This window comes from Scyliorhinus canicula, chromosome 12 (genome assembly GCF_902713615.1).
Source record: "Scyliorhinus canicula chromosome 12, sScyCan1.1, whole genome shotgun sequence".
In the NCBI taxonomy this organism is placed as follows: Eukaryota; Metazoa; Chordata; class Chondrichthyes; order Carcharhiniformes; family Scyliorhinidae; genus Scyliorhinus; species Scyliorhinus canicula.
Window position 1 is genome coordinate 52,078,327 of NC_052157.1, and position 70,976 is coordinate 52,149,302.

The following is a 70,976-nucleotide window of genomic DNA, read 5'->3' on the forward strand; positions in this document are numbered from 1 at the left end:
ATTCTCTGCGCCCTATGCACCTGGTCGACCTCCAGGGGCCAGTCAAAGGCCCTCTCCCCCCATCAGCTGTTCCAGCAATTTGGCTATATATAAACCAGTGTTCGCTCCCACGATGCCCTCTGGCACCACAAGAATTTTTAAATTTTGTCTCCAGGCGCGGTTCTCCAGATTCTCTACCCTCTCCTTTAGCTGCTTCTGGGACTCCCATATCATCCCGATCTCAGCTGCCAATGAAGTAAGCTGCTCGTCGTGCTCTCCCACTGCCTCCTCCATCTTCTGGATCCCCAGGGTCTCCAGCCTCTGCAGCACCCGATCGACCCCCACTTTCAGCAGGTCTACCACCTTCGCCACATCCTCCTGAATGTCCTTCTCTGCTGGATAACCTTCTCATTCAGGAAGTCCACCAACTTCCCCGTCAACCATTGGCCTGGTAGGGCCGACCCTTTACCTGCCACCATCTTCCCCTGTGCCACACGAAGAGGTTCTTGCTCTACCAGCTCCTTCCTTCTCGACCCACTTCTGGTTCGTGCCTCCATCCACTGACACCCCAAGTGATGTATAACTTTCCTCCACCATCTGGTCGCCTTTTTCCACCAAAACATCCGGCCAGCACACGGGGAAAAGGACCGGAAAAACCACCTCGAGCAGGAGCTGCCAAATGTGCGACCACTTACTCCATGGCCTCCACTGGAAGTCCTTCTTCCATTTTCTAACTGCCAGCAACCAAGGCAGGAGGACTGTGAAGATAAATCATTTTCTTACAAGAGAGAGACGGCCAGAGGCTCAGATAAGCAGTTTACCTAGTGGACAGGACCTCACAATAGAATCTGCTGGATAGAATTGCTGAGAAGAGTCCAGGGCAGGACAGAGCAGTGCTAGCGTTAGCTCTGTTCAGAGCTCCAGGGCCTCTGGTTAACAACTTAAAAAGAAAAAACTTAAGCTGGGAACAAAGCAGTATAAAGATGATTTAGTGAGATATGGTTTTGTCAATTGTGTCAATACAAATAAGGATGTAAAGCCCATGTGCGTTATATGCAGGGAAGTACTGGCAAATGAGAGGAGAAGTTTCAGATTGATGGGTAAAAAATTCCTTTTCAGGATGAGACCCCAGAGTCAGTTATTAACTTACAGCTGACTCAGGGGCAGCATAGTGGCGGAGTGGTTAACACTGCTGCCTCATGGCGCCGGGGTCCCAGGTTCGATCTCAGCTCTGGGTCACTGTCCGTGTGGAGTTTGCACATTCCCCCGTGTTTGCGTGGGTTTCGCCCCTACATCCCAAAGATATGCAGGGTAGGTGGATTGGCCATGCTAAATTGCCCCTTAATTGGAAAAAATGAATTGGATACTCTAAATTTATTTAAAAAAAGGAAAAAACTTACAACTGACTCCAAATTAAAGGACTACGCTGCTGTATCTGACTTGTAATACCACATTAAAAACACATCAAAAGCCAATGAGGATGTCCGCATTCTGGAGTAGCATCTTTCAGGAGTATCCTATGCTGAGTAAAGTAAGCATTTTGTTGCTATTGCCCTTCACAATGACGTACATGTAAGAGGTTGAATTTTCTGTTTTCACAAAGGTAAAGATGGCACAAAGGAACTGGCTGAGGTTTGCACCTGATACGCGCATTGCCCTCTCTCCATGTGAACCTGATTGCAGTAAGATCATGAGGATCAAGCAGGCTCACCTGTCACATTAAAGGTAAGCGAATGTGGCGTGGGTCACGAAGGTCGGCCAGAGTGGTCCCAAAGTTTGGCTGGGATGGGTCCCGAAGTTCTGACGGTGTGCGTCCCGAAGGTCAGCCAGCGTGGGTCCAAAGGTTGGCGGGTGTGGGTCATGAAGGTCGGGCAGCATGGGTTGCGAAGGTCAGCTGGATGCAATTGGGTCTGATATCTGAAAGAGATGGCTGGACTGTGTTGTTAATGCCTATGGTGCTGCTGGAGTCGAGGGGGCTGTGCTGGTGTGTGCCCGATCTAGCTGTGAGTAGTGTGGCCTGGGAGGGTTGGCACCGTCCTGCGATATACTTTTATAACTTTATCCTGTTCTTTCCTTGGTCTGTGTTGTGGGAATATTCAGTTTAGCCCAATGACTGTACCGAGCCAGTTGTGATGTCATTCACCTGTTCCATTCTGTCCCTGTGTTTATTGAGCCTGTTTTTTCGGCGATCATTATGTCTGGTATAATTTTGTAGCTTTGTTGCATCTGTTTCTAAAATGTAAAGTTTCAATAATTATATATTTTTTAAAACATGAATCTGAATAAGGGAACTTTGCAGCCACCTGTGTTGTTTTAAACATATCAATGTGTAAGGAAGAACCAGTATTTGAGGGATAATGAGATCCATGGACTGTTGGTCTCCAAGTGTCATGAACAAAGGAGGCTATTTGAGCCCAGGTTGGGACAAAGATAAGAAGGAACGGCCATTGTGTCGACTGCTATTGTATCGTGGTGGTCTGGGCCCCAGCAGTGTTGACCCTGCAGTCATGTGACTGAAAGGGACTTTCAGGGACGGCAGCTGAACAAAGCAGGACCGTGTGTGTGAGAAACCTCGCAAGCACCTGGAAACATCTGCCACAGCTCACTCACCATAGCTGCAGCAAATGTACTGTACTAGTTCCAAATTCCAAGTCCACTTGTGAACCAACTTTCTAGCTAGTCATCTACAAGGAGCTTCGCAGATTCACGAGAATCGTTTGTCTGTAAAAGACATTCACTCCGACTAAAGTATCAACTCAACCAAGAAAATATCCGTCCTGCATTGATGTCATAGCTGTGTTGCGACTTCCAGTTTTAAAATGAATTGCTTTAACTTTAATGTTTGTGTATTTTTTTTAAATTTAGAGTACCCAATTCTTCATTGTTAGCAATGAAGGGGCAATTTAGCGTGGCCAATTCACCTACCCTGCATATCTTTTTGGGTCGTGGGGGTGAGACCCACGCAGACATGGGGGGGAAATGTGCAAACTCCACATGGACAGTGACCCGGGACCGGAATTGAACCCGGGTCCTCAGCGCCGTGAGGCAGCAGTGCTAACCACTGTGTCACCATGCCGTCCTGTGTTCAAATATCTGAGGTAAGAGCACGATTCTGCCATTGTGGTGCGCCCAGCACAGACCTGGGCCCACCGGGTATATTGTGGTAGAGGCCCAAATCGGGTATCACGCCGGATATGAAACCATGCGCAAGTCATCTGATTTGTGAAGCCTGGGTCACACCCTCGCTGGGCATGATCCAGGTAATTATATTCAACTGAGCTACTAGGCTCATTCAAATATGCTCGGCTAATTTGGTGCCGAATTCACTAACCGCCCGGGAGTCACCGGCCTCACCGGCATGGCCTCAACCTGGCACTGATTAGTACTGGTCTCCACAAGCAGAGACCAAGCGTGATGGGCACTTGGCGTCCCAAATGCGATTGGAGCCCCCTTGGGTGGTCAGCGACAGGGCAGGGTCGTACCCTGGCATTCCTCCTGGCACCCTGGCAGTGCCAGAATGCCTGGTTAGCACTGTGTGCCAGGGCATTGCTGGGTGCCAGGCTGGCAGTGCCAAGGTGCCCTGGTGCCAGGTTGGCACTGCCAATGGTCAGAGCCTGAGGAGGGGTATACCCATGAAAGTGGGGTTGAGGGGGCCTGAAAAGGGAGGCCGACAGCGACCCCATAGCAGTGTGTCCTTACTTGGGCAGGGTAATGCCCATGTTTGTGGGGGGTGGCACTGCCCATGGGTAAGGGATGTGGGAGACCCTCAAACCATTTCAAAATGTTGCCCCCATCTCTGAGGAACCGGTCTCGCCGGCGAGTTCAGCTCCCCAGTGGTGGAAAAAGTTTCTAAGTGTGGGCTAGACCAGGAAGAAACTCCCCAAGCCACAAAAAAGCAACTAAGTGTGGGTGAATACCGGCGTGGATCTCACCCAAAAAGCCAGCGAGAAACATCCCGCCAAACCTGCTCAAAATGACATTTGGAAATGTTTCGGTTGAATTGCACCATAAATCTCTGATAAGAAATAATCTTCTCTTATTTTTAAAAATCTCCAAAACCACTGCCGCTACCCGGGTCACTGTCCGTGTGGACTTTGCGCATTCTCCCCGTGTCTGCGTGGGTCTCACCCCCACAATGCAAAAGATGCGTGGGGTAAGTAGATTGGCCACGCTAAATAAACCCTTAATTGCAAAAAAATAATTGGATACTCTAAATTTATAAAAAAGACCTCTGCTGCTAGAATTGATTTTAAATTAAGAAATCACGGAATCATAGAATCCTGCAGTGCAGATGGATGTTATTCGGCCCTTCGAGTTTGCACGGACCCCCCAAAAGCCCAGTCCCCCACCCTAACCCCACAACCCTACCCAATCTTTGGACAATAAGGGGCAATTTAGCACGTGCCAGATCATCGACATGCGTACCGCCATTACACGTGAGAACACCACCCACCAGGTACGCGGTACATACTCGTGCGACTCGGCCAACGTTGTCTACCTCACACGCTGCAGGAAAGGATGTCCCGAAGCGTGGTACATTGGCGAGACCATGCAGACGCTGCGACAACAGATGAACGGACATCACGTGACAATCGCCAGGCAGGAATCTTCCCTTCCAGTCGGGAAACACTTCAGCAGTCAAGGGCATTCAGCCTCTGATCTCTGGGTAAGCGTTCTGCAAGGCGGTCTTCAGGACGCACGACAACGCAAAATCGCCGAGCAGAAACTTATAGCCAAGTTCCGCACACATGAGTGCGGCCTCAACTGGGACCTTGGATTCATGTCGCATTACATTCATCCCCCACCATCCGGCCTGGGCTTGTGTATCCTACCAACTGTCCTGGCTTGAGACAATTCACACCTCTTTAACCTGGGGTTACCCCTATCTCTGGATCTGTAAAGACTTAATTACCTGCAAATGCGTTCCAAGCATTGTCTGGCATCTTTGACTTTGTCTATATATATGTTTCTGGAACATACCTCTTCATTCACCTGAGGAAGGAGCAGTGCTCCGAAAGCTAGTGTTTGAAACAAACCTGTTGGACTTTAACCTGGTGTTGTAAGTACTGTGCATTTATTCTGAGTGAGGCAGGAGGAGAGAAATTATCATTTCAGTCTCTGTCAGCCAGTGTTGATCTGCAATGGAGTCTCCGAGGGGGTTCCAGTTGTCCCATTCAGCCCTTTCTTCCTGCTGCTCCTGTGGTGAGGGCCACCCTCTGACTCCTTCCAGACTTGGTGGGGCATTTTCAATGGATTAGCTGAAACTGTATGCCGATGGGATAATTAACTGGGTGAGGCATCACAACCAAATTCAATCGTGCCTTCACCTGATGTCTATTCACAACCTCCACCTTTGACCAATCCCCCAACGCCAGCTCCCCTCCCCCCATCCACTTCCCAGACCCTCCCACCCATCCGGCATCCCTCCCCTGACACCCCGACCTCTCCACCCCCCAACAACATCACACACCCTCCCATGTATCCTCCAACCCTGACTCCTCCATCTCCCCACACCCACCACACCATTATTTCACCCCCCACCCTCAATTTCACTCTCCCACCCCCTATCTCTCCAATTGAATCATTTTCCCCACTAACGTTCCAAGTCAGAGATGAAATTTCCTGCAGGAACAAACAGGTATAGCCATACCTCAATGATTCCTACCCATTGTGTTTAACATTTAACACTGTTCTGATGGCCATTGTGTGCCTTTGGGGAACCAGATGCTGTTTTAGGAATTGAACATTAAACATCAGAAATTAATCATTATCTCAGTCCATCCAACCACAAGTAGCCATTAAACAGTAGAGAAATTCAGTCAGTCCAGTCCCCACCTACTAAACACAGATTAATTATTTCATTCCATTAGTCACCAGTTACAATTGGCACAAAAAAGTGACATGTCTTTTTGAATTAATTCTTCCTGAGTGCCAGCCCAGCAAGACCTGATCTCCATCTGTCAATGGAGATGGCAATGGCATCAGCCTGGGAGATCTTCAATCAAAGCAAATAGATTGAATCTTCGAGCCCTGCATCACTCCTGAATGTAGCCACTATATTGATTTATCATTCCTGTCAATGTTTAAGGTAAGTCTTCGTTATAGCTTCAAAATAAGAACACCATATGTGTCTGTAATTCATCAACTTTACATATAAAGTCTCGCAAAGCCTCTGCTAATCAGCTTCAATAATAACTTTGATCTAATTGCTGTTCTTCATCTGCAAAGATTTATTCAGTCATTATTTGTTCAGGCTTTGGGTCTCCTCTCTATGGCTGGTCCAAAATGACCATATAACCAGCAAGATGGGCGGCACGGTAGCACAGTGGTTAGCACTGTTGCTTCACAGCGCCAGGGATCCGAGTTCGATTCCTGGCTTGGATCACTGTCTGTGCGGAGTCTGCATGGTCTCCCTGTGCCTGCGTGGGTTTCCTCCGGGTGCTCTGATTTTCTCCCACAAATCCCAAAAGACATTCTGAATTCTCCCTCAGTGTACCCGACCAGGCGCTAGGGTGTGGCGACTAGGGGATTTTTGCAGTAACTTCATTGCAGTGTTAATGTAAGCCTATTTGTGACACTAATAAAGATTATTATTAACTACACTCTGGGAAACAGGGAGATAGTGTGCCCACTCCGGGAACAGTTAACTCTCAGAAAGATAGTGTACCTAAACCAGGGAAATTGTATATACTCTGGGGAAGATAGAGTATGCAATTCAGTAAACAGAGGGACTCAGAATCACAGAATAATATACTGGAGAATCGGGAAGATAGTGGACCCAATCCGGGAAACAGTGTATACTTTCAGGAAGATAGTGTACCAAATTGGAGAAACAGTGCATGCTCTTGAGAAGATAGTGTACCTACTCCTGGAAACAGTGTATCCTCTTGGAAAGGTAACGTACCCAATCCGGAAAACTGTATACTCTTGGGAAGATTGCGTATCCAATCCAGGAAACAGTGTATATTCTCAAGAACGAAAGAGAAAATGCTGGAAAATCTCAGCACGTCTGGCAGCATCTGTAGGGAGAGAAAAGAGCTAACATTTCGAGTCCAATGACTCTTTGTCAAAGCTTTTTAAAAAAAATATTTTTATTAGGGTATTTGCAATTTATATAATAATAACCATAACAGCGTCCTAAACATGGTACAATAAACATTTTCACCCCATCACAATCTTCACACACCCCAACCCTAAAACAAACTACCTTGAATGAAAAATGAAATGAAAATCGCTTATTGTCACGAGTAGGCTTCAATGAAGCTACTGTGAAAAGCCCCTAGTTGCCACATTCTGGCGCCTGTCCGGGGAGGCTGGTACGGGAATTGAACCGTGCTGCTGGCCTGCCTTGGTCTACTTTCAAAGCCAGCGATTTAGCCCTGTGCTAAACAGCCCATATTAGCATAAATCTGGCACATGATGAGGATGTATTAAATCTGCTTAGGGCATCCGCCCACAGACCCGCCTCTATCTCTCCTCCTGGCTTGGCTTCCCACTTGCCCTTGAGCTCCTCCACCAGAGTTTCCTCCGATTCCAAAAGTTCCTGGTAGATATCTGATACCTTCCCCTCTCCCACTCATGTACTGGAGACCACTCTGTCCTGTATCCCCCGTGGCGGGTGCAGTCGGAAGGCCGGAACCTGCCTCTCAGGAAGTCTCGGACCTGCAGATACCTAAACCCATTCCCTACTGGCAATTCAAATTTATCCTCCAAGGCTTTCAAGCTGGGGAAGCTTCTGTCAATCAATAGATCCCCCATCCTCCTAATTCCTGCCCTTTGCCATCTCCGAACCCACCACCCAGCCTACCCGGTACAAACCAATGTTTATTATAAATCGGGGTCCAAACGGATGCTCCCTCCACTCTCTTATATCTTCTCCACTGCCCCCAGATTCTCAGAGCCGCCACCACCACCGGATTTGTGGAGCATCGGGCCGGCGACAACGGAAGAGGTGCCGTTATCAGTGCTCCCAAACCCTGTGTTTTTACATGTGGTCGCCTCCATTCGCTCCCACATTGACACTTCCCCCTCCCCCAATACCCATTTCCTAATCATGGCTATATTAGCCGCCCAGTAGTAATTACAAAAGTTCGGCAACACCAACTCACCCTCCCCCCGACTGTGCTCCAGCGACACTTTCTGCATTCGCGGGGATTTACCTGCCCAAAACCCGAAATAACCTTATTTACCCGGGATGAAGATGGGGAGGCACTGAAAGACATACAGGAATCTGGGGAGAACCATCGTTTTCACGGTCTGTTCCCTCCCTGCCAGTGATTATTTTTTTAAAATAAATTTAGAGTACCCAATTCATTTTTTCCAGTTAAGGGTCAGTTTAGCATGCCCAATCCACCTAACCTGCACATCTTTGGGTTGTGGGGGCGAAACCCATGCAAACATGGAGAGAATGTGCAAACTCCACACAGACAGTGACCCAGAGCCGGGATCGAACCTGGGACCTCGGCGCCGTGAGGCAGCAGTGCTAACCACTGCGCCACCGTGCTGCCCCTCCCCGCCAGTGATAGCGGGAGCATATTCCACCTCTTTCATTTGTTCTACGAGCCGGGATAGTTTTAACTTGTGCAGTACCTCCCATTCCCGGGCCACCTGAATCCCCAGATATCGAAAGCTTCTTCCTACCATTCTAAACAGCAGCTCTCCCAGTCTCTTCTCCTGCCCCCTCCTCTGTATCCCAAACATCTCGCTTTTCCCCATGTTCAATTTATATCCTGAAAAATTCCCAAATTCCCCTATGATCTGCATAACTTCCCCTACCCCCTCCAACAGGTCTGAAATATACAAGAGCAGGTCATCTGCGTAAAGCGAGACACGGTGCGCCCCCCCCCCCCCCCCCCAACCAGCCCTTTCCAGTTCCTAGAGGCTCTTAACGCCATGGCCAGTGGCTCTATGGCCAGAGCAAACAGTAGCGGGGAGAGGGGACACCCTTGTCTCGTCCCTCGATGTAGTTTAAAATACCCCGACCTCAACCGGTTTGTACGCACACTAGCTACTGGTGCCTGATAGAGCAACTGCACCCAATCAATGAAGCCCTCACCAAACCCAAACCTTCCCAGCACCTCCCACAAGTAATCCCACTCCACCCGATCAAAAGCCTTCTCCGCATCCATCGCGACTATCACTTCCATCTCCTTTCCTTCTGAGGGCATCATAATTTGCTGCAAAAGTCCTTAAACACCTCATTCACTCCCACTGGGTCCAGGGCAGTATTCCTACCTCTACTCTTTACTCTTACTATCTCCCTGGCCGCCTCCCTTTTTCTGAGCTGGTGCGCTAACATTCTGCTTGCCTTTTCCCCGTACTCATAGATCGCCCCCCTTGCCTTCCTCAACTGTTCCACTGCTTTCCCTGTAGTCAACAGCCCAAACTCCACCTGTAACCTCCGCCGCTCCCTCAGTAGCCCCGCATCCGGGACCTCCGAGTATCTCCTGTCCACCTGGAGTATCTCCTCCACTAACCTATCCCTCTCAGCCCGTTCCACCTTTTCTCTGTGGGCCTGTATCGAGATTAATTCCCCTCTGATTACTGCCTTCAAGGCTTCCCAGACCGTTGCTGCAGTGACCTCCCCCGTATCATTTGTTTCCAGGTAGTTCTGGATGGACTTGTTCACCGGCCCACAGATCACTTCATCTGCTAACAACCCCATATCCAGCCTCCATAGTGGGCGTTATCCTCTCTCCAAACTAACCCGTAGATCCACCCAATGTGGGACATGATCCGACACTGCGATTGCCGAGTACTCAGTATCCACCACCCCCGGTATTAGAGCCCTGCTCTGAACAAAAAAGTTGATGGACATGTGAGAAAAAATAAAACTCCTTCGTCCTCGGCCGTGCAAACCTCCGTGGGTCTACTCCCCCCACCTGTTCCATAAACCCTTTCAATTCCTTTGCCGCGGCCGGCCTCCTCCCTGTCCTGGATTTTGACTGGTCCAATTCCGGATCAATGACTATGTTAAAATCTCCCCCCATGATCAAGCTATGTGACTCTAAGTCTGGGATCTTACTTAACACCCGCCTCATAAATTCCACACCGTCCCAATTCAGAGCATATACGTTCACAAGTACCACCCGCACCCCCTCCAGCTTCCCACTCACCATTATGTACCTGCCCCCGTGTCTGACATGATTCTCCCTGCCTCGAATGCCACCCGTTTATTAATCAAAATCGCTAACCCCCGGTCTTTGAGTCCAGCCCCGAGTGGAACACTTGGCTAACCCACCCCTTTCTCAATCTAGTCTGGTCTGAAACCTTTAGTTGTGTCTCTTGTAGCATTGCCAAGTCCGCCTTCAGCCCCCTCCAATGCGCAAACATGCGAGCCTTCTTGACCAGCCCTTTCAACCCTCTAACGTTCTATGTAATCAGCCTGGTCGGGGGACGTCCCCCCACCCCCCCCTTCCCGCCGACTAGCCATCACCCTTTTTAGGCCAGCCTCCAGCTTGCGTCCCCGGCCTCCTCGAGTCCCCCCTCAGGCATCCTCCGACCCCGACCTCCCATTTGTCCCCCAGCAACAGTTCCTCCCCTGTCAGCAAAGCAGCTCCCCACCCCCCTACCTCCCCAAACCCAACCCCCAATATTCCCTCCCTCACCTGAGGAAGGAACAGTGCTCCGAAAGCTAGTGATTCCAAATAAACCTGTTGGACTTTAACCTGGTGTTGTAAGATTTCTTACTGTGCTCACCCCAGTCCAACGCTGGCATCACCACATCATAACATTGACTGTGAGAGCCGTGCGCTCCTCTGCATCCAATCCATTGTAAAGGTTTATTTTGTTTCACCATTTGAAGTCGATGACAGTTCCATTAATATATGAATGATTAAATATTTTCAACAACTTGTTAGTGTGTATTAAATATATTCAATCTTGGTCATGGTTAGCGAACAAGCCCAATTTGAATCCTGCGGCCTATTGAGATGAAGAACAAGAACAAAGAAAATTACAGCACAGGAACAGGCCCTTCGGCCCTCCCAGCCTGTGCCGATCCAGATCCTTTATCTAAACCTGTTGCCTATTTACCAAGGTCTATTTCTCTCTGTTCCCCACCCGTTCATATATCTGTCATATATCCCTCATGAAGGAGGGACACACACAACCCACTCATTGGCCTAGCTTGCCAATCACTGTAGCATGAACTAACATGTACTCCCTGAGAGAGAGTGTACCTACTCCAAGAGACAGGGTGTTGTGTTAGAAATGGTGTACCTAGTCTGCGAAACAGTGCATAAAGTCTGCACGGTATTGTATCCAGTGCTGGAAAGGATGTATATTGTTTGGAAGATGAGGTGCTCAGTCCCTCCCTCCGCTCCCTCTTTTCCTCTCTCTCCCCTCTCCCTAATTCTCTCCCTCCCCCCCACACCTCTCTCGCTCATTCGCCCCTCCCCTAAGGGAGAACTTTTTTGAAATTCAAATAACTTTGTGCTTCAGTGGCCCTGGGACTTTGAGCCGAGGTTAATGTTTCACCGGCAGGAATATCTCAAACCAGGTGAAAGAGGGGGGTGGAGGGGAAGCAGAGGTTACCTCTGAACCTCAGCTTTGTGAATGTCCGGCAGTAACCTGCCTGGTATCAGTTCCCACATTCCTCTTTTGCAAAACACTTCTCCTGGATTGAAATTTCCACCCAGGGGCTCGCTGTGTTTGGAGTGGGGGCAGGACTGGGGAGTAAGTTTTTCCCCTTTCCTCGTTCACTTTATCCTCAGTGGTTCCGCCTTTTGTAAACAGCGAGTTTCTGCAACAACCTGCCGGCTTCTTCCATTCCCTGGGCACCCAGGGGGGTGGTGAATTGGATTCCAATAACCAGGGTCCACAAACTCAGGGAGGCTGGGCCGAAGCCACTGCGGCGGTGGCTGTTCTGCCCTGGCAGCACCTGCTCAGGGTGGCACAGGCTGGTTTGAGGGTCAGTGGGGCGACTTGGGAAGTTTGCTCTGGGTTTGAACACCCCTCCTCCTCTCATGGTATTGGTTAAGGTGTTTCTGAAGGTGTGGAGTCAGTTTCTGCTTCCTGAAGGTGTGGGGAAAATTCCCAGTTTCTGCTACTGGAGGACTGAAGAGGTGGCAGGAGAAATGTTGGGCAGGAGTTTCCTGGCTGCTATCACTGCCCTGGCAGGTGGGTAGGCTGCGAATGTGTGAACTGAAATCAGAGAGTTTCTCCGGGTCCCGGTGTTGTCCCAGGGCTGATTTACTGAAAAGCCAGTCAGTCCCCTCCCCCCAGCCTGGCGGCAGCCAAGTGTTGGCCAGTCTGGCAGACTGAGCAGCCCTGGCTCAGGGCGAGGGTGCCCGGGGGAGGGGGCGAGGGTGCCCCAGGTGGGCGAGCGTTCCCTAGGTGGGCGAGTGTGCCCTTGGTGGTCATCGAGGGTGCCCCTGGTGGTCATCGAAGGTTCCCTCGGTGATGAAGGTGCCCTTGGTGATGTGGGTGCCCCAGGCAGATGAGGGTGCTCTGTGAGGGTGCTCTGTGTGGGTGAGGGTATGATGTGTGGGCATGGGTACCGTGTGTGGGTGAAGGTACCTTGTGTGCGCCAGGTGCCTTTGTTGGGTGAGGTGGCCCGGGTGGGTGAGGGAGCCCCTGATGTGCAAGGATGACACTGGTGGATGAGGGTGCCCTGTGTGGGTGAGGGTGCCCTGGGTGTATGTGGGTGCCCCCAGTGGATGAGGGTGCTCTTGATGGTGAGGGTGCTCCTGCTGGGTGAGGGTGCCCCTGGTGGGTGAGAGTTCCCCTGGCGGGCGAGGGTACCCTCGGTGGGTGACTGGCTCACAGGGTGAGTTCCGAGCGCATGCTGACATTCAATGCGCTGCCCATTGAAAGGGGGCTGATCTGTGTAGGGTCATCCCCGGATGAACACCTGGTAAAAGTCAAACAAAAGTTGGATAAATACTTGAATGGGAGTGGAGAGTGGCTATTCTTCCAAAGAGCAAGCATTGTGTGATGGGCTGAACAGTCCCCTCTCCTTTTATCATTCAATGAAAGCAGAAAGTTACCAGTGGGTGGGGGGTGGGGGTGGGGGCTTTGAAGAAATTCAGGACCCTTTGATATTTTAATGAAGCAGAAATTATCCTCATTGTCACCGGTCTCAATCTTTTGTAATGTAGCTGAGAGGAGGTCAGTCTGTAAACAGGGACACTGCAGTGACCCAGGACAAATACAGGCCATACTCCGACCTGTGAGGTCTTGGAAAACATTTCTTCAAAGAAGAGGTAATGAAAGGCTTGGATGGTTGAAGCAGTCAGAGTCAGCAGCGGGGAGATATTACCTAACAGGTTGGTTGCGGTTTTTCCAGACAGTTCCAGACATTGTTGACAACAGGAGCAGATGTGACGTGTTGAGACTTCAGTTCTGATCCTGTGTCATGCTGAGAGTGATCCACTTGGTTTGAAAGCGTGGGCTCGAAGCACACCTCAGGCAGGCTGTGGACAAATAGTCAGGGCAGGAAGAGCAGACAGTATTAGTGAGCAGAGCTCGCCTGGGAGAAGTCACCTTCAGCTTCACTCCAGGGTCAGTGCTCCCAGCATGTTCCTGTGAACAAAGGCAGATTACATGTTGCATTTCAGTTGGCAGTTTACACTAAAAATGGAGTATCAGCATTTAGCAAGAGGTGAAACAGATTGAAAGAGAGCTGGAAAAACTCAGAATCACACTCTTTCTCTCTAACCCCCTTCCCTTGCAATCTACCCCCCCTTCCCTTGCAATCTACCCCACCTTCCCTTGCAATCTACCCCCCCTTCCCTTGCATTCTACCCCCCTTCCATCGCAATCTCCCCCCCCCCCCACGCAATCTCCCCCCCCTCCCACGCAATCTCCCCCCCCCTCCCACGCAATCTCCCCCCCCCACGCAATCTCCCCCCCCCACGCAATCTCCCCCCCTCCCACGCAATCTCCCCCCCCCCACGCAATCTCCCCCCCCCTCCCACGCAATCTCCCATCCTTCCCACGCAATCTCCCATCCTTCCCTCGCAATCTCCCATCCTTCCCTCGCAATCTCCCATCCTTCCCTCGCAATCTCCCATCCTTCCCTCGCAATCTCCCATCCTTCCCTCGCAATCTCCCATCCTTCCCACGCAATCTCCCCCCCCCACGCAATCTCCCCCCCTCCCACGCAATCTCCCCCCTCCCACGCAATCTCCCCCCCCACGCAATCTCCCCCCCTCCCACGCAATCTCCCCCCCTCCCACGCAATCTCCCCCCCTCCCACGCAATCTCCCCCCTCCCACGCAATCTCCCCCCCTCCCACGCAATCTCCCCCCCCCCACGCAATCTCCCCCCCTCCCACGCAATCTCCCCCCCCCCCACGCAATCTCCCCTCTCCCACGCAATCTCTCCCCCCCCACGCAATCTCTCCCCCCCCACGCATCTCCCCCCCCTCCCACGCAATCTCCCCCCTCCCACGCAATCTCCCCCCTCCCACGCAATCTCCCCCCCTCCCACGCAATCTCCCCCCCTCCCACGCAATCTCCCCCCCTCCCACGCAATCCCCCCCCCTCCCACGCAATCTCCCCCCCCCCACGCAATCTCCCCCCCTCCCACGCAATCTCCCCCCCTCCCACGCAATCTCCCCCCCTCCCACGCAATCTCCCCCCCTCCCACGCAATCTCCCATCCTTCCCTCGCAATCTCCCATCCTTCCCTCGCAATCTCCCATCCTTCCCTCGCAATCTCCCATCCTTCCCTCGCAATCTCCCATCCTTGCCTCGCAATCTCCCATCCTTGCCTCGCAATCTCCCATCCTTGCCTCGCAATCTCCCATCCTTGCCTCGCAATCTCCCATCCTTGCCTCGCAATCTCCCATCCTTGCCTCGCAATCTCCCATCCTTGCCTCGCAATCTCCCATCCTTGCCTCGCAATCTCCCATCCTTGCCTCGCAATCTCCCATCCTTGCCTCGCAATCTCCCATCCTTGCCTCGCAATCTCCCATCCTTGCCTCGCAATCTCCCATCCTTGCCTCGCAATCTCCCATCCTTGCCTCGCAATCTCCCATCCTTGCCTCGCAATCTCCCATCCTTGCCTCGCAATCTCCCATCCTTGCCTCGCAATCTCCCATCCTTGCCTCGCAATCTCCCATCCTTGCCTCGCAATCTCCCATCCTTCCCTCGCAATCTCCCATCCTTCCCTCGCAACCTCCCATCCTTCCCTCGCAACCTCCCATCCTTCCCTCGCAATCTCCCATCCTTCCCTCGCAATCTCCCATCCTTCCCTCGCAATCTCCCATCCTTCCCTCGCAATCTCCCATCCTTCCCTCGCAATCTCCCATCCTTCCCTCGCAATCTCCCATCCTTCCCTCGCAATCTCCCATCCTTCCCTCGCAATCTCCCATCCTTCCCTCGCAATCTCCCATCCTTCCCTCGCAATCTCCCATCCTTCCCTCGCAATCTCCCATCCTTCCCTCGCAATCTCCCATCCTTCCCTCGCAATCTCCCATCCTTCCCTCGCAATCTCCCATCCTTCCCTCGCAATCTCCCATCCTTCCCTCGCAATCTCCCATCCTTCCCTCGCAATCTCCCATCCTTCCCTCGCAATCTCCCATCCTTCCCTCGCAATCTCCCATCCTTCCCTCGCAATCTCCCATCCTTCCCTCGCAATCTCCCATCCTTCCCTCGCAATCTCCCATCCTTCCCTCGCAATCTCCCATCCTTCCCATCGCAATCTCCCATCCTTCCCTCGCAATCTCCCATCCTTCCCTCGCAATCTCCCATCCTTTCCCTCGCAATCTCCCATCCTTCCCTCGCAATCTCCCATCCTTCCCTCGCAATCTCCCATCCTTCCCTCGCAATCTCCCATCCTTCCCTCGCAATCTCCCATCCTTCCCTCGCAATCTCCCATCCTTCCCTCGCAATCTCCCATCCTTCCCTCGCAATCTCCCATCCTTCCCTCGCAATCTCCCATCCTTCCCTCGCAATCTCCCATCCTTCCCTCGCAATCTCCCCCTTCCCCTTCCCTCGCAATCTCCCCCTTCCCCTTCCCTCGCAATCTCCCCCTTCCCTCGCAATCTCCTTCTCTCCCCCCTTCCCTCTCTCCCCCCTTCCCTCTCTCCCCCCTTCCCCCTCTCCCCCCTTCCCTCTCCCCCTTCCTTCCCTCTCTCCCCCTTCCTTCCCTCTCTCCCCCTTCCTTCCCTCTCTCCCCCTTCCTTCCCTCTCTCCCCCTTCCTTCCCTCTCTCCCCCCTTCCTTCCCTCCTCTCCCCCTTCCTTCCCTCTCTCCCCCTTCCTTCCCTCTCTCCCCCTTCCTTCCCTCTCTCCCCTTCCTTCCCTCTCTCCCTTCCTTCCCTCTCTCCCCCTTCCTTCCCTCTCTCCCTTCCTTCCCTCTCTCCCTTTCTTCCCTCTCTCTCCCCTTCCCCCTTTCTCTCTCTCCCCCTTCCCCCTTTCTCTCTCTCCCCCTTCCCCCTTTTCTCTCTCTCCCCTTCCCCCTTTCTCTCTCTCCCCCTTCCCCCTTTCTCTCTCTCCCCCCTTCCCCCTTTCTCTCTCTCCCCTTCCCCCTTTCTCTCTCTCCCCCTTCCCCCTTTCTCTCTCTCCCCCTTCCCCCTTTCTCTCTCTCTCCCCTTCCCCCTTTCTCTCTCTCCCCCTTCCCCTTTCTCTCTCTCCCCTTCCCCCTTCCCCTCTCTCTCCCCCTTCCCCTCTCTCCCCCCTTCCCCTCTCTCCTCCTTCCCCTCTCTCCCCCTTCCCCCTTTCTCTCTCTCCCCTTCCCCCTTTCTCTCTCTCCCCCTTCCCCCTTTCTCTCTCTCCCCCTTCCCCCTTTTCTCTCTCTCCCCTTCCCCCTTTCTCTCTCCCCCCCTTCCCCTCTCTCCCCCTTCCCCTCTCTCCCCCCTTCCCCCTTTCTCTCTCTCCCCTTCCCCCTTTCTCTCTCTCCCCCCCTTCCCCCTTTCTCTCTCTCCCCCTTCCCCCTTTCTCTCTCTCCCCTTCCCCCTTTCTCTCTCTCTCCCCCTTCCCCCTTTCTCTCTCTCCCCCTTCCCCCTTTCTCTCTCTCCCCATCCCCCTTTCTCTCTCTCCCCCTTCCCCTTTCTCTCTCTCCCCTTCCCCCTTTCTCTCTCTCCCCCTTCCCCCTTTCTCTCTCTCCCCCTTCACCCTTTCTCTCTCTCCCCCTTCCCCCTTTCTCTCTCTCCCCCTTCCCCCTTTCTCTCTCTCCCTCACTCCCCCATCCTGTCATCACTTGCTGACTCTCTCCCCTCTCTGCTGAGATCTGTAGGATGGGAGAGAGAGTCTAGGACCGTGTCTTAGGGAAAAGGATTTGGCCATTTTTGACGGCGTTGAGAGAAATTCCCTCCCTGCCTCTTTGGAATTCTCCAGCTCCATTTCCGCATTTTGTGAGTGATGTATTTTCAGGCAATTGGAGGTGAGGTAGAAGATCAGCCATGATGGTATTAGATGTGGGAGTAGGTTAGAGGGGCTGAATGGCCTCCTGTTCCTGTTTCTGACATTCGTAAATGTCGACAAAACATCCCATAATCCTTCAGTGGCCCAATCAAAAATTAAATTGATGTTGAGGAAAGAAAAGAGATTATTAGGATGGGTGACCTGTACGTTTATTGGAGGCGGGTTCTCAGGAGGGATGTCCAGAGCTCGGCTGCTGAAGGTGCATCGACCAATGTGTAAAGTACAGAGGATGTGGATTGGACATGCTGGGGAAGGGATTGGTGATGGTGGGCTGAATGGGGAAAGGCTGTGGTTGAGAGAGTTACAGTTTGAGCTATAACAAGAAAAGTAACAAGAAAAGTTAGTGTATGTTGGTGACTACAATGGGTGTTGTGAGGGGGGGGTTGGGGGGAGGGGGGAGAGGTGGACTTGCCATCAAGTTGGGTATGAGGCAGGTGTGAAGATCATTATTTTAAAACCGCAAACAGAAAATACGGGACAATCTCAGCAGGCCTGACAGCATCTGTGGAGAGAGAAGGGAGCTAACGTTTCGAGTCTGGAGGACTCTTTGTCTTGAAGATGGGTAATCTTGGGAAGTCCAAAGTTCTGTCCGTATGTTGATGTTACAGATGATCTGCTTCACTCTGCGATGTTGACCAGGGAGTGAACATAACGGGGCAGCACGGTAGCATGGTGGTTAGCATAAATGCTTCACAGCTCCAGAGTCCCAGGTCCCAGGTTCGATTCCGGGCTGGGTCACTGTCTGTGCGGAGTCTGCACGTCCTCCCCGTGTGTGCGTGGGTTTCCTCCGGGTGCTCCGGTTTCCTCCCACAGTCCAAAGATGTGCGGGTTAGGTGGATTGGCCATGCTAAATTGCCCGTAGTGTCCTAAAAAAGTAAGGTTAAGGGGGGGTTCTTGGGTTACGGGTATAGGGTGGATACATGGGTTTGAGTAGAGTGATCATTGCTCGGCACAACATCGAGGGCCGAAGGGCCTGTTCTGTGCTGTACTGTTCTATGTTCTATGAACTGATTGGCCAGAATATGTCTTTACTGGTCAAACCTCAGTCTCTCAAATGTTTAGCTGCAGGAGATTGCAATTCCCCAGTATCGGATATTGGATATGATAAATGTGAGACAACGGAGGGTGAGGAGACTTGGTGGTGAGATGGAGGTAGCTGCAGTTAATGTAAATGTGCAAATGAATGATGTTATAATGGGGCAGTACATGGAAATAGCATAGACAGTGCCAAAGATTGATCCTTGGGGAAGCGGTCAGATAATGGTGCAGGATTGGATAAAGAAATTAATTGCAGGTGATTCCATGGTTATGACTGTATGGTTCAGAATCGAAGCAGGTGAAGACAATCCTGTTGAATGGGGGGTGGGTAGGGGGAGATCGAGGACTGCAGTCGGGTCAAACTGAAACATTGAAAATGTGCAGCATAGCTGTGGAGACCATTTGGCTCTTTACAAACCCCAGGAGAATTGAGCCTTGTTTCACATTCTCACTATAAAATTCAGCTGTTTAAAAAATGTAACAAGGGTCGTGTCTCCACCATCTTTTCGAGCAGTGAGTTCCAGAACCCACACAAGCTCTGGGTGAAAAGATTATTCAATTCCCCTCTAACCGTCCGGTAAATTACTTTGAATCTCTGTCCTTGATTAGGAATGAACCCTCTCTCCACTGTATCCTGTCCTCTTCATGTTGTGAACAATTATATTGCCCCATAATCTGCAGCGTTTTAACAAGAGAAGTCTCAGTTGTTTGTTTCCTGACAGGACGAGATCGTGATGTAATAATGATCTTTATTAGTGCCACAAGTAGACTTACATTAACCTTGTATTGTCACAAGTATGCAGTTACTGTGAAAATGCCCCAGTCGCCACACTCCTGCACCTGTTTGGGTACACCGAGAGAGAATCCAGAATGTCCAATTCACCTAAGTCTTTCGAGACTTGTGGGAGGAAACCGGAGTGCCCGGAGGAAATCCACGCAGTCACGGGGCGAATGTGCAGACTCCGCACAGACTGTGACCCAAGTCGGGAATCGAACCCGGGTTCCTGGTGCTGTGAAGCAACAGTGCTAACCATTATGCTACCGTGCCGCTGCGTTGTACAGATATATCACTCGGATAGTAATCCAGAGGTTTAGTAATCCAGGTTAATGTTCTGGGGATACGCTTTCACATCCACACTGCACAGCAATGTGACTTTATTAACTGCCCCTCTGGCAAGCCACTCCAATTCAAGCGCAATTAGGGACGGGCAACACATGCTGACCTTTATTCGTGATATCACATCCCAAGTTAAATAATGTAGACATTTTTAAGAACGGGATGTTTGGCTTGTTTCGGACCATGTGGCTGGATGTACAAGATCCCACAGAGCTATATTTAAAAAAAACAGATGACCTGGATTATTGTCACCTTCCAGCTTGTGAGGCCTTGCTGTGTGCAAATTCACCAGTGTACTTCGCTGACTGTGAAAGACTTTGGGACGGGATGCGGGTGCAGTAAGGGGGGGGGGGGGGGGAATGGAGATGAAACAAGCTAATGAAATGTGAATCCTTTACATAAACTGCCCTTAACCGTCCGAATGCACCTTAACAATCGCTCTAAAGTTTGATTGTGAACAGATTTTTAAAGGACTTTTTTCCTTGTTTGTATTTCCGAATTGTAGTCCCACCCTGTCTGCTGAATGAACCTGGATTCTGGTGTCCAGGGACTGGGAGCTGATCGGAGGGGGGGGGGGGTGGGGGAATAAATTCAGCCGGTCTGGCAGAATCTGTGGAGAGAGAAACAGAGTTAAGGTTTCACGTCAGTATGATTTCTCTTCAGAACCAGCTTCCAAACTCCCCTTGCAGTCTGCTGAAAAGTGGAATTTTCTATGCCCACCTGATGACAGGAAGGTGGTGCATTCGGTTAAAATCTCCGGAGCGGTGGGAGGGCCAGTATCACGGTGTTCTCAATAGAGGGCAGATTGCCGAGATTATGGGCTGTATCTTGGAAAATGGAGATGGGATCTGTGTCTATGATACTAACCTTTTAGATATTCCAACTGCTTCATATTCATCCCAGAATTCTTACTGGATGGATTCCGATGTGGGGATAATTTACTTTGCTGTCCCAACACATCCCCAGTCTGCTCACTGCTCTGACGAAAGCATTCCAACAACGCTGACTCACTCACCTCCTCCAGTCTCTATGATACGTACGAACCACACCCTGATACTGGGACTCCAACAAACAAGTCACTCACTCCTCAAGCTCTCAAATGGGTCATTAGAAGCCAGTTATAATGATAATAATCTTTATTGTCACAAGTGGGCTTACATTAACACTGCAATGCAGTTAACTGTGAAAATCCCCTAGTCACCACACTCTGGCGCCTGTTCGGGTACACAGAGGGAGAATTCAGAATGTCCAAATTACCTAACAGCATGTCTTTCGGGACTTGTGGGAGGAAACCGGAGCACCCGGAGGAAACCCACACACACACGGGGAGAACGTGCAGACTCCACCACACAGACAGTGACCCAAGCCGAGAATTGAACCTGGGACCCAGGGTGCTGTGAAGCAACAGTGCCAACCACTGAGCTACCGTGCTGCCCCATGATGTGGTGGGGGTGGGCAGGGTGATGGGGGTGGGCAGGGTGATGGGGGTGGGGGGGGGGGGGGGGGGAATTCACCTGGTGCCCTGAGGGGGTCAACGTCTTGGGCACCCGGTGTAATCAGTCGCTTGCTGATTTGTGTGACTTTGTCTTTATTGGATCTTCCTGTGCTCTCCAGGCCTGTCTGCAGCTATCCAGGTGAGAGTTCCAGAACCTTGGCGAGTTGCGATTCTCTTCCAACCTGTCGTCCTGAAGTGCAGTTATGACACGACAGCCACTCAACCACCCACTATTATTTGGAAATACAGGTCCTTCTGCCGAGATCGGATCCTGGATGCATTTAGTCCCAGCAGCACAGACAATCAGATCAATGACCAACTACAACAAGCTGACCCCAACTATAATCCCTATGTGAACTGTCCGGATAACTCTCGAACTGTGCGCACTGTGGCATCCAAAATGGGCAATGCAGTGACGCTGGGCAGCGATTACCAAGGGCGAAAAGTAACTATCATAAACGGTAAGCAGTCCAGTAAGGAACACAAGAATTTAAACGGGATTGGGGACAAGGAGGCAAGAGGGGAGAAGGTGTGAGGAACGGGGGGGCCTGCTCTACCCCCTGCGCACCTCCATCCGGTGCGATCACGGCTGATCATTGTCCTCATAGATAGAAAGCTGGTTAGCCGATAGGAAGCAAAGATGGTGACGAGTGGGGTACCGCAGGGATCTGTGCTAGGGCCCCAACTGTCCACATTACATATTAATGATTTGGACAAGGGAACTAATGTATGATGTCCAAATTTGTAGATGGTACAAAGTTGGGTGGGAGGGTGATCAATGAGGCAGATACAGAGATGCTTCAGCGTGATTTGGACAGATGTAGTGTAATGTTTATAAATGTAAGGTTATACACTTTGGTAGCAAAAATAGGAAGGCAGATTATATTTGAATGGGTGGAAATTGAGGGAGGTGGATCCTCAGCGAGACCTTGGTGTCCTTGTGCCTCAGTCACTGAAAGTAAGTGCGCAGGTACAGCATGACAGTAAAGAAGGCAAATTATACGTTGACTTTCATAGCGAGAAGATTTGAATACAGGGATGTTTTACTGCAATTTTCTAGAGCATTGGTAATCCTCGCCTGAACAAACCAAATAGGAACAGAGTCCCATAGCTCCGCTTGCCAGAACTACTCAGTGCAGTCAAAGATTGGGACCCATTTCTAAAACCTGATGTGACCACCCCTGTCCCCAGCTCCAACTTACTAGAAGGGGGATCCCCAGGCCCCACATCCCTCACACCCGTGCAGTGCAACCCCCCAGGCCCCCACATCCCTCACACCCGTGAACTAATCTATCACAGTCGTGTTGCTAATTTGGTTTGCCCAATCAATGTATAGATTAAAGTCTCATGGAGGCGCAGTGGTTAGCACTGTTGCCTCACGGCGCCAAGGACGTGGGTTCGATCCTGGCCCTGGGTCACAATCCGTGTGAAGTTTGCACATTCTCCCTATGCCTGCATGGGTCTCGCCCCTACGACCCAAAGATGTGCAGACTACGAGGATTGGCCATGCTAAATTGCCCCTTAATTGGGAAACAAAAAGAATTGGGTATTACATAAAAGTCTCCCATGTTTGCTGTAGCATCTTTAATTTCCTGTTTACTTCCTTTCCCTATCTCACCACGATTGTTTGGAGACCTTCAGACAAAACCATTAATGTTTCCCGCCTCTTGTTGCTTCTTAGCTCCGTCCAGACCGACCAATATCTAGATTTTCTGAGTCAATATCCTCTGTTACTATTGAACTGATTTCATCCTTACTTAACGTCACCCCACCTCCCTTCCCATTGGTTCGTTGGTCACTCGGACTACTGAAGTACAGCACAGTACGATGACCAGTCTGTGGATGGGAGCAGTGCAGTGCTAGCCAGGTGGCGGCTTTGTTAATCTAGATTCTCTGTTTATTTTGAATGCTAATTTTGAGAAATGAATCAGACTCTCGTGAATGTAGAAGCCAGCAGGATGGTTTGTATTGCCTCACTTGTTTGACTAATGTTTCTGTCTCATTCAGATGCTGACCTCAGTATGGAGCAGACAGCTTGGGGAGATGGTGGCGTGTATTACTGCCAAGTCGCCTCATTCCAGGATCCCTCGGGCACCACCGAAGGTTACGTGGAGTTGCTTGTCCTGGGTATGTGTCTCTCACTGGGGTACGGTTTCCACACACACTGACTCTCACTGGGGTACGGGTTCCTCATACACTGACTCTCACTGGGCTACGGGTCCCACACACACTGACTCTCACTGGGGTACGGGTTCCTCATACACTGACTCTCACTGGGCTACGGGTTCCACACACACTGACTGTCACTGGGGTACGGGTTCCACACACACTGACTCTCACTGGGCTACGGGTCCCACACACACACTGACTCTCACTGGGGTACGGGTTCCACACACACTGACTCTCACTGGGGTACGGGTTCCTCGTACACTGACTCTCACTGGGCTACGGGTTCCACACACACTGACTGTCACTGGGGTACGGGTTCCACACACACTGACTCTCACTGGGCTACGGGTCCCACACACACACTGACTCTCACTGGGGTACGGGTTCCACACACACTGGGGTACGGGTTCCACACACACTGACTCTCACTGGGGTACGGGTTCCACGCACACTGACTCTCACTGGGGTACGGGTTCCACGCACACTGACTCTCACTGGGGTACGGGTTCCACACACACTGACTCTCACTGGGGTACGGGTTCCACACACACTGACTCTCACTGGGGTACGGGTTCCACACACACTGACTCTCACTGGGGTACGGGTTCCACACACACTGACTCTCACTGGGGTACGGGTCCCACACACACTGACTCTCACTGGGGTACGGGTTCCACGCACACTGACTCTCACTGGGGTACGGGTTCCACACACACTGACTCTCACTGGGATACGGGTTCTACACACACTGACTCTCACTGGGGTACGGGTTCCCCACACACTGGGGTACGGGTTCCACACACACTGACTCTCACTGGGGTACGGGTTCCACACACACTGACTCTCACTGGGGTACAGCAGTTGATAAGGGGAGGGAAATGTTTATCTGCTGAACCTGTACAAACGCAGTGATCTCACCCACAGACGCCTGTCGGCATTCTGACAGGTCAGTTATTGTTGAATTTGCAGGAATGACCTGACACCCCCAGTTGTGGGAAATCTCAATGTTTTGGATTCAGATTGAATAGTTTATTAAGTTGCTTTGTTGCTTTCCGGCTTGTGATTTTCTGCTGCAGCTGGTGAGCCGGGATTCTGTGGAGTCTGGTGATTGGGTTTCAGTCTGTCCCTGCGAGGGTCAAGAAGTTTGTTACATGTTGGAGGTAGTGTCAGGGTAGGGGGGGGGGGCTCTGTACGAGGAAGGCACAAATGCTTGCTGTATCGACACTATCCCAGACGCATGTGTCCTGGGGAGTGGTGGCCAGGCAGGGCCAGTGTTCTTGCCTGAATACACTTGTTCTCAGTATTATTGTAGCACTGCTGTTGACAAGGACTTACATTTTTATGTAGCGTTTTTAACCTCTCAAAACACTGAATAGTATCAAACAAAGTTGGCCATAAGGGGTTTTGGGGTTCAGCTGGCGTTAAACTTGGACAAAGAGGTTTTGAGGAGGAGAGAGAGAGAGAGGTTTGCTGGGTGGGGGGAGGAATTCTGGATATCGGGGTCTGAGCAATTGAAATCAGGAATGTTGAAGGTCCAGCGTTTGCTCAATTTTCTTGGCCAGTTTCCGATTGGTAACTCAGTTGTCCTCTCTCTCTTGTTCTCCAGGTAGAACGGGAGTGACCTCTGACCTGTTGCCAGGTGTACAGATAGGGAACATGACAGGTACTGATCTCAACTCCCATCTTTCAGAGTAGAACAAGGTCTTTCCTGGGTTGGAGGAGAACATTGCAAAGTATGGGGGTATCAATGCTGCATTGTTGTGTGAAGCGGTCTCTGAGGGTGGAGGTATCAATGCTGCATTGTTGGGTGAAGCGGTCTCTGAGGGTGGAGGTATCAATGCTGCATTGTTGGGTGAAGCGGTCTCTGAGGGTGGAGGTATCACTGCTGCATTGTTGGGTGAAGCGGTCTCAGGGTGGAGGTATCAATGCTGCATTGTTGGGTGAAGCGGTCTCAGGGTGGAGGTATCAATGCTGCATTGTTGGGTGAAGCGGTCTCTGAGGCTGGAGGTATCAATGCTGCATTGTTGGGTGAAGCGGTGTCTGAGGGTGGAGGTATCAATGCTGCATTGTTGGGTGAAGCGGTCTCTGAGGGTGGAGGTATCAATGCTGCATTGTTGGGTGAGTGGGTCTCTTGGGGTGGGTGGGGGTTTCATTGCTGCATTACTGGGTGAAGGGATTCTGTGGGGTGGGGGGGGTTTCGATGCTGCATTGCTGGGTGAGTGGGTTCTCTGGGGTGGGGGGATTTCAATGCTGCATTGTTGGGGGAGGGGGTTCCCTGGGGTGGGGGGTTTCAATGCTGCATTGCTGGGGGAGGGGGTTCCCTGGGGTGGGGTGGGGGGTTTCAATGCTGCATTGCTGGGGGAGGGGGTTCCCTGGGGTGGGGGGGGGGTTCAATGCTGCATTGCTGGGGGAGGGGGTTCTCTGGGGTGGGCGGGTTTCAATGCTGCATTGCTGGGTGAGGGGTTTCTCTGGGTGGGATGGGGGTTAAAATGCTGCATTGCTGGGTGAGGGGTTTCTCTGGGTGGGATGGGGGGTTTAAATGCTGCATTGCTGGATGAGGGGGTTCAATGCTGCATTGCTGGGGGAGGGGTTTCACTGGGATGGGGTGGTTTCAATGCTGCATTGCTGGGGGAGGGGGTTATCTGGGGTGGGGGGGGGTTCAATGCTGCATTGCTGGGGGAGGGGGTTCTCTGGGGTGGGCGGGTTTCAATGCTGCATTGCTGGGTGAGGGGTTTCTCTGGGTGGGATGGGGGGTTTAAATGCTGCATTGCTGGGGGAGGGGTTTCTCTGGGTGGGATGGGGGGTTTAAATGCTGCATTGCTGGGGGAGGGGTTTCAATGCTGCATTGCTGGGGGAGAGGGTTCCCTGGGGTGGGGGGGGGGGGGTTCTCTGGGGTGGGCGGGTTTCAATGCTGCATTGCTGGGTGAGGGGTTTCTCTGGGTGGGATGGGGGGTTTAAATGCTGCATTGCTGGGGGAGGGGTGTCAATGCTGCATTGCTGGGGGAGGGGTTTCAATGCAGCTTTGCTGGGTGAGGGGTTTCACTGGGGTGGGGGGTTTGAATGCTGCATTGCTGGGTGAGGGGTTTCTCTGGGTGGGATGGGGGGTTTCGATGCTGCATTGCTGGGTGAGGGGTTTCTCTGGGTGGGATGGGGGGGTTCGATGCTGGGTGAGGGGGTTGTCTAGGGTGAGGATGGGTTTCAATGCTGTATTGCTGGGTGAGGGGTTTCACTGGGGTGAGGGGGTTCAATGCTGCATTGCTGGGGAGGGGTTTCACTGGGGTGGGGGGATTTCAATGCTGCATTGCTGGGGAGGGGTTTCACTGGGGTGGGGGGTTTCAATGCTGCATTGTTGGGTGAGGGGTTTCTCTGTCATGGGATGGGGTGGTTTCGATGCTGCATTGCTGGGGGAAGGGTTTCTCTAGGTGGGATGGGGGGTTTAAATGCTGCATTGCTGGGGGAGGGGTGTCAATGCTGCATTGCTGGGGGAGGGGTTTCAATGCTGCTTTGCTGGGTGAGGGGTTTCACTGGGGTGGGGGGTTTGAATGCTGCATTGCTGGGTGAGGGGTTTCTCTGGGTGGGATGGGGGGTTTCGATGCTGCATTGCTGGGTGAGGGGTTTCTCTGGGTGGGATGGGGGGGTTCGATGCTGGGTGAGTGGGTTGTCTGGGATGAGGACGGGTTTCAATGCTGTATTGCTGGGTGAGGGGTTTCACTGGGGTGGGGGGGTTCAATGCTGCATTGCTGGGGAGGGGTTTCACTGGGGTGGGGGATTTCAATGTTGCATTGCTGGGGAGGGGTTTCACTGGGGTGGGGGGATTTCAATGCTGCATTGCTGGGGGAGGGGATTGTCTGGGGTAAGGTGGGGAGGGTTTCAATGCTGCATTGCTGGGTGAGGGGGTTCGCTGGGGTAAGGGGGTTTCAGTTCTGCATTGCTGGGTGAGGGGTTTCACTAGGTGGGATGGGGGGTTTCAATGCTGCATTGCTGGGGGAGGGGTTTCACTGGGGTGGGGGGATTTCAATGCTGCATTGCTGGGTGAGGGGTTTCACTGGGGTGGGGGGTTTGAATGCTGCATTGTTGGGTGAGGGGTTTCTATGTCATGGGATGGGGTGGTTTCAATGCTGCATTGCTGGGGGAGGGGTTTCTCTAGGTGGGATGGGGGGGTTTCAATGCTGCATTGCTGGGGGAGGGGGGCCTATGTTCTCTAACAACTCTTGAGAAATTTGGTTTCTTCCTATTTCCTGTGCAGCCTGTCCACATTTTCTTTTTTTAAATAGATTTAGAGGACCCAATTCATTTTTTCCAATTAAGGGGCAATTTAGCATGCCCAATCCACCTGCCCTGCACATCTTTGGGTTGTGGGGGCGAAACCCACCCAAACACGGGGAGAGAATGTGCAAACTCCACACGGACAGTGACCCAGAGCCGGGATCGAACCTGGGACCTCAGCGCCGTGAGGCCACAGTGCTAACCCACTGTGCCACCGTGCTGCCCAACTGTCCACGTTTTCTAATCTGTACATCTGCAGCATATGGTGAAGATGTAGGCCGTGATTCTCTGTTCGTCACTAGCAACCCACCCCTGCCTATGTGTTTCTCGGCAGCGGGGGGTTGGTTCAATGGGAATTCCCATTGACAGCGGCAGGAGCAGAGAATCCCAACGGCAGTCAACAGCGGCTGTGAGGCCAGTGAATCTAGCCCCTCGTCTACGCATACGCTGTATGGTGTAGGTATAGTCTGTGTACACGCTGTATGGTGTAGGTATAGTCTGTGTACACGCTGTATGGTGTAGGTATAGTCTGTGTACACGCTGTATGGTGTAGGTATAGTCTGTGTACACGCTGTATGGTGTAGGTATAGTCTGTGTACATGCTGTATGGTGTAGGTATAGTCTGTGTACACGCTGTATGGTGTAGGTATTGTCTGTGTACATGCTGTATGGTGTAGGTATAGTCTGTACACACAGTATGTTGTAGGTATTGTCTGTGTACATGCTGTATGGTGTTGGTATATTCTGTGTACACGCTGTATGGTGTAGGTATAGTCTGTGTACATGCTGTATGGTGTAGGTATAGTCTGTGTACACGCTGTATGGTGTAGGCATAGTCTGTGTACACGCTGCATGGTGTAGGTATAGTCTGTGTACATGCTGTATGGTGTAGGTATAGTGAGTGTACACGCTGTATGGTGTAGGTATAGTGAGTGTACACGCTGTATGGTGTAGGTATAGTCTGTGTGTACATGCTGTCTGGAGTAGGTATAGTCTGTGTACACGCTGTATGGTGTAGGTATAGTCTGTGTGTACATGCTGTATGGTGTAGGCATAGTCTGTACATGCTGTATGGTGTAGGTATAGTCTGTGTACATGCTGTATGGTGTAGGTATAGTCTGTGCACACGCTGTATGGTGTAGGTATAGTCTGTGTACACGCTGTATGGTGTAGGTATAGTCTGTGTACACGCTGTATGGTGTAGGTATAGTCTGTGTACATGCTGTATGGTGTAGGTATAGTCTGTGCACACGCTGTATGGTGTAGGTATAGTCTGTGTACACGCTGTATGGTGTAGGTATAGTCTGTGTACACGCTGTATGGTGTAGGTATAGTCTGTGTACATGCTGTATGGTGTAGATATAGTCTCTGTCCATGCTGTATGGTGTAGGTATAGTCTGTGTGTACATGCTTTACGGTGTAGGTATAGTCTGTGTACATGCTGTATGGTGTAGGTATAGTCTGTGTTTCCCGCTGTATGGTGTAGGTATAGTCTGTGTACACGCTGTCTGGTGTAGGTATAGTCTGTGTGTACATGCTGTACGGTGTAGGTATAGTCTGTGTACATGCTGTCTGGTGTAGGTATAGTCTGTGTACATGCTATATGGTGTAGGTATAGTCTGTGTACATGCCATATGGTGTAGGCATAGTCTGTGTACACGCTGTATGGTGTAGGTATAGTCTGTGTACATGCTGTATGGTGTAGGCATAGTCTGTGTACACGCTGTATGGTGTAGGTATAGTCTGTGTACATGCTGTATGGTGTAGGTATAGTCTGTGTACACGCTGTATGGTGTAGGTATAGTCTGTGTACATGCTGTATGGTGTAGGTATAGTCTGTGTACACGCTGTATGGTGTAGGTATAGTCTGTGTACATGCTGTATGGTGTAGGTATAGTCTGTGTACACGCTGTATGGTGTAGGTATAGTCTGTGTACATGCTGTATGGTGTGGGTATAGTCTGTACACGCTGTATGGTGTAGGTATAGTCTGTGTACATGCTGTATGGTGTGGGTATAGTCTGTGTACACGCTGTATGGTGTAGGTATAGTCTGTGTACATGCTGTATGGTGTGGGTATAGTCTGTGTACATGCTGTATGGTGTAGGTATAGTCTGTGTACATGCTGTATGGTGTGGGTATAGTCTGTGTACACGCTGTATGGTGTAGGTATAGTCTGTGTACATGCTGTATGGTGTGGGTATAGGGCACGATCTATGGTCAGGGCCGCGCCAGGCGCGAATCCGCATGAGCCGGTTAGATCGCAGGAGAGGCCCAAATCGGGATTCACGCTGGGCTCCAATCTGTTCCCCATACCAGGGGTAACTTCAGTGGCTGCCTGTCCTTCCCACGGCACCCCCCCCCAGGACAGAGCCCTGTCCGTGGTAATACGGTGCAGGTCACTGTAACCCCCTCTGACTGTGGTGGCACAGGCTGCCCTGTGGCTGACCCTCCGACCCCCTCGGTGGAACAAGGTATCCCATCTGGACTCCACTGCAGTCTGGTCAGGTCAGCATCTCTGAATCGTGAGGCTGGTCTGTGCAATGCCATGGCTGCGTGCTGGCTAGTGTATGCTCTGTCAGATGTTTAAGTGCCGTTCCCCCTTGTTGGCGGGCCAGTTGAATCAACCGGCGGGACAGACATTTCCGATGTGATACCCATGGCGCATCATTGGCTTTAGATACCGTTGGCAGTCTCGCTGTGTCGGCCGTCGGGACAAACCCACTGCCAACGCTCACTACCATATATACTCCTTGAAAACCTTTTCCGTGCGATTGCACCCATAATCTGTGTATATGTTGTATGGTGAAGATATTAAGCAGGGTTTGCCGCTGTTCACTCCGGTGGGATATTCTGGTCCCATGCCGGTGCACGGGTATCCCAGTGATGAGCAATGCAGTCATCGGGAATTCCCGAAGACAATGGTGGGATTGGTAAATCCCACTGGCGGGCCGCCTGAGCCGGCGAAAAACAGGCGGCAGGTTGTTGGGTGAATCCCGCCAATAGACTGTTAGAGTCAGAACCATGGAATTCCTACAGTGCAGAGGGAAGCCATTCGGCTAATCGAGTCTGTACGAACCATCTGAAAGAGCACCCCTCTTCGGGCCACTGCCCTGCCTCCACAACCCCTTTACCCCACCTAACCTGCACATCTTTGGACTGTGGGGGGGAAACCGGAGCACCCGGAGGTCACCCAAGGCTGGAATTGAACCCAGGTCCTTGGTGCTGTGAGGCAGCAGTGCTAAACACTGTGCCACCCCGTGGTGTATGGCGTCTGTATATATGATGTGCGGAGTACATATAGTCAGTATATATGATTTTTAAAATTTTCATGGGGTAGGGGCCTCGCTGGCAAGGCCAGCATTTACTGCCCATCTCTATTTGCCCCTGAACTGAGTGTCTCTTTTGGCCATTTCGGAGGAGTGAGTCTGGAGTCGAATACAGACGAGATGGGATGCCGGGAGCAGAATGTCTTCCCTAATGGTACATCAGTGAAGCCAGGCGGGTTTATCCCATAATTGACGTGGCAGTGAGGTGTGTGGAGAGTGAGTCTGGAATGTGGGATGTCCAAGGTGCAGTCTGCATGATGCGGGTTGATGGACATTCAATGTAGAACTTGCAGATATTGAAAATGTATTTTGGTGCAATGAGCCATTTGGAATGTGGGATGGAAACTGAGCACAGTAATTGCACAAACGTCTGACACTTTAGTTTAGGACCCAGTGTTCAATGGCAGTCCTTACCTGGGGAGAGGGGCTCGGAGACTGACTGGGGTTTTCTGCAGCACTGTGACCATTTCCTGGTTGGTAACCTTGTATCTCTCTTCCCCCTCAGATTGGCTGTTTGTGGTGCTGGTGGTACTGGGTTTCATAGTCCTCTTGATCCTGATTGGAGTTTGTTGGTGCCAATGCTGCCCTCACACCTGTTGCTGCTACGTCCGATGTCCATGTTGTCCAGAGAAATGCTGCTGCCCGTGGGCACGTGAGTAAAATTTCTCCACTCTGACACTCCTGCACCCATCTCTGGTTACTCAACCAACAGGCTTGAGGGGCTGAATGGGCCCCCTCCTGTTCCTATGTAACAGGCTCGAGGGGGGCTGAATGGGCCTCCTCCTGTTTCTGTGCAACAGGCTTGTGGGGCTGAATGGGCCTCCTGTTCCTGTGTAACAGGCTCGAGGGGGGTTGAATGGGCCTCCTCCTGTTCCTATGTAACAGGCTTGAGAAGACTGAATGGGCCTCCTCCTCTTCCTGTGTAACAGGCTCAAGGGAGCTGAATGGGTCTCCTGTTCCTGTGTAACAGGCTCAAGCGGGCTGAATGGGCCTCCTCCTGTTCCTGTGTAACGGGGCTGAATAGGTCTCCTCCAGTTTCTGTGCATCAGGCCTGAGGGGCTGAATGGGTCACCTCCTGTTCCTGTGTAAAAGGCTCAAGGAGGCTGAATTTACCTCCTCCTGTTCCTGTGTAACAGGCTCGAAGGGGGCTGAATGGGTCACCTCCTGTTCCTGTGTAACAGGCCTGAGGGGCTGAATAGGCCTCCTCCAGTTTCTGTGCAACAGGCCTGAGGGGCTGAATGGGTCACCTCCTGTTCCTGTGTAACAGGCTCAAGGGGGCTGAATGGGCCTCCTCCTGTTCCTGTGTAACAGGCCTGAGGGGCTGAATAGACCTCCTCCAGTTTCTGTGCAACAGGCCTGAGGGGCTGAATGGGTCACCTCCTGTTCCTGTGTAACAGGCTCAAGGAGGCTGAATTTACCCCCTCCTGTTCCTCTGTAACTGTTGAAGTTCGGCGGGGGGGAGACAGCAACATTTCTTCATTGTGTCTCTGGGTGTGATATTTCGGGAGGATGTGAATATTTAAATCTGTTCTCTTTCTCTCCAGTTTATCAGGCCGGTAAAGCAGCCACAGCTGGAGTTCCGAGCATCTATGCCCCCAGCTCTTACGCTGCTAGCGTATACTCCCATCCCAGTCAGGCAAAGATGCAGCCCCCACTCCCAGTCATGGTCCCAATGACTCAGTTCAATGGAGGATATGGATCCGATTTCGATGGAGCTAGCTCAGGTAATCCGTCCGGGAGAAGTAAAAAAACTCTGAAGACTGAACACTCGGGATTAGTACCATGGTTACGGGGTGTGGGGCGGAAGACTCTGGGGGGGGGGGGGGGGGGGGGGGGATGATTAATACCTGGATGCTGGGGGACTACGGGTGGGGTGGGGGAATTAAGACTGGGCACTGGGGGAGGGGTGATTATGGCTCTGGGTGCTGGGGGAGGGGTGATTAATGCTCTGGGTGCTGGGGAGGGGTGATTAAGAATCTGGGTGCAGGGGGAGGGGTATTTGTGTGGTGTGGGTCATGTCCTGGTCTCTCCCCTGCCTTCCCAGCTCTGTGGCGAGCTGAGGACTTTTAATGTTCTGGATGATCAGACTGAGGGACAGCCAGTTCCGAGATTACCACAATCTGAGTCTGAGTAGGTACAGCATGTAATCATTAAGGACTGTGTGGTTATCATATTAACTTCAAACCCACTGTTAGTCACTGAGTTCTGTGCAGGTCAGCAGGTTCTAACTCGTCTTTCACAGCAGTTTTGGTTTGTTAGTAACTGTCTGTATCTCTAGACTGATCTTAATATCAACCAGGGCCACAGCAGTAACCAGGGTGATATTAACCAGGGCCACAGCAGTAACCAGGGTGATATTAACCAGGGCCACGGCAGTAACCAGGGTGATATTAACCAGGGCCACAGCAGTAACCAGGGTGATATTAACCAGGGCCACAGCAGTAACCAGGGTGATATTAACCAGGGCCACAGCAGTAACCAGGGTGATATTAACCAGGGTGGTAGTAACCAAGGTCTCTGTACTAACAAGTGAGATAGTAACCAGGGCCACAGTAGTAACCAGGGTCTCAGCAGTAACCAGGGCCACAAATTAAATTAAAGAGTACCCAATTCTTTTTCCCCCAATTAAGGGACAATTTGGCGTGGCCAATCCACCTATCCTGCACATCTTTGGGTTGTGGGGTTGAGACCCACACAAACGTGGGGAGAATGTGCAAACTTCAACACGGATAGTGACCCAGAGCCGGGATCAAACCTGGGTCCTCGGCGTCGTGAGGAAGCAGTGCTAACCACTGCTCCACCGTGCTGCCCGGTACCAGGGTGGTATTAACCAGGGCCACAGTAGTAACCAGGGTGATATAATAATCTTTATTAGTGTCACAAGTAGACTTACATTAACACTGCAATGAAGTTACTGTGAAAAGCCCCTAGTCGCCACACTCGGCCCCTGTTCGGGTACGCAGCGGGAGAATTCAGAATGTCCAATTCACTTAACAAGCACGTCTTTCGGGACTTGTGGGAGGATAGGCCGACATGGTATCACAGTAGTTAACACAGTTGCTTCACAGCTCAAGGGACCCGGGTTCGATTCCCAGCTTGGGTCACTGTCTGTGCTGAGTCTGAAAATTCTCCCTGTGTTCCGTTGGTTTCCTCCAGGTGCTCCGGTTTCCTCCCACAAGTCTCGAATGACGTACTTGTTGGGTGAATCAAACATTCTAAATTCTGTGTGTGTGTACCCCAACAGGAGCCGGAATGTGGCGACGAGGGGATTTTCACAGTAACTTCATTGCAGTGTCAATGTAAGCCTACTTGTGACACTAATTATTATTATTATTAATAAACTGGTGCACCAGGAGGAAACCCACGCAGACACAGGGAGAATGTGCAGACTCCGCACAGACAGTGTCCCAAGCTGGGAATCGAACCTGGGACCCTGGCGCTGTGAAGCAACAGTGCAACACTAATAAAGATTATTATGACCACCAAACAGGGTGATATTAACCAGGGCCCAGCAGTAACCAAGGTGATACTAACCAGTGTGGCTGTAATAACAAGAGTGATATTAACGAAGGTCTCAGGACCAGTGGCTCCATATTAACCAGGGTGATACTAACCAGGGTCTCCACACTAACCAAGGTGATATTAACTAGTGCTTCTGCAGTAACCAGAGTGATATTAGCTAGTGTCTCTGCAGTAATCAAGGCGATATTAACTAGTGTCTCTGCAGTAAGCAGAGTCTCCGCAATAACCAGAGTGATATTAACTAGTGTCTCTGCAGTAATCAAGGCGATATTAACTAGTGTCTCTGCAGTAAGCAGAGTCTCCGCAATAACCAGAGTGATATTAACTAGTGTCTCTGCAGTAATCAAGGCGATATTAACTAGTGTCTCTGCAGTAAGCAGAGTCTCCGCAATAACCAGGGGGATATTAACTAGTGTCGCTGCAGTAACCGTGGTGATATTAACCAGAATCCAAGGTTAATTGCTGAGATACAAGCCCTGGACGGGAGAGTGAGTACAGACTGGGAACCCGGAGGTGGAGGCGGTTACAGACTGGGAGTCGAGGGATAGGGGAAGCTTATGGACGGAGTCCGGGGTTGGGGGGGGGGGGGGGGGTGGTTACAGACTGGTAGTGTGGAGGTGGAGAGCTTGGGGACTAGGAGTCTGGGGAGTGGGGGGGGGGGGGGGGGTGGTTAGGTACTGGGTGCCTGGAAATTGGGGCGGTTAGGTACTTGGTGTCTGGGGGTGGGGGGGGGAGGGTTAGGTACTGGGTGTCTGGGGGTGGGGGGGGGGTTTAGGTACTGGATATCTGGGGGTGGGGGGGGTTAGGTACTGGGAATCGGGGTGGGGGGGTTAGGTACTGGGTGTCTGCGGGTGGGGGGGGTTTAGGTACTGGATATCTGGGGGTGGGGGGTTAGATACTGGGAATCTGGGTGGGGGGGTTAGGTACTGGGAATCTGGGTGGGGGGGTTAGGTACTGGGAATCGGAGTGTGGGGGTTAGGTACTGGGAATCGGGGTGGGGGGTTAGGTACTGGGAATCGGGGTGGGGGGTTAGGTACTGGGAATCGGGGGTGGGGGGTTAGGTACTGGGAATCGGAGTTGGGGGGGTTAGGCACTGGGAATCGGGGTGGGGGGGTTAGGTACTGTGAATCTGGGTGGGGGGGGATAGGTACTGGGAATGGGGTGGGGGGTTAGATATTGGGATTCGGGGTGGGGGGTTAGGTACTGGGAATCGGGATGGGGGTTTAGGTACTGGGAATCGGGGTGGGGGGGGTTAGGTACTGGGAATGGGGTGGGGTGGGGGGGGGTTAGGTACTGGGAATGGGGTGGGGTGGGGGGGGTTAGGTACTGGGAATGGGGGGGGTTAGGTACTGGGAATGGGGGTGGGGGGGCTAGGTACTGGGAATGGGGTGGGGGGGGTTAGGTACTGGGAATCGGGATGGGGGTTCGGTACTGGGAATCGGGGTGGGGGGGGTTAGGTACTGGGATTCGGGATAGGGGGTTAGGTACTGGGAATGGGGTGGGGTGGGGGTTTAGGTACTGGGAATCGGGGTGGGGGGTTAGGTACTGGGAATCGGGATTGGGGGTTAGGTACTGGGATTCGAGGTGGGGGGTTAGGTACTGGGATTCGGGGTGGGGGGTTAGGTACTGGGATTCGGGGTGGGGGGTTAGGTACTGGGAATCGGGATTGGGGGTTAGGTACTGGGATTCGGGGTGGGGGCTTAGGTACTGGGAATCGTGTTTGGGGGTTAGGTACTGGGATTCGGGGTGGGAAGTTAGGGACAGGGAATCGGGATGGGGGGTTAGGTACTGGGAATCGGGATGGGGGGGTTAGGTACTGGGAATCGGGGTGGGGGGTTAGGTACTGGGAATCGGGATTGGGGGTTATGTACTGGGAATCGGGGTGGGAGGTTAGGTACTGGGAATCGGGGTGGGGGGTTAGGTACTGGGAATCGGGATGGGGGGGTTAGGTACTGGGAATCGGGGTGGGGAGTTAGGTACTGGGATTCGGGGTGGGAGGTTAGGTACTGGGAATCGGGGTGGGGGGTTAGGTACTGGGAATCGGGTTGGGGGGGGTTAGGTACTGGGAATCGGGATGGGGGGGTAGGTACTGGGAATCGGGATGGGGGTTAGGTACTGGGAATCGGGGTGGGGGGTTAGATACTGGGAATCGGGATGGGGGTTAGGTACTGGGAATCGGGGTGGGGGGGTTAGGTACTGGGAATCGGGATGGGGGTTAGGTACTGGGAATCGGAGTGGGGGGTTAGGTACTGGGAATCGGGGTGGGGGGATTAGGTACTGGGAATCGGGGTGGGGGGGTTAGGTACTGGGAATCGGGGTGGGGGGGTTACGTACTGGGAATCGGGATTGGGGGTTAGGTACTGGGATTCGGGATGGGGGTTAGGTACTGGGAATCGGGGTGGGGGGGGGGTTAGGTACTGGGAATCGGGGTGGGGGGGTTAGGTACTGGGAATCGGGGTGGGGGGGTTAGGCACTGGGTGTCTGGGGTGCGGGAGGGTTGCGGGTTGGGAGTCTGGGGGTGGGGAGTGGGGGTGTTATGGGCTGGGAGTCTGGAGGTGGTTGGGGAGGTTATGGGCTGTGCGTAAGTGGTTGGGGAGGTTTTGGCTGGGAGTCTGGGGATGGGGCCGCCCTGGTTTGAAATACGGTTAGTGAGTGTTGAGTGAGTATTTGAAGCTGGGCAGAGGTTTAATGAAAGGTGGAGAGGTTAGGAGGTGTGTGTCACTGCTGCTGGAGTGCTGCTTGGTAGCAGAACCTGGGTTACTGAAGCAGCAGGTTATGGGCAGGGATGTTTCTGTCTGGTTGAGATGTTTTACACTATTTCATTAGACTCTGGTTAATTCTTTCCTCATTTTCAGTTGGAGACAACAGTCGGGTTCCCCTCCTGCACGATCAGGACGCAGCGAGTTCTGGTGAGTGAATATTGCTGTGACCCCGTTTACACTGTGACTGTGAGGGTGTACGTCCCGTTTACACTGTGAGGGTGTACGTCCCGTTTACACTGTGAGGGTGTACGTCCCGTTTACACTGTGAGGGTGTACGTCCCGTTTACACTGTGAGGGTGTACGCCCTGTTTACACTGTGAGGGTGTACGCCCCGTTTACACTGTGAGGGTGCACGCCCCGTTTACACTGTGAGGGTGTACGCCCTGTTTACACTGTGACTGTGAAGGTGCACGCTCCGTTTACACTGTGAGGGTGTACGTCCCGTTTACACTGTGAGGGTGCACGCTCCGTTTACACTGTGAGGGTGCACGCCCCGTTTACACTGTGAGGGTATACGCCCCGTTTACACTGTGAGGGTGTACGCCCCGTTTACACTGTGAGGGTGCACGCCCCGTTTACACTGTGAGGGTGTACGTCCCGTTTACACTGTGAGGGTATACGCCCCGTTTACACTGTGAGGGTGCACGCCCCGTTTACACTGTGAGGGTGTACGTCCCGTTTACACTGTGAGGGTGTACGCCCCGTTTACACTGTGAGGGTGTACGCCCCGTTTACACTGTGAGGGTGTACGTCCCGTTTACACTGTGAGGGTGTACGTCCCGTTTACACTGTGAGGGTGCACGCTCCGTTTACACTGTGAGGGTGTACGCCCCGTTTACACTGTGAGGGTGCACGCCCCGTTTACACTGTGAGGGTGCACGCTCCGTTTACACTGTGAGGGTGCACGCCCCGTTTACACTGTGAGGGTGCACGCTCCGTTTACACTGTGAGGGTGCACGCCCCGTTTACACTGTGAGGGTGTACGCCCCGTTTACACTGTGAGGGTGCACGTCCCGTTTACACTGTGAGGGTGCACGCCCCGTTTACACTGTGAGGGTGTACGTCCCGTTTACACTGTGAGGGTGCACGCTCCGTTTACACTGTGACTGTGAGGGTGCACGCCCCGTTTACACTGTGAGGGTGTACGCCCCGTTTACACTGTGAGGGTGTACGCTCCGTTTACACTGTGACTGTGAGGGTGCACGCTCCGTTTACACTGTGAGGGTGCACGCTCCGTTTACACTGTGACTGTGAGGGTGCACGCCCCGTTTACACTGTGAGGGTGTACGTCCCGTTTACACTGTGAGGGTGTACGCCCCGTTTACACTGTGAGGGTGTACGCCCCGTTTACACTGTGAGGGTGTACGCCCCGTTTACACTGTGAGGGTGCACGTCCCGTTTACACTGTGAGGGTGCACGCCCCGTTTACACTGTGAGGGTGTACGCCCCGTTTACACTGTGAGGGTGCACGCCCCGTTTACACTGTGAGGGTGTACGTCCCGTTTACACTGTGAGGGTGTACGCCCCGTTTACACTGTGAGGGTGTACGTCCCGTTTACACTGTGAGGGTGGACGTCCCGTTTACACTGTGAGGGTGCACGCCCCGTTTACACTGTGACTGTGAGGGTGCACGTCCCGTTTACACTGTGAGGGTGCACGCCCCGTTTACACTGTGAGGGTGTACGCCCCGTTTACACTGTGAGGGTGTACGCCCCGTTTACACTGTGAGGGTGTACGTCCCGTTTACACTGCGAGGGTGTACGTCCCGTTTACACTGCGAGGGTGCACGCCCCGTTTACACTGTGAGGGTGTACGTCCCGTTTACACTGTGAGGGTGTACGTCCCGTTTACACTGTGAGGGTGTACGTCCCGTTTACACTGTGAGGGTGTACGTCCCGTTTACACTGTGAGGGTGTACGTCCCGTTTACACTGTGACTGTGAGGGTGCACGTCCCGTTTACACTGTGAGGGTGTACGCCCCGTTTACACTGTGAGGGTGCACGCCCCGTTTACACTGTGAGGGTGTACGCCCCGTTTACACTGTGAGGGTGTACGCCCCGTTTACACTGTGAGGGTGCACGCCCCGTTTACACTGTGAGGGTGCACGCCCCGTTTACACTGTGAGGGTGTACGTCCCGTTTACACTGTGACTGTGAGGGTGCACGCTCCGTTTACACTGTGAGGGTGTACGCCCCGTTTACACTGTGAGGGTGCACGCCCCGTTTACACTGTGACTGTGAGGGTGCACGCTCCGTTTACACTGTGAGGGTGTACGCCCCGTTTACACTGTGAGGGTGCACGCCCCGTTTACACTGTGAGGGTGCACGCCCCGTTTACACTGTGAGGGTGTACGCCCCGTTTACACTGTGAGGGTGTACGTCCCGTTTACACTGTGACTGTGAGGGTGCACGCTCCGTTTACACTGTGAGGGTGTACGTCCCGTTTACACTGTGAGGGTGCACGCCCCGTTTACACTGTGAGGGTGCACGCTCCGTTTACACTGTGAGGGTGCACGCCCCGTTTACACTGTGAGGGTGCACGCCCCGTTTACACTGTGAGGGTGTACGCCCCGTTTACACTGTGACTGTGAGGGTGCACGCTCCGTTTACACTGTGAGGGTGTACGCCCCGTTTACACTGTGAGGGTGCACGCTCCGTTTACACTGTGAGGGTGCACGCCCCGTTTACACTGTGAGGGTGCACGCCCCGTTTACACTGTGAGGGTGCACGCCCCGTTTACACTGTGAGGGTGTACGCCCCGTTTACACTGTGAGGGTGTACGTCCCGTTTACACTGAGTGTGAAGTTGCACGCCCCTTTGCATGGTGGGAGCAGGTGTGACCCTGTTTTGTATGTTTGAAGATCTTGGTGATGATTTGTACTGGGTGTCAATGGTGAGGTTAAAATGGAGCTCGCAGTATTTCAGTAAGGTGCTGGGACCTATTACGTGACAGGTTGGAGGAGGAGTGACTCTGCCTGTTTCCTGAGACTGTCTGCCTCCTGGGAGTTTTCTTCAGTTGATATCTGGGATATACGCTGATCAAAATGGTTTTCTGTGGCGCATGTCTCACCCTGAGTTCCTCTAAGTCTTTCATGTCCCTCTTTGTATGTTCTGCTTTCAAACAGGCTACAAACATTCCTCTCTCCAAAACTGGTTTCTCCACTTCCCTTCAATTAGTTTTCGTTTTTCCCCCACTCATTGCCAACCAACAGAACCATGGTAACAATCACCAGGTTACCATCAACAACTTTTAACTCTTTCAGTTCAGCTGAGAAATGAGGAAGTTGTGGCTTAAACCAGTATAACACAACTCAGCGACAGACTGATCGGTGCCGATACAGGCTACATTTATCTGAACATCGTGTGTGTGAAGGAGTGTCTCACATTCCGTCCCTATCAGACTCTCATTCAGACACGACCCAACCCGAGCATGGCCACTACACAACACGCCCTCGGTCACTCACCGACCCGCCCTCGGTCACTCACCGACCCGCCCTCGGCCACTCTCCGACCCGCCCTCGGCCACTCTCCGACCCGCCCTCGGCCACTCTCCGACCCGCCCTCGGCCACTCTCCGACCCGCCCTCGGCCACTCTCCGACCCGCCCTCGGCCACTCTCCGACCCGCCCTCGGCCACTCTCCGACCCGCCCTCGGCCACTCTCCGACCCGCCCTCGGCCACTCTCCGACCCGCCCTCGGCCACTCTCCGACCCGCCCTCGGCCACTCTCCGACCCGCCCTCGGCCACTCTCCGACCCGCCCTCGGCCACTCTCCGACCCGCCCTCGGCCACTCTCCGACCCGCCCTCGGCCACTCTCCGACCCGCCCTCGGCCACTCTCCGACCCGCCCTCGGCCACTCTCCGACCCGCCCTCGGCCACTCTCCGACCCGCCCTCGGCCACTCTCCGACCCGCCCTCGGCCACTCTCCGACCCGCCCTCGGCCACTCTCCGACCCGCCCTCGGCCACTCTCCGACCCGCCCTCGGCCACTCTCCGACCCGCCCTCGGCCACTCTCCGACCCGCCCTCGGCCACTCTCCGACCCGCCCTCGGCCACTCTCCGACCCGCCCTCGGCCACTCTCCGACCCGCCCTCGGCCACTCTCCGACCCGCCCTCGGCCACTCTCCGACCCGCCCTCGGCCACTCTCCGACCCGCCCTCGGCCACTCTCCGACCCGCCCTCGGCCACTCTCCGACCCGCCCTCGGCCACTCTCCGACCCGCCCTCGGCCACTCTCCGACCCGCCCTCGGCCACTCTCCGACCCGCCCTCGGCCACTCTCCGACCCGCCCTCGGCCACTCTCCGACCCGCCCTCGGCCACTCTCCGACCCGCCCTCGGCCACTCTCCGACCCGCCCTCGGCCACTCTCCGACCCGCCCTCGGCCACTCTCCGACCCGCCCTCGGCCACTCTCCGACCCGCCCTCGGCCACTCTCCGACCCGCCCTCGGCCACTCTCCGACCCGCCCTCCACGTTATCCAACGGCTGAGCACATGGATTCCTGCAAATATTCAGCCAGTATGAACAGGCACTTTTTCGGTTCTCACCTATGGTCCGATGTGGTCACATACTGCAAATTGTTTGGCCACATTACACCAGTCCCTCAAACCTATACTGGCATTTGGTAAACCATTCAACCGAATCCTGATAAATTGTGTAGGGTCATGACGCAAAACCAACAGAGGCTATCGGTATCTCTTTACAATAATGGACCTAGCCACCTGATTTCCCCAAGGCCATTCCCCTCAAAAAGATCACAGTCAAATCAATGATCAAGGTATTGGCCACTACATCCCCAGTATGGCCTGCCAAAAGAGATCCAATCAGGGGCAAATTTCATGTCCCCAGTGTTTCAGGAGGTTGTCCAAAGTCAGAGATTAACCCATCTGAAGTCATCAGTTTGTCACCTTCAATCCCAAGGGATGTTAGAGAAGTATCAGCAGATGTTAAAAACTATGATTCAGGCCTCGAATACCCTCACTATTGGGGTATGACTTGCCGCTGTTTGCCACGAGGGACTCTCTTAACAGGTCCACGGGCTTCAGCTTGGGTGAATAAATTTACGGACATAAGGTCCAAAGCCCCTGATGCTACTAAAAGTGTTTCTGGGGCTCACTGCTGAAGTATGTATCGCGATCCCAGAATGATTCTTTAATGCCTGTGCTGTGGCCAAGGAACATTTAAACGGCTCCCAAGCAAGTCATGCATAGGCAAGCAGACAGGCATGTTCAGACTCAAACTCTCAGCCAGGAGAACAGGTCGAAGTACTTCTGCCACTGGATATTAAAAAATTAATCAAACACATACTTACATCCATTATGGTTACAGGAACATCTTTGATCTTGTGAGGCTCCACATAGGAATTCTGGCAGTTCAGAGTGAGACGAGAGGCCAGCTCACCCTGTCCTAAACTCTCCAACTGTTTTTCCACACAAAAGAGAGAAATCAGAGGAGCTCATGAGATAACAACACAGTAAAACATCTGGAGTTCAAACTTTGGAATCTTTAAGCACCCTGTAGCTGGCTGCCCCAGTTGATTCAAGCCCTGTGAGAAAACACTGGACAGCTAATGTCACAATGTACAAGGTATTACCAGAGTCACTCAGTTACAGTCAGAGGTAGTGATAGTGTTCCTGTTTCTGGGCTAGAAGCTCTGGGTTTGAGTCCCACTAGAGGACCTGATGGGCAAGGAAGTGCATTCAATACAATGCCTATCTGGTTGAGTATTAATCTACAAGTGGTGATAGTGACCACAATTCGATTACGTTTACTTTAGCGATGGAAAGGGATTGGTATAAACCACAGGGCAAGAGTTATTGCTGGGGGAAAAGCAATTATGCGATGAGGCAAGATTTAGGATGCATCGCCTGGAGAGGTAAATTGCAGGGGATGGACACAATGGAAATGTGGAGCATGTTTAAGGAACAGCTGCTGCGTGTCCTTGATAAGTATGTACCTGTTAGGCAGGGAGGAAGTGGTCGAGTGAGGGAACCATGGGTTACTAAAGCAGTTGAAACACTTGTCAAGAGGAAGAAGGAGGCTTATGTGAAGATGAGACGTGATGGTTCAGTTGGGTCGCTTGAGAGTTACAAGTTAGCTAGGAAGGCTCTAAAGAGAGAGCTAAGAAGAGCCAAGCGAGGACATGAGAAGTCTTTGGCAGGTAGGATCAAGGATAACCCTAAAGCTTTCTATAGGTATGTCAGGAATAAAAGAATGACTAAGGTAAGAGTGGGGCCAGTCAAGGACAGTGGTGGGAAGTTGTGCGTAGAGTCCGAGGAGATAGGAGAGGTGCTAAATGAGTATTTTTCGTCAGTATTCACACAGGAAAAAGACAAAGTTGTTGAGGAGAATACTGAGATTTAGGCTACTAGACTAGAAGGGCTTGAGGTTCATAAGGAGGAGGTGTTAGCGATTCTGGAAAGTGTGACAATAGATAAGTCCCCTGGGCCGGATGGGATTTATCCTAGGATTCTCTGGGAAGCTAGGGAGGAGATTGCTGGGCCTTTGGCTTTGATCTTTAAGTCATCTTTGTCTACAGGAATAGTGCCAGAGGACTGTAGGATAGCAAATGGTGTCCCCTTGTTCAAGAAGGGGAGTAGAGATAACCCCGGTAACTATAGACCAGTGAGCCTTACTTCTGTTGTGGGAAAAGTCTTGGAAAGGTTTATAAGAGATAGGATGTGTAATCATCTGGAAAGGAATAATTTGATTAGAGATAGTCAACATGGTTTTGTGAAGGGTAGGTTGTGCCTCACAAACCTCATTGAGTTCTTCGAGAAGGTGACCAAACAGGTGGATGAGGGTAAAGCAGTTGATGTGGTGTATATGGATTTCAGTAAAGCGTTTGATAAGGTTACCCACGGGAGGCTATTGCAGAAAATACAGAGGCATGGGATTCAAGGTGATTTAGCAGTTTGGATCAGAAATTGGCTAGCTGATAGAAGACAAAGGGTGGTGGTTGATGGGAAATGTTCAGACTGGTGCCCAGTTACTAGTGGTGTCCCACAAGGATCTGTTTTGGGGCCGCTGCTGTTTGTCATTTTTATAAATGACCTGGAGGAGGGAGTAGAAGGATGGGTGAGTAGATTTGCAGATGACACTAAAGTCGGTGGAGTTGTGGATAGTGCTGAAGGATGTTACACGTTACAGAGGGATATAGATAAGCTGCAGAGCTGGGCTGACAGGTGGCAAATGGAGTTTAATGCAGAAAAGTGTGAGGTGATTCATTTTGGAAGGAATAACAGGAATACAGAGTACTGGGCGAATGGTAAGATTCTTGGTAGTGTGGACGAGCAGAGAGATCTCGGTGTCCATGTCCATAGATCCCTGAAAGTTGCCACCCAGATTGAGAGGGTTGTTAAGAAGGCGTATGGTGTGTTAGCTTTTATTGGTAGAGGAATTGAGTTTCGGAGCCATGAGGTCAGGTTGCAGTTGTACAAAACTCCGGTGCAGCCGCATTTGGAGTATTGCGTGCAGTTCTGGTCGCCGCATTATAGGAAGGATGTGGAAGCATTGGAAAGGGTACAGAGGGGATTTACAAGGATGTTGCCTGGTATGGAGGGAAGATCTTACGAGGAAAGGCTGAAGGACTTGAGGCTGTTTTCGTTAGAGAGTAGAAGGTTAAGAGGTGACTTAATAGAGGCATACAAGATGATCAGAGGATTAGATAAGGTGGACATTGAGAGCCTTTTTCCTCGGATGGTGATGTCCAGCACGAGGGGACATAGCTTTAAATTGAGGGGAGATAGATATAGGACAGATGTGAGAGGTAGATTCTTTATTCAGAGAGTAGTAAGCGCGTGGAATGCCCTGCCTGCAACAGTAGTGGACTCGCCAACACTAAACGCATTCAAATGGTCATTGAATAGGCATATGGACGATAAGGGAATAGTGTAGATGGGCTTTAGAGGGGTTTCACAGGTCGGCGCAACATCGAGGGCCGAAAGGCCTGTACTGCGCTGTAATGTTCTATGTGTGGGTCATGCCTGTTTGGGGGGCGGGTCATGTCTGTCCAGGGAGATGTGGGGGTAGGTCGTGACTGCCTGTGTTCCCGGGAAACACAGAATATATTGGCGATTTAATTTGTTGGAAGTGAATCTGAAGGAATGGCTGTTAACTCTCGATTTGCTTTTGCCCACAGTGCGAACTGGATACCGAATTCAGGCAAATCAGCAGAATGATGACATGCGCGTTCTGTATTATGTGGAGAAGCAACTTGCTCATTTTGACCCCAGGTCTCCTGGTGACCCCAGTACGAGATACGAAAACAGTAAGTGTGTCCTTGTTTCCAGTCTTTACGGGAAAGAAACGCTGTCCTTTGATACACTGTGCAATATTTCGAAAGCATAGTTTTACACTCACTCACTCACTCACTGACTCTCTCACTCACTCTCACACTCTCTCTCTCTCTCACACTCAATCTTACTCTCACTAATTCACTGTGTCTCTCTCACTGTCTCTCTCACTCGCGCGCTCCCCTCTCCGCTCTCTCTCGCGCACGAGGGAGAGGGGAGCAAGCGAGTGAGAGGGGAGAGGGGATAGCGCGCGAGAGAGAGGGGAGTGCGTGAGGGAGAGGGGAGCGTGCTGCCATCTCTCCCTCGCGTGCCTGCGCTCCCGTCTCTCCGTCGCCCGCGCGCGCTCCCGTCTCGCCCGCGCGCGCTCCCGTCTCGCCCGCGCGCGCTCCCGTCTCGCCCGCGCGCGCTCCCGTGTGTGGGGGGGAGGGGTCTGTGCATGTATGTGTGTGTGGGGGGGCGGGGTGTGAGGGAGTTGTGTGCGTGTCTGGGATTGGGGGTGTGGGGGGCTGAGTGGGAGGAGAGTGTATGGGTGTGGTGAGTGTGGGAGGGGTTGTGGGGTTGGGTGTGGCGAGTGCGGGGATGGATGTAGTGTGTGTGCGCGCGCGCGCATTGGTCTTTTTTTGGTGACGAATGTTGGTATTTCTTCCTGCTGCTGTTGTGTATGTTTCCTTTCGCTGAATTCAATCCCTGCGTGTTTCTCTTTGTGTTCACTGTCTAGACTCTGCGATGAGCGAGATCTCCTCCTTGCATGAAGATTACGATGCAAGAAACAACCTTCACAGCAACATTGGGCGTGTTCGCCAACAAGCCATGCCAGCCATATACGATGATGATGAGAGAAGTGTGATGAGCAGTGCGTCCCGCCAAACCCCACGACGGGACCCTCGCTGGGATGAGAATGATCGCTATTATCAAGGGAGTCGCCAGCGAGCTCGATCGATGGAAAGCCTGGATGATATTGGCCGGCGGGATCGAAGCTATGACCGGGGTCACCAGGGATTCGACAACAGCCGTGTAAGGCGTGAATCAGACAGCGAGGCCTCTAGCTACAGAAATGCTCAAGATCGGAGACGGAGAGATTATTCTCCTGAGCGTCATGGGGAATACCGGAAGCGAAGTCGCAGCCGGGATGACCTGACTGAGTTGGACAGAGGACGAAGGTATCCTAGAGGAGGATATGATGATTCCTTCCTTGGTGAGGTCCTGGAAAAGAAGGCAGGTGCAAGGCGCGAGGCAGACAGCGGCAGCAGTTCAACGGCACGTTCGAGGAACAGGAGAGACGAGGACAGTTCCCTGCCACCACCCTCCACTGAGACGGAGTCCGTGTCATCCAAAGGGAAAAATGAGAAGAGGCTGAGGAAGGTGAGAAAATTACAATTTCCTTGACTTTGCAGGGCCTGGGATGAAAAGGAGATGAAAAATTGTAGGAATTGTGTACACCATACTCGAACACTGGGCTACCTCACGGCTGACGTCCGCTAACTATCATATGGACAACAGGCTCAAACTGGTTGAAGATTAGTTGCCAGTCGTAGCATTAGACCTGGAGCCCGGGCCTGTGTGTGGCCTGAGAGCTGGGAGTGACCTGGAGCCAGGGCCTGGGAGTCGAATCGGGTGGGGCATGTGTCCTGGGAGTGGCCTCAGGGGGCGTCTGGGGCCTGAGAGTGGCCTCTCAACCTTGGAATTGGCCTCAGAGAGGCCCAGAGCCTGGGAATGGCACCTGGGCCCTGGGAGTGGCCTCAGAGGGGCCTGGGACCTTGGAGTGATCGTGGAGTGACCGAGGCCTGGTAGTGCCCTTGGGAGGGACCTGGGAGTGGCCTCGGGAGGGACCCAGGGCCTGGAAGTGGCCTGGGGAGGGACCCAGGGCCTGGGAGCGGCTTCGGGAGGGACCTGGGAGTGGCCTCAAAGGTGCCCGGGCCTGGGAGTGATCTTGGGAGGAACCCGCAGCTTGGGATTAGCCTCTGGAACCTGGGAGTGACCTCGGGAGGGACACATGGCTTGTGGGTGGCCTGGAAGAAACCCCGGGCCTGGGGGTGGCCTCAGGAGGGATCCCGGGCCTGGGAGTGGACAATGAGGGGACTGGATGTGGCCTGGGGCCTCTGGGATGTGAATGGCCTTTGAATAGAACTTTCTCTGCAAGTTGAGTGGGACAGACAATCATAGGTTTTTACCGTGTGAACTACAGAGAGATTCCAGTTTGTGTTTTTGACACCCAATTAATTTTGTTTGTTTACAGAATGATGCTGTGAGCCGTGAGAGTTTGGTGGTTTGATGGATGGTGTCTCCGGACATGCAAAGGATTAACCCAGGATCTATCGTAACTGATAGTGTCATAATGGGGCAACTATTGTAATAGGGCAAATACATGGGATCCAATCATTTGTGACTTTACCCACATCACTTTCAGGCCATGAAAGGTCTCGTACCTACAACCATTGAAAGCTATCAGCATAGGCCCCATTTCTCCTTTTATTCTGCTCTCGCCGAGTTTAATAATTGTGCTTCGTTTTGTAATATCGTTTTTTACAAAGTTTTATTTGAGAGAGTTTATGAATTATAATTTTTGCTGTTGGTATCTGGAACTAAATTCCCAAACATGTGCCTAAAATCCCTGATGAATTTCCTTCCAAACTTCTGCAATGAGAGAGTTTGGGGTGGGTTGGGGGGGAGGGGGTGGGGAGGGGGTGGGTTGGGGGGGAGGGGGTGGGTTGGGGGGGGGGGAGGAAGAGTGTTGGGGTCAGCCCCTACTCACTGCTTTGCAACATGTGCCTTCGAGAGATCTGTTAAACCCGCCGCATCCTCCTCCGTTGCTCGCTCCGCGCTCGCTGCAGCTTGTGACTGGAGAACAAGGGCACGGATCATTTTCCAGCTCCAGTTGTTCCTCAGAACTGGAAGGCCGATTGATTTGTTCATTAATGTTTCCGCTTTTAACCTCCCAGCCTCAAGTGGGCAGGTGAATGGCAGCAACCTGCTGTTGAAGTGAGGAGTGTGGGCGCGGCAGCTTCCGTAACTCGGGAGCGTTTCGAAATCAGCAAAACAGGAATCCACACATTGCCCGGTGCCCACTAGCTGCTTTGGGTTGGGGGAGTGGGTGGCAGGAGGGGGGATTGGCTCATTCTGTACAGAGCCTGTAAAGCTGATTCACCCCTAAATGGACCAAAGTGAAGAGGGAAGGGGGGGGGCCGTGTTTTTATAATTAATGTCTTCTAGAACGTTGTGTGTAAAATGTTTTCAAATTTAGGACAAAAGTTTTTTTTAAAAATGTCGTAAATGTAATTTTTTCAAAGTATTTTTCTGGACAGTATTTTCTCTTCCGTCTTGTCATTCCTGGTTAGCACACATCCCTCCGCTAAATGAGCTCATTTGTCCGTCCCACACTATGCCCCTCCTGTAAATAGGGAGCTGGGAGAGGAGGGGGTCAAACAGCCGAGAGAACCTCCTGTACCACAGGCAGGACAGGAAACTCCAGGGAACTGAGCCTCGTTTTGGATTTTCCCTCCTCCCTCCGCTGATTCTTCAACTCGTGCACTCCCACCCCATTCCGCCAGCTGTACTGAGATCTGGACTGGACTGTGCGTCTGAAATTTCGATAATTCTGTGCAACAAGTAGTTTGAGATTAACCTTTGTCTTTGGCCACACAGTGACTCAATATCAAAAACTTCACAGGCTGAAACTAAACACTTTTCAATAATTTGTCCGATAAAATAAAGTGGAATTGAAATGCTACTGAAACTCTATTGGACCCATTCCAGATAAAATAGTTTGTGTAAATGTGACAATCAATTTGTTGTTTATCATGAGAATCTAGCAATGGACAGGCTGAGTTCAGTTTGGTAACTTGGCTTTCATCATCGACACTCTCTAGAACCCTTCAGAGAAAATCCAGCCTGTTTACTGCCTGTGTGTGTGTGCGTGTGTGTGTGTGTGTGGGGGGGGGGGGGGGGGGGGGGGGGGGTTGTGTGTGTATGGAGGGGGGGGGCGCTTGTGTGTGTGTGTATGGTGGGTGTTGTGTCTGTGTGTGCGAGTGAGTGGGTTGTTTGTGTGTGGGAGGGGGGTTTGTGTGTGGGAGGGGGGTTTGTGTGTGGGAGGGGGGTTTGTGTGTGGGAGGGGGGTTTGTGTGTGGGAGGGGGGGTTGTGTGTGGGAGGGGGGTTTGTGTGTGTGGGAGGGGGTTTGTGTGTGTGGGAGGGGGGTTGTGTGTGTGGGAGGGGGGTTGTGTGTGTGGGAGGGGTGTTGTGTGTGTGGGAGGGGGGTTGTGTGTGTGTGTGGGAGGGGGGTTGTGTGTGTGTGGGAGGGGGGAATTGTGTCTGTGAGGGGGGGGTTGTGTGTGTGTGAGGGGGGGGTTGTGTGTGTGTGAGGGGGGGGTTGTGTGTGTGTGTGAGGGGGGGGTTGTGTGTGTGTGTGAGGGGGGGGGTTGTGTGTGTGTGTGAGGGGGGGCTGTGTGTGTGTGTGAGGGGGGCTGTGTGTGTGTGTGAGGGGGGGGTTGTGTGTGCGTGTGAGGGGGGGCTGTGTGTGCGTGTGAGGGGGGCTGTGTGAGGGGGGGCTGTGTGTGTGTGTGAGGGGGGCTGTGTGTGTGTGTGTGAGGGGGGGCTGTGTGTGTGAGGGGGGGGCTGTGTGTGAAGGGGGTGTGTGTGTGAGGGGGGAGTTTGTGTGTGTGTGTGTAATGAAAAAATGAAAATTGCTTATTGTCACGAGTAGGCTTCAATGAAGTTACTGTGAAAAGCCCCTAGTCGCCACATTCCGGCGCCTGTCCGGGGAGGCTGGTACGGGAATCGATCCGTGCTGCTGGCCTGCTTGGTCTGCTTTAAAAGACAGCAATTTAGCTGAGTGAGCTAAACCAGCCCCTAAGGGGGATTGGTATGTGTGTGTGTGTGTGTGTGTGAGGGGGGTTGGTGTGTGTGTGTGAGGGGGGTTGGTGGGTGTGGTGTGTGTGTGTGAGGGTGGGTTGGTGTGTGTGTGTGAGGGGGGTTGGTGTGTGTGTGTGTGAGGGGGGTTGGTGTGTGTGTGTGAGGGGGGTTGGTGTGTGTGTGTGAGGGGGGTTGGTGTGTGTGTGTGTGAGGGGGGTTGGTGTGTGTGTGTGAGGGGGGTTGGTGTGTGTGTGTGAGGGGGGTTGGTGTGTGTGTGTGAGGGGGGTTGGTGTGTGTGTGTGAGGGGGGTTGGTGTGTGTGTGTGAGGGGGGTTGGTGTGTGTGTGTGAGGGGGGTTGGTGTGTGGTGTGTGAGGGGGGTTGGTGTGTGTGTGTGAGGGGGTTGGTGTGTGTGTGTGAGGGGGGTTGGTGTGTGTGTGTGAGGGGGGGTTGGTGTGTGTGTGTGAGGGGGGTGGTGTGTGTGTGTGTGAGGGGGGGGGGGGTTGTGTGTGTGAGGGGGGGTTGTGTGTGTGTGAGGGGGGGTTGTGTGTGTGTGAGGGGGAGTTGTGTGTGTGTGAGGGGGGGGGTTGTGTGTGTGTGAGGGGGGGGTTGTGTGTGTGTGTGAGGGGGGGCTGTGTGTGTGTGTGTGAGGGGGGGCTGTGTGTGTGTGTGAGGGGGGCTGTGTGGTGTGTGGGGGGGGGGTTGTGTGTGTGAGGGGGGGAATTGTGTCTGTGAGGGGGGGTTGTGTGTGTGTGAGGGGGGGGTTGTGTGTGTGTGAGGGGGGGGGTTGTGTGTGTGTGTGAGGGGGGGGGTTGTGTGTGTGTGTGAGGGGGGGCTGTGTGTGTGTGTGAGGGGGGGCTGTGTGTGTGTGTGAGGGGGGCTGTGTGTGTGTGTGAAGGGGGGTTGTGTGTGCGTGTGAGGGGGGGCTGTGTGTGCGTGTGAGGGGGGCTGTGTGAGGGGGGGCTGTGTGTGTGTGTGAGGGGGGCTGTGTGTGTGAGGGGGGCTGTGTGTGTGAGGGGGGGCTGTGTGTGAAGGGGGTGTGTGTGTGAGGGGGGAGTTTGTGTGTGTGTGTGTAATGAAAAAATGAAAATTGCTTATTGTCACGAGTAGGCTTCAATGAAGTTACTGTGAAAAGCCCCTAGTCGCCACATTCCGGCGCCTGTCCGGGGAGGCTGGTACGGGAATCGATCCGTGCTGCTGGCCTGCTTGGTGTGCTTTAAAAGACAGCAATTTAGCTGAGTGAGCTAAACCAGCCCCTAAGGGGGATTGGTATGTGTGTGTGTGTGTGTGTGTGTGTGAGGGGGGTTGGTGGTGTGTGTGAGGTGGGTTGGTGTGTGTGTGTGAGGGGGGTTGTGTGTGTGTGTGAGGGGGGTTGGTGTGTGTGTGTGAGGGGGGTTGGTGTGTGTGTGTGAGGGGGGTTGGTGTGTGTGTGTGAGGGGGGTTGGTGTGTGTGTGTTGAGGGGGGTTGGTGTGTGTGTGTGAGGGGGGTTGGTGTGTGTGTGTGAGGGGGGTTGGTGTGTGGTGTGTGAGGGGGGTTGGTGTGTGTGTGTGAGGGGGGTGGTGTGTGTGTGTGAGGGGGGTTGGTGTGTGTGTGTGAGGGGGGTTGGTGTGTGTGTGTGAGGGGGGTTGGTGTGTGTGTGTGAGGGGGGTTGGTGTGTGTGTGTGAGGGGGGTTGGTGTGTGTGTGTGTGAGGGGGGGTGGTGTGTGTGTGTGAGGGGGGGGGGTTGTGTGTGTGAGGGGGGGGTTGTGTGTGTGTGAGGGGGGGTTGTGTGTGTGTGAGGGGGGTTGTGTGTGTGTGTGAGGGGGAGTTGTGTGTGTGTGTGAGGGGGAGTTGTGTGTGTGTGAGGGGGAGTTGTGTGTGTGTGAGGGGGAGTTGTGTGTGTGTGTGAGGGGAGTTGTGTGTGTGTGAGGGGGTGGTGTGGTGAGGGGGGTTGTGTGTGTGAGGGGGGGTTGTGTGTGTGAGGGGGGGGTTGTGTGTGTGAGGGGGGGTTGTGTGTGTGAGGGGGGGGTTTTGTGTGTGTGTGAGGGGGTTTGTATGTGTGAGGGGGGGTTTGTGTGAGGGCGAGGGAGGGATGTGTGTGGATGGGAGGGAGGTGTGTGTGTGGATGGGAGGGAGGGAGGTGTGTATGCGGGGATGGGGGTGGGGGGGGGGGGGGGGGGGGAGAGGTGTGTGAGACATAGCTGACCAGTGAGATTTGTGCACAGAGACTGGTCACAATATATGTTGAGCTCTTTTCAAAAGGTAGATGAAGAGAAAAGGCTGGTGTCCACTTTCTATAAAGATATATTTTGTTGTAAGAACATTGACTTTGTACAGCAATTTGTTTACCTGATTTACTGAAGTATGGCAAATAAAGCATATTTGTATCAGCCTGTGATCTGAGACTGATTAATGAGCCGTGAAAGCAGAGATGGGAGTGGACCTTGAACTGTGATTCTGACCCTGCCACAAAGAAGACTGGCTCGGCCTTGTCTCTGCTCCAGTCTGCAGGAAGCCTGTCGGCCTGGTTCAGGGAAGATGGATTTGATTTGTCCTCTGCCTTTGATCCCAATCTGTCAGTGAAACCACCTCCACATTAATGGGGGTGTTTGGCTTGGACAGGGGCAGCTGCCATTGCACTGAAATCACATTGCCTTGCATGGGATCCTGCTGTGTGGGCCGATCAGTGTTGATCACTGCCTATCGGGAGTAGATCCGTGTACACGGAGCAGCTTTTTTTGGAAAGGTTGGATTGCGTTATGACACACTGGGCTATTGCACAGTCAATTCCAGCCCCACTTGACCCGGTGTCACAACACATGTGAATTAACCGATAATTTAAAAAAAATTAATACATGTTTTTTTTATTGGGTTTTTGAACAAGGTATAATTACAGATGTACACAAGATAAGAAACATATATATATATATATATACACACACATATATAGAAGAGAAGGGCATACCCCAACATTCCAAAGAGAAGAAAATAAAACATAGTAAAAAAAATACAATAAAAAATGAAATAGAATAACTGGTAGGGTATTGTGCACCAGCTCGACAGCGGCAGCTCTGTACACCTGGCAAAAATTATTTACAACACGTAAGTAGGCGACTGTTCGCACGGGGGGGGGGGGATTGGGGAGGCAAATATACATTTGGGTGCCGGGGAGGTAATTACAGTGTGCGATACTTGGCTGTGTTTGTGTTGTTGTCGCCTGCTTCTCCTGGACGGATCTCGCTGCTGTCTCGCGCTCGCCTCCGTTTCTGCTGCTCCTCCCGTCCTCTGTCTTTATTTTCCCCGTTCCCCGCTTCTGGAGATGTCATGCACATTTTGGTATCCCGTGCCTTCCTTCCGGCTCCCATTTCCCTGCCCCCCTGTAGAAGTCAGGTATTTCAAATACACTTAATATAGGTAAAAAGCTGCTTAAAGTATAAATATTAATTCCCAGTTTTAAAATGAAAGAAACATATAATTTCCAAACTCAGTCATGAGTTTGCAAAACACAGAAGTCTGATAAGAACATTACATTTTTCCAAGGACAAGGGTTGAATCCATGGCAACGAGGGAATAAGAATGAACGATTACATGATTCTCACGCCGTTTGAGATTAGGGTGAATTACATCCCACGATTATACTAGCTGAAACATTTTAGACTGTGTTGCCTTGTTTTTAATAAATGGACAGTTAAAACATCGAATCAAACATAATATATATATTTGATTCCAACATTCTCATTGAAACAATCTTATAAAAGACAGTTTGAATTATATTTTCGGAATTATGCCTAGCATGGTATGATGAGATATAAGGTCTCCATTGTTGCAGCAGTGAGGTCAACATGAGGTCTCCATTGTGGCAATAGGTAGGTCAGCATTAGGCCAGTTTTTGCTGGTTTTGATAAAGCACAATATTGCATTCTTTACATAGTGAAGATGGACAGCTTGCTATCAAATCAAATGTGTTTGAGTCTAACCCAAACCAATTAGGATTATATTGGGGTGTGATCGAATCGCTTAAGACAGATATGAAATAGTATATCCATGGACGATTTGGCCACCATTTTGAGAAGAGAGAAAGAAGGAGAAAGAAAAAGAGCCGGAGAGAAAGGAAAAGGGAGAGACGAAGAGAGAAAGACAGAGAGCCAGAGCGAGAGACAGAGAGAGCCAGAAAGTAAAGGAAGAAAATTAGAAAAGAGTTCTGTATTCATATTTCATTTTCAGACTTTGACTTCAGACTTTGACTTTTAAAGTTGTGTTCAGGCTATTGTCTCAGAAGATAATTCCTGTGATTCTTTGAAGAAAATCAAATTGTCTACAAACTACCTTTTAAATGATTTTCAAGCTGTAACCAATGAACTCCAAATAAAACAATTCTTATTTGCACCTGACAAGTTTTTAACTTGAATTTCTACTGAGTTTCAGCAATGTACAAGAACAACCGGTAACCCTGAATTGAATAAACTTCACAATCCTAAGATCCTTCAACTTGGCTTGGTCGGCAGCGGGGGAGGAGTTCTGATACGACCATCGGAGAGGTTCGGAAAGCTTCGTGAGAAATGATCCTTCACCCCCCCCCCCCCCCCCCCCCCCCCCCCCCCCCCGTGGTTCACCTTTAGCTGTCTTCCGCCCCCGTCCCTCCCTCCCTCCCGGTCTATCTCTCCCTTTCATGCCTTGGCTACTTTCCCCTGATTCTTGACTACTTTCCCCTGATTCTTGGCCACCCGACTATTCTTCCTCTTGTTCGTTGTCCACAAACAGGTCCCGGAACAATTGCATGAATGGCTCCCACGTTCTGTGGAAGCCGTCGTCTGACCCTCGGATGGCGAATTTGATTTTCTCCATTTGGAGAGATTCCGAGAAGTCAGACAGCCAGTCTGCAGCTCTGGGTGGTGCTGCTGACCGCCAGCCAAACAGGATTCTACGGCGGGCGATCAGGGAGGCAAAGGCAAGGGCGTCCGCCCTCCTCCCCAGGAATAGATCTGGCTGGTCCGAGACCCCGAAGGCCGCCACTTTCGGGCATGGCTCCACCCTCACCCCCACCACTTCGGACATTGCCTCAAAGAAGGCTGTCCAGTACTCCAGAAGTCTGGGGCAAGACCAGAACATGTGAGCGTGGTTGGCCGGGCCTATTTGGCACCGTTCACATCTATCCTTCACCTCCGGGAAGAACCGACACATACGGGTTCTTGTTAAGTGGGGTCTATGTACCACTTTTAGCTGCGTCAGGCTGAGCCTTGCGCACGTGGCGGTGGAGTTGACCCTATGCAGTGCTTCGCTCCAGAATCCCCACCCTAACTCGATCCACAGGTCCTCCTCCCATTTCTTTCTTGTCGCGTCCTGTACGGTGTCGGCCCTTTCTATCAATCGGTCATACATGTCATTACAGTTTCCTTTGCCTCGTATGCTTGCGTCCAGTAATTCTTCCAGTAGTGTCTGTCGCGGCGGTTGTGGGTACATCCTTGTCTCCTTTCGTAGGAAGTTTTTAAGTTGCAGATACCTTAGCTCGGTCCCCCTGGCTAGCTGAAATTTCTCTGTCAGCTCGTCCAGTGTTGCGATCCTGCCGTCCGTGTATAGGTCCCTGACTGTCAGTGTCCCCCCGTCCTGCCTCCACCTTTTGAAGGTGGCGTCAGTCAGTGCTGGTGTGAACCTATGGTTGTTGCAGATGTTGCAAATGTCCGACATTTTGGTCAGGCCAAATTGCTGCCGCAGTAGGTTCCAGGATTGGAGGGTGGCTATCACCACCGGGCTGCTGGAGTGTTTTTTGGGTGGGGATGGGAGTGCTGCCGCGGCGAGGGCCCGGAGGGAGGTCCCCATGCAGGAGGCCTCCTCCGCGCGCACCCACTCAGCCTCAGGCTCCTTGATCCATCCCCTTATTCGCTCGGCTGTCGCCGCCAAGTGGTAGAATTGTAGGTTTGGGAGGGCTAGCCCCCCCCTGGATTTTGTTTTTTGTAGGACCTTCTTTGGGATCCTAGCACCCCCCCCCCCCCCAATACAAATGCCATGATTAGTTTGTCCAGCGCTTTGAAAAAGGCCTTGGGGATGTAGATCGGAATGGATCTAAACAGGAAGAGGAACCTGGGCAGTACGTTAATTTTGATTGTCTGGACTCTCCCCGTGAGGGAGAGCGGGAGTGTGTTCCATCTTTGCAGGTCCTTTTTAACTTCCTCCGTCAGGCTGGTGAGGTTCCATTTGTGGATCCCTTTCCAGTCATGGGCTATTTGGATCCCCAGGTAGCGGAATTTGAGTCGGGCCTGTTTAAATGGCAACCCCTTTAGTGCTGCCCTCCCCCCCTTGCGGGTGTACTGGGAAGATCTCGCTTTTGCTCATGTTGAGTTTGTAGCCCGAGAAGGCTCCAAACTCTTTCAGGAGCGCAATGATTCCGTCCATGCTGCTCTGTGGGTCCAAAATGTAGAGGGGCAGGTCATCTGCATTGAGTGAGACTCTGTGCTCTCTGCCTCCCCTTCGGATCCCAGTCCAGCTTTTTGCTGCTCTGAGCGCAATTGCTAGCGGTTCGATCGCTGGGGCGAATAGCAGCGGGAACAGTGGGCATCCTTGTCTGGTGCCCCTGTGCAGTTGGAAGTATCGGGAGTTGGTATTGTTGGTCCGTACACTCGCCATGGGAGCGTTGTATAGGAGCTTTACCCAGGAGGTGAACCCTGTTCCAAGCCCGAACCGCTCCAGTACCTCTGAGCTATTTCCATTCGACTCTGTCGAAGGCCTTTTCTGCGTCTAGGGAGACGATCACCTCTTGTGTTCTCGCCCCGGAGGGGGTCATTATCACGTTCAGCAGGCGCCTGATGTATGAGGTAGATAATTCTTTTAATACCCAAAATCTTTGGCCCTTGGCTGCCCAAGAATTACAGTAACCAGGTTTATAAATGTAAACGCAATATACTCTTTATTTATAACAAGAACTATTATGAAATATGCAGCAAATATAGCTGGTTAACTATTATCTAATTCCTAATCGCCCGCTTTAACTTACCCCCCCACCCTCTATCTCTATATATATATATATATATATATATATATATATATATATATATTATACACACACACAAGACAGACAGATACAGAGGGGGCAAAAGGGGTAAAAATCATCAGTACAAGGGCAAAAGACTCTGGGCTGGATTCTCCGCCCCGCTGCGCCACTTTTCTGCCACAACTCGCCGCCGGGATTCTCCGTTATGCCGGCCGGTCAATGGGGTTTCCCATTGTGGGGCAGCCCCACGCCGTCGGGAAACCCCCGGCACCGGCAAAATGGAGAAACTCGCCCCCTTTGTTTCGTATGGGTGTTTGCAGCACCTTACCCGCTTCAGACTTTGCTTTTAGTTTGAGGGTCTTTGTTTTACCGTAGATTCATTCAGGTCTCTCTATTTTGAGAAATACACCACTTGCGGCTTTTCTGGAGAAAGAGAGAAAGAGAGAGAGAGAGAGAGTAGGTTCTGGTCTTTGCCTTCAGCCTGTAATGGTTTTCCTGTAGATTCATTCACCCAGGTTCACTGTAACCTCAGAAATACAGCGCTCACAGCCATTCTGGAGGAAAACACGGAAACACGGAGGGCAAGTCCTTTGTCTTTGTGTGTTTAGGAGACAATTCGGCTCTCTGAGAATCCTCCCACTGGGATAAGATCCCATCACTGCCTGTTACCAGGCAGAGTGCAGCCTTTTGGCCAATTTGGCCACCATCTAATCAATCAAACCAAGTCCCACCCCTTCTCTCTCTGGTACCAAAAGGTCTGAAGCTCCTGTTCAACCCAGCAGAGTGTCCTCGTGAATTTCTCATTTTCTTTGCTGTTTGACTAAGACACATGTCCACATGTGGATCAAAAATTATAATGGAAAAATAAAAGGGGAAATAAGGGAACAACAATCTTTGTTAGTGTCACAAATAGGCTGACACTGCAATGCAGTTACTGTGAAAATCCCCTAGTCGCCACATTCCGACGCCTGTTCGGGTACACAGGGAGAATTCGGAATGTCCAAATTACCTAATAGCACGTCTTTCGAGATTTGTGGGAGGAAACCGGAGCACCCGGAGGAAACCCACGCAGACACGGGGGGAACTTGCAGATACCGCACAGACAGTGGCCCAACTGGGAATCGAACGTGGGACCCTGGTGCTGTGAAGCAACAGTGCTAGCCACTATGCAACTATGCTACTGTGACATCCCAATAAACAATTGGATAGGATCTAAAAGCTCAGCTACTTCCATGTCCACTCTAGCGCAAAGGGTCTGCATTGTGAAGCCATGCACAGTGGTGGCTAGACATCCAGTTGATGACCTCATCTGGAGAACATCAACTCCATTTCCCACCCACTCCCCATATCCCTCAAGTCCCTGAGAGAGACACAATCTATCCCAACCTTAAACATATTCAGCGTTGGGACACCCACAAACCTCTGGGGTCAAGAGCCAAAAGATTCAGAACCCTTTGAGTGAAATAATTTCTCCTCATCTCTGTCCTAAATGACCGGCCCCCTTACCCTGCGACTGGCCCCCGCCTGTTTTAGATTTCCCCTGGTCAGGGGTACAGTCTCTGTGAATGCCCTGTCAAAGTTCTTCAGAATTAGGTCTAGAGAATGTGAACCTAATTTACTCAGCCTCGCAAAGAACTCGCTCATACCAGGAGCCAGTTTACTGAACCGACCGCCTCCAATTCAAGTAGATTTTTAAATATGAGCATCGATGCATGAAAAACCTATAATGCGGTGACCAGAATTGCACACAGTACCCCAGCTATGGACTCATCAAAGTTCTATACTTCCATGATGACCTCTCTGCTTCTGTAATCTCTCAATTGATAAAGGCAAGTGTCCCAAATGCCTTTTTCACCACCCGATTAACCTGCCCTTCCTTCAGAGATCTATGGACAAACATGCCAAGGCCCCTTTGTTCCTCAGAACATCCCACCAAATAGCTGCACAATTCTACAAAATATTCCGTTCCTTGGATATGAAAGCTTGATGATGTCTAGTCACATCTCCCATGGCCGCAGTTCCCATGGCAGCAGTGACCAAGACCTGAGTCAAGTGCCTTCAAAATGTCCTCCTGGCTACCAGATGACTTCGTAGTCACCCATGATGACACAGCAATCTCTGTGATAACCTCACTGCTTCACAGGGTACCGACGCCCCCCTTCACCCCGTGACGTCACTGGGTTGCACCCTATGACTTCACAGAGCTGTGCCCCTGATGAGCTCACAGAGCTCCACCCCTGATTAACTCAGAGCTCCGCTCCTGCTGACCTCACTGAGCTGCCCCTCTGATTACTTCACGGTGCTGCCCCCTGATGACCTGGCTGTTCTGCTCCTGGATGACCTAGCCTTGCTGCACTCTGATTACCTTACAGAGGTCTGACCCAGTGACCTCACAGAGCTCTGCCCGATTACCTCACAGAGCTCCACCCTTGTTGACCTCACAGAGCTCTGCCCCCAGGTGACTTCACAGAGCTCCGCTCCTGATTACCTCAGAGCTCCATCCCGGATGACCTCACAGAGCTCTGCCCGATTACCTCATAAAGCTTCACCCTGATTACATCACATGGCTCCGACCCCCAGGTGCCCTCACAGAGCTCTGCTCCTGATTACCTCACAGAACTCCACTCCTGATGACTTCATAGAGCTCTGCCCTAGGTGACCTCCCAAAACACTGCTCCCTGATGACCTCATAGAGCTCTGCCCTCTGTGGCTCAGTCCTGATGACATCACATCACCCCTTCCACTGATGACCAAAATGTGTTATTGTCCTGGAGAGTGCAGAGAAGATTTACTAGAATGATGCCAGTGCTGGAGAATTGCAGCTACATGGAGTGATTCGAGAAGTTGGGGTTGTTTCCTTGGAAAGAGAAGGCTGAGGGGTAACATGATTGAGGTATACAACATTGTGAAGGGTAGAGAGAGAGTCAACAGAGGAACCTGTTTCCCTTCGATGAGACTTCAAAAAACCAGGGGTCATAGCTTCAAGGTGAGTGGCAGAAGGATTAGAGGGGACATGAGGAAGAACTTTTTACACAGAGGGTGGTGGGTGTCTGGAATTCGCTGCAAGAGTTGTTGGTGGAGGCAGAGACCCTAAACTCTTTTGAAAAATACCTGGATCTGTACCTTAAGTGCTGTAAGCTGCAGGGCTATGGGCTGAGTACACGGAGATGGGATTAGAAAGGGCACCTGGGTGTCCTTGAAACTGCATGGACTAGATGGGTTGAATAGCCCCTTCTGTGCTGTATAATTTCTATGGTTCTAAGGAATTCACTCAGCTGCCCCTTCATGTGGCTTCTCCTCTGATGATGTCGCAGATCCCTGCTTACTGCTGACCTCAGACCCCACCCCTTGATGCCCTCACAATCCCCGACCCCTTGATGTGGCTCCCCTGCCCAGATGAATTCACAATGTCCTCTCCCCCGATGACCTCCCTGCCCCTCCCCCTTACTCCACCTCTGCCTCCAGACCAACGCAGAGCCTCCCGGCCCCAGGCCCCACCCCCCCTTCCATGTTCGGACAGACTGCCGTGCTCCTATCGGTGGCCCTGTTTGCGCTGATCGGCAGCCTGCCCCGGCTCCTGGAGAAAGAAGTCCAGGAGGCTGAGTGTCCAGAGCCGTCATCAGCCTCGGGCCCCTGCACTGTCCCCTTCCTCTCTGAGAATCCCATCACCCTCCACTGCCCTGGGGCCCTGGAGGCTGAGGAGGACACGGTCCATTGGCAGTACCTCAATCTGAGCCAGACCCAGCGGCATGGCCGAGTCCACCAGGTTGACTCTGAGACGGCAGAGCCAGACCTAGGCCCTGAGCTCCGGCCTCGCACCTTTGTTGGGCCCCGGGGAGTCCGGGTCAAGCGAGGACCCCTCATCCACCTGAGCCTCCGGGCTCTGCTCCGGGGTGGCGCACTGCTGCTGAGCCGGGCCCAGCCCGCGGACTCAGGTCTGTATCTGTGCAAGGCTGGGGCCACTATTCTGGGCTCGTACCGGGTGGATGTGCAGGATGCTGGGCTACTGCATGTCTCCCACCGCGGCCTGGGGCAGACTGTCCTCCGGAACCAGAGTGTCCGCCTGCAGGGTGGAGGGCGTATGAGGCTCCACACCCGTTGGGGACCTTGGCAAGAGTGTGATCGTTGCGGGGCTCCGGGTGAGAGGAAAAAGCTGGGCTTCTGCTGGGCAGCACTGTGGGAGGGGGGTGAGGTGGAGGGAGACGACAGTCAGGGGGAGGCCAGGGATCCCCTAGCTGAAGACACCCCAGGCCCCGAGCTACCCTGTGGTCTCATGCAGCAGCGCCTGGGCCAGGCTCTGCCACGGCGTGGGCCCGAGATCCGATATGAGAGTTGCCGCCGGGAGTGTGGGGCCGCACAGGGACACGATGAGTTAGCAGCACAGGCGCGAGAGCTGCTGGGCGTGGGCTCTCCCACCAGGGGCCACAGCAGAAGGGACAAGCGTGCACCCCCCACCTGGCTGGAATCCCGCACCCTCTTGCTTGAGACCCTCTTGTTGGACATGCATGAGGAGGCGCACCTTCGTTGTCCTGGAGCCTCGGTCTACACACCGGTCTCCTGGCAGCGGGATTCGACACTCCTCACCCGCCTCGACCTCCTCCGCAGCTGCAATGGCACTCATTACTTGGACCAGGAGACCGGTGGCTCGATCTATCACATCACTGGGGTCCGTCGTTCCGACCAGGGCATCTATCGCTGCTGGGTCCGGGGCCGCCGCTCTGCTGCTTTCCACCTGGAACTGCCGGACCTGCCTCCTCAGCGCCACCTCCAGTCCCGCCAGCTTCTTGGGGTTCTCCGCGCCGTCCTCGGCTCCTTTGCCCTGGTCTTCGTGGTCAGTGCCCTAGCCGAGTTGCTGCACTCCTGCTGGTGCGAGGTGCTATAATCCTCCCATCCACCTCTCCTTTCCCCTGCTCTTATCTCCACCCCATTGGGGTTTGCTGCTGCCACCACCTCCCACCAATTCCCCATGCCCCCCTCACCAACCCAACACCTCAGCCCACCCCACCTCCCCCCCCCCCCCCCCCCCCCCCCACCCAAAAAAAAGACATGGTGACACCTGATAGCTACACTAGCCACTTGGCACTGAGATGCATTCAAGGCACCTTCTGCATTGGAGACACCAAGCTGAATTTGCGGAACCATTACCAAAATGCATTGAAGACACTGGACTGCATAGGAGGTTCTGACACTGAGCTGCATTGGAGAGACTTGTTCTGAGCTGCATTGGATGGACCCAGCTGCTTTGGAGAGACTGGTACTGAGCTGCATTGGAGAGACTGGTACTGAGCTGCATTGGAGGGACCCAGCTGCATTGGAGAGACTGGTACTGAGCTGCATTGGAGGGACCCAGCTGCATTGGAGAGACTGGTACTGAGCTGCATTGGAGGGACCCAGCTGCATTGGAGAGACTGGTACTGAGCTGCATTGGAGAGACTGGTACTGAACTGCATTGGAGGGACCCAGCTGCATTGGAGAGACTGGAACTGAGCTGCATTGTAGGGACCCAGCTGCTTTGGAGAGACTCGTACTGAACTGCATTGGAGGGAGTCAGCTGCATGGGAAGTACTGACTCAGAGCTGCATTGGAGGGCCCAGCTGCAATGGAAGACTGGCACTGAGCTGCATTGGAGGGCCCCAGCTGCATTTGTGAGCCTGATGCTGAATTGCATTGGAGGGATCCAGCTGCATGGGGGGTACCGACACTGAGCTGCAAATGAGAGACAGGTACCAAGCTGCATTGGAGGGACTCAGCTGCATTGTGTGACTGACGATGAGCTGCATTGGAGGGACAGACATGGGGCTGCATCAGTGAGACCCAACTGCATAGGGTGGTACTGACACTGAGCTGCATTGGAGGGACCCAACTGCATTGGAGAGACTGACACAGCTACATTGGAGGGACCCAGCTGCATGGGAAGTACCGACACCTCGCTGCATTAAAGGGACTCGACTGCATTGGAGGGACTGATGCTGAGTTGCATTGGAGCTGTGTGGGAGAGACTGGCATTGAAATATTTTCAAGACACCAAGTTGCATTGGAGACAACAGGCTGCGGAGGAGTACCAGCACTGAAATGCATTGAAAACACCAAGTTACATTGGAAGTTTTTGCACTGAGTTGCTTTGGAGACACTCTATGGAACGACTGGCACTTAACTGAGTTAGAGATAAGCAAATTTGCATCGCAAAGCATTGAAAACATGGCTGCATCGGCATACAGCTGCATTGGATCTATCGGCACAGGAATGGATTGGAAACACAGCTACGTTGGAGATAGTGACTTTGAGCTGCACATTGCAGGCAGCAACCTACATAGACAGTACATAGGACTGATACTGAGCTGCATTGGAGGAATCCAGCTGCATGGGAGGCATTGGGACTAAGTTGTACTGGAGACATAGGGAGTGAGATGTATTGGAGGGACTCGGCTACATTGGTGGGACCCACAGTGAGCTGGATTGGAGGGATGATGCCTAATGTACATTGAAGAGATTGGAGAGAGCCAGAGCGAGTTGCCTTGGAGGTATCCAGACCACATTGTGTTGCAGACACTGATATTGGAGACACTGGGGACTGAGTACACCAGAACAAACTAGATTGGAAATGCTCAAATTGAAACTGCATTGAAGACAATGACCGATTTGGATTGGATTGGATTGATTGCGTTATATTGTATGATGTTAACTGACGGACGTGGCAACAACTTTGGAATGAATCACTTTAGAGATCTTCAATAGGCTGCCCTATAGTCTTTGGAATCCTATGCCAAAAGATAGAGCTGGAGACAATTGTCATTTGAGACACCTGGAGTGAACTACAATGGTTCACCTTGATGTGTTACACAGAAGTCAGCAATTGTATCAGCGAGATACTCTCAGATCGGAGGAAGAGACTGAGTGCATTGAAGACCATACGTGTACCCCATTGGCAATCTTCACTGGAAGACTTTGATTTGATTTTACTGCATTGGAGTGAGGAGAAATGAGTTTCAATCCACCATACTGAGTAACTAGCCCAGAGTTTCATTAATTCCACATAAATTCAGACAGGAACTGCAGGGGGTGTACACCAGAATACTGGAGAAAGAGTAATAAACTTTATAAAACTAAAATATACAGTCCATACACTTCTGTACAAGATCCTTTGTGTTATATAGCATGGTGAATGGGTATTAAGTTATGTTAGAATGTTCATTCAGGGGAGACGGGGTGAGTATATTAGAATGGGGAGACGGGGTGAGTATATTAGAATGGGGATACTGGGCAGATGGGCTGAGTACATTAGAATGGGGATACTGGGGAGATGGGGTGAGTACATTAGAATGGGGATACTGGGGAGACGGGGTGAGTATATTAGAATGGGGATACTGGGGAGATGGGGTGAGTACATTAGAATGGGGATACTGGAGAGACGGGGTGAGTGTATTAGAATGGGGATACTGGGGAGATGGGGTGAGTACATTAGAATGGGGATACTGGGGAGACGGGGTGAGTATATTAGAATGGGGATACTGGGGAGATGGGGTGAGTACATTAGAATGGGGATACTGGGGAGACGGGGTGAGTATATTAGAATGGGGATACTGGGGAGACGGGGTGAGTATATTAGAATGGGGATACTGCGGTGATGGGATGAGTATATCAGAACATAGAACATGCAGTGCAGAAGGAGGCCACTCGGCCTATCGAGTCTGCACTCACCCACTTAAGCCCTCACCTCCACCCGATCCCCCTAACCCAACCACCCCTCCTGACCTTTATTGGACACTAAGGGCAATTTATCATGGCCAATCCACATACCCTGCACGTCTTTGGACTGGGAAGAAACCGGAGCACCCGGAGGAAATCTACGCAGACACGTGGAGAACGTGCAGACTCCGCACAGACAGTGACCCAGCGGGGAATCGATCCTGGGACCCTGGTGCTGTGAAGCCACAGTGCTAACCACTGTGCTACCATGCTGCCCTAATATATTAGAATGGGGAAACTGGGAAGATGGGGTGAGTATATTAGAATGGGGATACTGCGGTGATGGTGTGAGTATATTGGAATGGGTACACTGGGTTGAAGGGGTGAGTATATTAGAATGGGAATACTGGGGTGATGGGGTGGTGAGTATATTAGAATGGGAATACTGGGGTGGTGGGGTGGTGAGTATATTAGAATGGGGATACTGCGGTGATGGTGTGAGTATATTGGAATGGGTACACTGGGGTGATGGGGTGAGTATATTAGAATGGGTACACTGGGGTGATGGTGTGAGTATATTAGAATGGGAATACTGGGGTGATGGGGTGAGTATATTAGAATGGGTACACTGGGGTGATGGGGTGAGTATATTAGAATGGGAATACTGGGGTGGTGGGGTGGTGAGTATATTAGAATGGGGATACTGGGGTGAGTACATTAGAATGGGTACACTGGGGTGATGGTGTGAGTATATTAGAATGGGTACACTGGGGTGATGGGGTGAGTATATTAGAATGGGTACACTGGGGTGATGGGGTGAGTATATTAGAATGGGTACACTGGGGTGATGGGGTGAGTATATTAGAATGGGTACACTGGGGTGATGGGGTGAGTATATTAGAATGGGTACACTGGGGTGATGGGGTGAGTATATTAGAATGGGTACACTGGGGTGATGGTGTGAGTATATTAGAATGGGTACACGGGTGATGGGGTGAGTATATTAGAATGGGTACACTGGGGTGATGGAGTGAGTATATTAGAATGGGAATACTGGGGTGATGGGTGGAGTATATTAGAATGGGGATATTGAGTTGTTGGGTGGAGTATATTAGAATGGGGATATTGAGTTGATGGGGAGAGTATATTAGAATGGGGACATTGAGTTGATGGGTGGAGTATATTAGAATGGGGATATTGAGTTGATGGGTGGAGTATATTAGAATGGGGATATTGAGTTGATGGGGAGAGTATATTAGAAGGGGGATACTGGGGTGATGGGTTGAGCATATTAGACTGTGGATACTGGGGTGATAGTGTGAGTACATTAGAATGGGAATACTGGGGTGATGGGTGAGTATATTAGAACAAAGAACAAAGAAAAGTACAGCACAGGAACAGGCCCTCCAAGCCAGTGCCGATCATGATACCCTAACTAAAAAAAAACCTCCTGCCCTTAATCAGGCGGTATCCCTCTATTTCCTCCCTATTCATGTACCCATCCAGATGCCTCTTAAATGTTGCTAATGTGTCTGCTTCCACCACATCCCCTGGCAGCGCATTCCAGGCACTCACCATTCTCTGCGTGAAAAACTTACCCCGCACATTCCCCTTAAACTTTCCCCTTCTCACCTTGAACCTGTGCCCCCTTGGAAAAAGCGTCTGACTATCCATTCTGTCTATGCGTCGTATAATTTTGTAGACCTCTATCAGACTTCCCCTCAGCCACCGTGTTTTCAGTGAAAACAATCCTAGTTTATTCAAGCTGTCCTCACAGGCAACATCCTGGTGAACCTTCTATGCACACTCTTCAAAACTTACATGTCCTTCTGATAATGTGGTGAGCAGAACTGCACGCAATTCTTGAAATGCGGCCTAACCAAGGTTTTATATAGCTGCAACATAATTACCCAACTGCTGTACTCAATGTCGCAGCTGATGAAGGCAAGCACGCCATATACCTTCTTAATCACCTTGACCACTTGGTTGCCATTTTTAGGCAATTGTGGACCTGCACGCCCAGATCCCTCTGTATGTTAATGTTCGTAAGGGTTCTGCCATTTACAGTATAATTCATACCAAGATTTGATCCTCCAAAATTCATTAACTCATTTGTCCAAATTAAACACCATCTGCCATTTTTGTGTCTAAGTCTCCAAATAATCTTTATTAGTGTCACAAGTAGGCTTACATTAACACTGCAATGAAGTTATTGAGAAAAGCCCCTAGTCCCTACTCCGGCATTTGTTCGGGTACAGTGAGGGAGAATTCAGATTGTCCAATTTACCTAACAGCACATCTTTCGGGACTTGTGGGAGGAAACCGGAGCAACCAGAGGAAACCCACGCAGAAACGGGGAGAACGTGCAGACTCACAGATAGTGATCTCAGCCGGGAATCGAACCAGGGACCCTGGTGCTGTGAAGTAACACTGCTAACCACTATGCTACCATGCCACCCATCAATCTAACTATATCTTGTTATATCTTCTGACAACCCTCGGTACTATCAGCAACTCCACCAATCTTGTGCCATTCACAAACTTACTAATCAGACCACCCACATTTTCTTCGAGATCATTTATATATACTACAAACAACAACTACAAACAGCACTGATTCCTGCGGAACACCACTAGCTACACATCTCCATTCTGAAAAATACCCTTCCACCGCTACCCTCTGTCTTCTATAACCAAGCCAGTTGTAAATCCTTCTAGGCAGCCCACCTTGAATCCCATGTGATTTTAGTTTTTGTACCAGTTTGTCATGTGGGACCTTGTCAAAGGCTTACTAAAGTCCATGTAAACTATATCCACAGCTGTTCCTTTATCAATTTTCTTTATAACCTCTTCAAAAAACTCAATCAAGTTGGTGAGACATCACCTTCCCCGTACAAAACCATGTTGCCTGTCACTAGCTAGTCCATTTTCCTCCAAATGGGCATATATCCTATCCTTCAGTATCTTTTCCAAAAGCTTCCCCACCACTGATGTCAGACTCACCGGCCTATAATTTAATTAATTATCCCTGCTTCCTTTCTTAAACAAATGAATAACATTGGCTATTCTCCAGTCCTCTGGAATCTTGCCTGTGGTCAAAGAAGCGGTAAAGATATCTGTTAAGGCCCCAGCTATTTCTCCCCCTGCCTCCCGCTGTAACCTGGGATAGATCCCATCCGACCCCGGGGACTTGTCTACGTTAATGTAATTTAGGCTACTCAACACTTTCTCATTTGATATATTGACGTTCTCAAACATCAATATATTAGAATGGGAATATATTAGAATGGGGATACTGGGGTAATGGGTAAGTATATTAGAATGTGGATACTGGGAGATGGTGTGAGTATATCATATTGGGGTGATGAGGTGAGTATATTAGAATGGGATACTGGGGTGATGGGGTGAGTATATTAGAATGGAGTTGTGAGTTATTGTGGGTAGATTAGATTTTCTCCCCTTTCCCAGTCTCTTCCCACCCTATATATATGATTCTGCCAGCACCCCACATTAGTTCAACAATTTCCAGTTTCCAGGCCCTAATCACATTCTCCTCAAATGGATGTCCACACATCCATCCCCACCAGGACAGTCTGAGGCCTCTCTGCTTCTTCCTTGAGGGCAATTTATAATGGCCAATCCACCAAACCTACACACCTTTGGATTGTGGGAAGGAAACGGGAGCACTTGGAGGAAACCTATGCAGACACGGGGAGAATATGTAAACTCCCCACAGACAGCTACCCGAGGCCGGAATTAAACCCGGATCCCTGGCGTTATGAAGCAACAGTGCTAACCACTCTGCCACCATGCCGCATTTGAATGCACAAAGCATTTGATAGCCATTAGACATGGCTGCAGGAGGACATGGATTGGAACCGAAGGGCACAGGATATTTAAGGAATGCCAGGAAGTGAGGAAAAGATGGGAAGGGAGGCTCTGTTAATTAATTATGGTTTTAGCACAGTAGAGGAATAACTCAATTCAGGAAGTGATGATGTGGAAACGGTTTGGAGGAGATGAGAAAGACAGAAAATCAGTTGCGGGGGCAGCACCGTGGCGCAGTGGTTGCAATGGTGCCTCATGGCGCCGAGGACCCAGGTTCGATCCTGGCTCTGGGTCACTGCATGGAGTTTGCACATTCTCCCCGTGTCTACGGGGGTCGCACCCCACAACCCAAAGATTTGCAGAGTAGGTGGATTGGCCATGCTAAATTGTCCCTTAATTGGAAAAGAAGAAATTGGCCACTTTAAATTTATTTTAAAAATAAATCAATTGCTGGAGTCGTGTACAGACCCTCGAACAGTAACCACATGGCAGGGTGGAGTGCAGGGGAATAAATAATTGGAGCTGGTCAGAAAGGCATGGCAATAATCATGGGAGATTTTAATCTATGTATAGATTGGAAAAGTCAGATGGGCAAAAGTTAGCCTGGGTGAGGAGTTCAGAGAAAGTTTTCAGGATAGTTCCTTAGAATAGCACGTTATGGCACCAAACAGAGAACAGTCTATTCTAGACCTGGTATTGTGCAGCGAGATGGGAATAATTAATGATCATGTAGTGAAGGTGCCCTTAGGTAACAGCGACCATAATATGATTGAATTTTACTTTCAGTTTGAGGGAGAGAGAAGTGGGTCTGAGACTATGTTCTTAAACTTAAATAAGGGTAATAATAAGGACATGAAAACAGACCTCTCTAAAGTGAATTGGCAAATTAGGTTAAGGAATCGGTCATATGACCATATGACAATAGAGATGCAGTGGCAAACATTTAAGGCGGTATTTCAAAATACATGCAATTGATACATTCCACCGAATAAGAAAAATCAGACACACCATGTGTGTTTAACTAGGAAGGTTAAAGATAGCATAACATTTAAAGAAAAAGCATAGGGGTTTGGGATTAGGTTCAGGGAAATCTGTCCACTCAGGTTCTCCTGCTCCTTTATTCCATTTCCACAGAATCCATACAGTGACGAAAGAGTCTGCATCGACTTTTGAAAGATCACCCTACCTATGCCCCTCTCCCCCACCCTGTCCCTATAGGAAAACTCCATACAGTCACCCAAGGCCGGAATCGAACCCCAGGGAACTGGTGCTGTGAGGCAGCAATGTTAACTACTGTGCCACTGTGCAGCCTCTTTGCAATGTTCCCCTCAACCCCCATCCCCCACAACTCGGGACCCGGGACCCTCCTGAATATTCTGCTCGTCACTTGTGCACCAATGGAGTGACAGATGTCGCCGGAAGTTATACATCTCATTTTTCAACCTTCTGTCAGTCCATCTTGGTTTGTTCTGTATCTCTTCGCGATGTTGATTGCATCTAAAGTTTCTTGTGCCAAGTTTATCTCTACTCGTAAGTTCTGCAAGTACGCTATTAGAACTGCTAAACTTAGTTTTACTGGAAATAAGCACAGACTGTGATCCTACTCTCCCTTGAACAGTTGTTCTTTCTGGACACTTGCCAGAGCCCCTTCTCAAATCTCTTGGAAATGTTATTTTTCATGCACTTTGCACCCAGACAGCCCAATTCCAGATTGTCCAAAAGGGAAAGGTGCATTTTTGAGACTCTTGCTAACCTTTGGCAGTAGTTTTGCTAATTGGCGTATTTTCACCCCGAGGCCCCTTTGATCCTTCACCACGCCAAACCAATCTCTTTCCTCGCTAATTCACATTTAGCTGTGATGGACCTCACAAATCAACATCGAGGGAGTTGCGAAGAAAAGTGAACTTAGCAAATCGGAAGCTGGAATCAGTAATTTTGATATGAATTGAGGTAGAGTTTGAAAGGTCTGAAGTTAAAACAGAGGGGGCTGTCTTCAAATCCTAGGAATTCTCTTTAAAAACTCCTCAGCCTCTCTCTCGCTTTCCCTCTCATTCCTTTGAAGTGGCGCTTTAAAACTTCCTCTTTCTCCAAGTTTGTGGTCACCTCACTTACCGTCACCTTGTGTCAAAGTTAATGTGTTTTATGTTCCTGTGAAGCACCTGGAGATGTTTTTCTATTTTAAAGACGCAGTATAAATATATGTTGTCATTGATAGGGTTACTTTAAAATTGTACTTGGGAAGGTACTTAGAGTGACAAAATAGAAATTGGAAAATTCCAGGGTTAGTATGTGAGCTGCAGGAAGATCAGAGTGAATATA

The 70,976-nt window shown here is 51.7% G+C and overlaps 2 protein-coding genes across 3 annotated transcripts; both read left to right on the forward strand.

The window, feature by feature from the left end:
• Window positions 1–11,882: 11,882 nt before the first annotated feature.
• Window positions 11,883–47,629, forward strand: LOC119974765 (lipolysis-stimulated lipoprotein receptor-like). Of its 2 annotated transcripts, XM_038813973.1 has the most exons (10): window positions 11,883–12,099; window positions 21,118–21,459; window positions 23,006–23,125; window positions 24,774–24,830; window positions 31,267–31,413; window positions 32,306–32,485; window positions 37,139–37,192; window positions 45,181–45,309; window positions 46,053–46,696; window positions 47,571–47,629. In XM_038813973.1, the coding sequence occupies exons 1-10, from the start codon at window positions 11,946–11,948 to the stop codon at window positions 47,604–47,606; spliced, it is 1,863 nt and encodes a 620-aa protein (XP_038669901.1). In that variant the 5' UTR covers window positions 11,883–11,945; the 3' UTR covers window positions 47,607–47,629. The 2 variants fall into 2 exon arrangements, with proteins under 2 accessions (XP_038669901.1, XP_038669903.1); XM_038813975.1 differs by lacking the exon at window positions 24,774–24,830 and having other exon boundaries at window positions 11,901–12,099.
• A 12,715-nt stretch (window positions 47,630–60,344) lies between these two features.
• Window positions 60,345–62,149, forward strand: LOC119974702 (protein FAM187B-like). Its single transcript, XM_038813843.1, has one exon. It carries the CDS (start codon window positions 60,652–60,654, stop codon window positions 62,023–62,025), a length of 1,374 nt encoding a protein of 457 aa, XP_038669771.1. The 5' UTR covers window positions 60,345–60,651; the 3' UTR covers window positions 62,026–62,149.
• Window positions 62,150–70,976: the final 8,827 nt, after the last annotated feature.

Bases quoted from the DNA above. Each gene is read 5' to 3' on its own strand.
- LOC119974765 (XM_038813973.1), top strand. From the start codon at position 11,946: ATGGTATTGGTTAAGGTGTTTCTGAAGGTGTGGAGTCAGTTTCTGCTT. The intron at 31,414-32,305 runs GTGAGTAAAATT...CTTTCTCTCCAG, and splicing joins ATGCTGCTGCCCGTGGGCAC to TTTATCAGGCCGGTAAAGCA. The intron at 32,486-37,138 runs GTAATCCGTCCG...CCTCATTTTCAG, and splicing joins TTTCGATGGAGCTAGCTCAG to TTGGAGACAACAGTCGGGTT.
- LOC119974702 (XM_038813843.1), top strand. From the start codon at position 60,652: ATGTTCGGACAGACTGCCGTGCTCCTATCGGTGGCCCTGTTTGCGCTG.